Source organism: Salmo trutta, chromosome 16 (genome assembly GCF_901001165.1).
Source record: "Salmo trutta chromosome 16, fSalTru1.1, whole genome shotgun sequence".
NCBI classification, from domain to species: domain Eukaryota; kingdom Metazoa; phylum Chordata; class Actinopteri; order Salmoniformes; family Salmonidae; genus Salmo; species Salmo trutta.
Genome location: NC_042972.1, coordinates 9,825,355 through 9,886,298, shown reverse-complemented (window position 1 = coordinate 9,886,298; position 60,944 = coordinate 9,825,355). Strand labels below are relative to the sequence as shown.

Here is a 60,944-nt window from a genome sequence, read left to right as displayed (position 1 = left end):
GTTTTTACATTGGATAAAAGGAGAGACTCAGAGTTAGAAAATGGTATATCATACACTACAGTTGAGGAACAATGGGAAAGTTATTCTGCTTTGAAAGTTGATAAACTTGTAATCCCACTTTTGAGAAAATGGCCCTTGAATGTTTTGGTACACCTACTGGAGAGCTCTTCTTTGTCTACATCATTTTACATTTTGTACATTTTAGTCATTTAGCAGACGCTCTTATCCAGAGCGACTTACAGTAGTGAATACATACATTTCATTTCATACATTTTTTTTTCTTTCTGTTTTATTTTATTTGACAATTTAAAATGCATTATGAAGCTACAGCAGTCAAAAATACAAGTACCACAATTACATAGACAAAGTCAAGCCCTGTCAAGCCCTGTTAGACGATCTTCTGTAGCAACATTTGAAATTGTGTTTTTACATTGGATAAAAGTAGAGACTCAGAGCTAGAAAATGTTATATCATACACTACAGTTGGGGAAAAATGGGAAAGGAATTCCACTTTTGAGAAAATAGCCCTTGAATGTTTTGGGAAACCTACTAGAGCTCTTCTTTGTTCATTCAGCATCGTTCACACCCTCTTAAGCCTTAGCCCCACCCATCTCTTTAAGGATTCACATGTGAGGGCATGTGCTAAACAACCAAAGATTTCAAGACTAAAGGCTGGTTTATACCACGTCTATCGACAGTTGTCACGGTGACATCATGAACATTATATTGTCATTCTAGTGTCTTCCGACATAAGTTAGCCCTAAATATTTACCAAACTTAAAACATTGTATTTGAGACAAATCATTCACTAAACCTCAACTACATCTCGTAATGAATAATGTGGAGGTGACTAAACTGCTTGGAGTAATCCTGGATTGTAAACTGTCATGGTCAAAACACATTGATACAACAGTAGCTAAGATGGGGAGAAGTCTGTCCATAATAAAGCACTGATCTGCCTTAACAAGGAAAATTGCAGTTGGCTCGGAACAGGGCAGCACGGCTGGCCCTTAAAAGTACACAGAGAGCTAACATTAATGACATGCATGTCAATCTCTCATGGCTCAAAGTGGAAGAGAGATTGACTTCAGCACTGCTTGTTTTTGTAAGATGTGTTGACAAGCTGAATGTATCGAGCTGTCTGTTTTTAAAATACTTGCACACAGCTCGGACACCCATACCCCACAAGACATGCCACCAGAGGTCTCTTCACAAGGGAAGGGAGGCGCACAGTACTACATAGAGCAATGACTACATGGAACTCAAATTCCACATCAGGTAACTGATGCAAGCAGTACAATCATATACAAAAAAACTGGTCAAAATACACCTTATGGAACAGCAGGGACTGAAAAGACACACAAAGTTACAGACACATGCATACGTACACATTGTGATATTGTTGTATGGTGGTATTAAACATGTTGTATTGTAGATATGTAGTGGTGTAATAATGTTATATGATATACTGTTATTTTATATGTAATGTAAGTGCTTTAATATGTTTGGACCCCAGGATGAGTAGCTGCTGCCTTGGCAGGAACTAATGGGGATCCATAATAAATACAAATACATTCAAATTGTCATTATGATAAAGTATAAACACAAAAATGACAGGTGGTCCAAAATAGCATAACTGGTGTATTTTAACACCAATAAACCCATCCGTTAAGTTAGCTGACTAACTAACAAGCTAAAAACGAACCAAAACATTCTACCTGAGAATTTTAGAACTTGGACACTGTCTCATTGGCCTAACGTTATATCCTAATTTGACTTTGGTGCAGGTCATGTTGTTCTTCACATTACCATCCCAGTTTATTTGTCACATGCACAGGATACAGAAGGTGTAACGTTAGTGAAATGGTTACTTGTATAGTGGAGTCTTTTGTTTAGATATGCAGCTAGCCATCTAGCTAGCTAAACAATGTAGCATAATCCCAACTCATAACGTTATTACCCTGCCTGAATCTGCTGGTAGCTAAAACTAGCCAACTAAGTTCAATGTTAGCTAGCTAGCTAACATTAGGCTATAACTAGCAATGCAAATGGCTCTGAGATACGAATAATATTACTACACAGATCATACATGTAATTTTAGCTAGCGAGCCTTCCAGCCAGTACGATTTAACTTGCAATGAAAACGACTTTCTGACTAAATTAGAACAGTATATCTGAAAATGTAGCTAGCTAGACTCTCTTACCCGCATACATGAATGAACACTTCTCCCTCTCTGTCACGGATGCCAAGGTTGCCCTTAGTTTGAAGATGTAATCCGGAGACAGGTGTTTTATACAACAGCCTTTCTGTTCTCTTTTTGACTCCCTCATATTTGCAATCAAACAGCAGAATTTTCTCCATCTCCTTAGTTATGATATGCTGCTTCCACCAGACATTCCACTGATTTCAAAACTCGGTACTCCAGAAAGTGAAGAGCATCCGCAAGCAACACATATCACGAAGAACTGCGTATCTTTAAAAAAGTGTGTTAGAAAGGATTTCCTTTACATGCTGAGCAATTCATGTTATAGACAGAAGCATGCTACATGGCAGACCAATCCGAACTCATCTCTCGGCATGTCTAGCCAATCCATTATCTCAGCCAATCATGGCTAGCGGGAAGGTTCCTGTCTTTTTCCGTGGCTAAACCAAATAGGATCGTATTTATTCATATTTATAGATGGCATACAAGTTTGTTATTAAGGGACATGAAAGTTCACATGTCCCAGAATGCATTTCTGGCAAAAAAAAAGATGTTTACATTGAAATGCCTCTCCTGTGAAGTAGTGATGTGCAACATACACCTAGTTTCCTGAAACAAGTCACATTTTATGAGAATGCAGAAGTCTACCTATCCCTTGATGTATATATATTCTCTGTCTGATTCCTAGTTTGTTCACTACATTTTAGTCATTTAGCAGACACTCTTATCCAGAGCAACTTACAGTAGGGGACACATACATTTCATACATTTTTTCTCCGTACTGGTCCCCCGTGGGAATCGAACCCACAACCCTGGCGTTGCAAACACCATGCTCTACCAACTGAGCTACACGGGACCCAGTAGGAGATCACATGACATCTCTTGGTCACTTGAAACCAGTTGCTTCTGGTTTGGAGAGTGAGGCACTGTGCCAAAATGGCTGAATGGATCCTTCAATCAAGATCCTTCAATCTTAAAAGTACCTTCTCAATAAGAGCTTTCAAATGATGGATTTAAAAAAAATAAGATATAGACAGGTGAAGAAACTTCAAACTTCACTTTGCCTATTGTAAACATCCTCAGAACAGCCTCAGTTCATCGTGGATTGGACTCTACAAGGTGTCGAAAGTGGTCCACAGGGATGCTGGCCCATGTTGATTCCAATGCTTCCCACAGTTGTGTCAAGTTGGCTGGATGTCCTTTGGGTGGTGGACCATTCTTGATACACACAGGAAACTGTTGAGCATGAAAAACCCAGCAGCGTTGCAGTTCTTGACACTCAAACTGGTGCGCCTGGCACCTACTACCCATACCCTGTTCAAAGGCACTTCAATCTTTCGTCTTGCCCATTCACCGTCTGAATAGCACACATGCACAATCCATGTCTCAGTTGTCTCAAGGCTTAAAAATCCTTCTTTAACACGTCTCCTCCCCTTCATTTACACTGATTGTAGTGTATTTAACAAGTTATATCAATAAGGGATTATAGCTTTCACCTGGTCTGTCTATGTCAATGAAAGAGTAGGTGTTCCTAATGTTTTGTAAACTCAGTGTATATAATGGCATTTCCTATGTAGGGAAAAATATGCTTGTTGACAATACATTGTGTTTTCAATAGATCATTGCTCTCAGACATTATTTTCATTCAGTATGGGACATATAGCGGATGAAGAGGTGGAGATGTTAATGTCTGAGGAGACGTGACCAGGCCAGTGGCCAGCTCTGTTCTAGAGACTAGATACTGGTCACCACTGTTTTGGTCTCATTGGCACACTTTCAAGTCTTGTGTTATCGATTGGAACAAACAAGGTCCCTGGTGTCTATGATGGTTCGGACTGTTGTCTGTGTCTTGTTGTGTATTATGTTTTACGTTTACGAATCATACTGTATTACGTTCTCCCCTCGGGTGTAGCTCGTCTGAGGAGGAGACGTAAATGCCTGGTCCTAAACACACCAGGTTACACGGATGAAATGGGAAGAAATGTGGGGTGCAATGGGCGATAAATCAGACCACAACCAGAACTCAATTTTAACCCTCAGAGGATGTTTAGTGAATTATTTAAATAAACAATATAACACACCCATAAATAATCAGTAAGAAATAAAAACAACAACAACAAGGGAAGGTAAGAGAAGGGAATGTTTGGGATCGGGGTCCATGTAATGAAAATAAACAAAAGGTCCCTCTTCTACACACCTAATCCTTCCTAACACATTCTATACCCTAACCCACTGTCCTACCTGGTTCCAAGAAAAATATAAGGGTGACACCCGCCCAGCTAACCTAGTGTATAAAACAATGGGTTATCTACGTGAGAATGTACACCCATGAGCAGATCTACCTTTTCCCTTCTCCAGGACCTAGGTAGGGTGGAGCGCCTCAGGAGGACAGGCTGAAACACAAACAAAGAATTTAACACCAATAATCAAACAAAAAAACAAGTCCTCTCTCTCTCCCCCCCTCTTCTTCTCTTCTCACACGGCAAACAGATATCCTCTCTGTAATCAGCTACAGCCACGCCCACCATCGTTAGCCGCAACTCGGTACACCTGTAATGCTCAGGACACAAACACACTAACCAGGGAAAATGGGGAACAAGAAAAACGTAACATACTGTATATTTCTGAGTTCTACAGTATTCTACTTGTTTAAGTAATATTATCTGCCTCCGTAATATGCTGCCAAGGAAAACAGTGCTCATGGGAGCCGTGGATCCTGTGCTGCTCTACAGTACATATCAGTAATATATTATAAACATATGGGTACTTATGGTACGTACCCCGTTTATCCAGTTGATGTAGGCAGACATTTGGGTGAAGACGGTAGGTTTCCTCTGGGTGTTACATCCCTGGGTCGACACGAAGCTGGTGACACGGTGGACAAAGTACTTTCCACTCAGCTGGCAGTTCAGAGGGCCTCCAGAGTTTCTCTACAGGAGGGAGAAAAAGAGAGAGCGAGAAGGACACGTGAGAGTACTACATTTAAGTCAAGTCCATAGCCGCGGGAAGATGTTTTGGGGTGCTGGAATTTTTGGCCTGCGCTACAAACTGCTATATCGATAATGACTTATCAATGATTCAAGCCTCATCATAATGCTTTAGCAAATGTATAGGAAGACACAAGAAAATATATTTATTCTGATTCTGATTTTTCAGGGGTGCTGATTTAGCACCCTCAGTACCCCTACCTCCCATACCCCTACTTCCCGCCCTACTCCCCGTACCCCTACCTCCCATACCCCTTCTTCCCGCACCTATGGTCAAGTCACATTTTATTAATAGTGCATTTAACATGTCTCAAAACACTTCACAAAAAATAGAAAAGAAGGAACAGAGATGTGCCGATTCTGTGTTCATTCTATCGAAAGAGTTGAAATACCATTCAACTCTACCAGGGTGATACTACTGGGTCGACACTGCAACGTAGAGGGGACACTGGGGTCTCTACCAGGGTGATACTACTGGGTCGATACTGCAACGTAAAGTGGACACTGGGGTCTCTACCAGGGTGATACTACTGGGTCGATACTGCAACGTAGAGGGGACACTGGGGTCTCTACCAGGGTGATACTACTGGGTCGATGCTGCAACGTAGAGGGGACACTGGGGTCTCTACCAGGGTGATACTACTGGGTCGATACTGCAACGTAGAAGGGACACTGGGGTCTCTACTAGGGTGATACTACTGGGTCGATACTGCAACGTAAAGGGGACACTGGGGTCTCTACCAGGGTCATACTACTGGGTCGATACTGCTATGTAAAGGGGACACCCCGATGAGAACTGTTAATGCACTCACTGTGCTGTTTTCTTTTCAGACTTTGTGTACTATCCATTAGCCTCCACCAGGGGGCTTGGGCTGCTATTGTCTGCAGTGAACGTACATGATATACAGTAGGCCTACATTCATTTGAAATGCATCTAAAAGTTGACTTTAATATTATGGCTACAACATTCTAATCGAATCAAATCCAATTTTATTGGTCACATACACATGGTTAGCAGTTGATATTGCGAGTGTAGTGAAATGCTTGTTCTTCTAGTTCCAACAGTGCAGTAATATCTAACAAGTAATCTAACAATTCTACAACAACTACCTTATACACACACATCTAAGTAAAGGAATGGAATTAGAATATATACACTACCGGTCAAAAGTTTTAGAACACCTACTCATTCAAGGGTTTTTCTTTATTTCTACTATTTTCTACATTGTAGAATAATAGTGAAGACATCAAAACTATGAAATAACACATATGGAATCATGTAGTAACCAAAAAAGTGTTAAACAAATGAAAATATATTTTATATTTAATTCAAAAGGCGCTCGCACATCTGAGCAATCTTGTTGCAGGTGCATGGCAACAGTTTAACAAGATGAAGGAAAAAGGAAACCGCACACTGCTCTTGATAGTATCACTGATATTTAATAAGCATACGTATTGGCCTCACGGCCTTCGGCAGAGCTTTTGTGAATTTTTTTAAATCAGCACCCCCATGTAGACCTAGCCCCACCCACATCTGTTCCATGCATGGAAAGGGGTTGGAGGCAAAGGAAAAATAAATAAGTGCTACCAAACATAACAATATGCATTTCACAAACACTACAAAGTGTATAAATAAGACGCATTAAACACGTCCATAAAACCACAATGAGGACATAGCAAGTTTTCATTAATCATTGGGTACATTGTAATGAAAACATCAGAGTAATCTTAAATAGGCACATAATTCATGTTCAAATTCACAACATAACATACATAGGCAATTCATCATTAAGACCTTTAGGAAATAATGTCTGGAGGGTGAAAATCCAAAAACATTCTCTTTTACTCAGAGTATTATTAATATCACCTCCCCTGTCTGATATCTTGACTTTCTCTATGCCACAAAATGTAAAGGTAGAAATGTCATGTTTTAGGTCATTAAAATGTACTGTGACTGGATAATCCCTGTCGTTTCGCCTGATTGAACTTTTATGTTCACTAATTCTCTGTTTGAGAGAGCGGGAGGTTTTACCGACATAGCAGAGCCCACATGGACATTTAATAATGTAAATAACATGGGTGGTGGAATACGTAATGATATCATTTATTTGAAACCGTTTTCCTGTGTGGGGGTGGCAGAAATATTCACACTTCATCATATTGTTGCACTGTGCGCATCCTCTGCATTTATAGCTACCATTTGGTAGAGGGCGTAAAAGAGCCTGGCTGATTTTCTTTTGTGGCTGGCAGTTGGCATGAACCAATTTATCACGTAAATTGCGACCTCTCCTATACACAATAAGTGGTGGATTTTTAAATTCGGCCGGCAAAGCTGGGTCCGATGATAAAATATGCCAGTGTTTCTTGACCACACCTCCCACTTTTCGCGAGTTCAAAGTATATGTGGTTGTGAACATTACGGAGTGTTCTTTGGCTTTAGCGGGTCTTTTTTGTAACAATTCATCTCGTGTTTTTCCCAATCCCAAATTAAGAGCTTCATCCACACATTGTGGAGAATAGCCTCTTCTTAGAAACCTATTGCGCATCTCCGCAGCTTTTGCTAGATAATCATCTGTGGAGTGGCATATATGGCGCAGTCTGAAAAATTGGCTTCTTGGAAGTCCTCTTTTTAATGGCTCAGGATGGAAGCTGTCCCCCTGTAATAGAGTATTTCTGTCCGTTTCTTTTCTATACATTACCACATATCGAGGTAATGAACATTTGAGATTCTTCCAATAACCACCATTTGCCTTGATGACAGCTTTGCACACTCTTGACATATTCTCAACCAGCTTCATCTGGAATGCTTTTCCAACAGTCTTGAAGGTGTTCCCACATATGCTGAGCACTTGTTGGCTGCTTTTCCTTCAATCTGCGGTCCGACTCATCCCAAACCACCTCAATTTGGTTGAGGTCGGGTGATTGTGGAGGCCAGGTCATCTGATGCAGCACTCCATCACTCTCCTTCTTGGAAAAATAGCCCTTACACACCCCTCCAGGCTGTGTTAGGCCATTGTCCTGTTGAAAAACAAATGACAGTCCCACTAAGCACAAACCAGATGGGATGGCGTATTGATGCAGAATGCTGTGGTAGCCATGCTGGTTAAGTGTGCCTTGAATTCTAAATAAATCACAGTGTCACCAGCAAAGCACCCCCACACCATAACACCATCTCCTCCATGCTTTACGGTGGGAAATACACATAGCGAGATCATCCGTTCACCCACACCACGTCTCACAAAGACACAGCGGTTGGAACCAAAATTCTCACATTTGGGCTCCAGACCATAGGACAGATTTCCACCAGGCTAATGTCCATTTCTCGTGTTTCTTGGCCCAAGCAAGTTTCTTCTTATTATTGGTGTCCATTTAGTAGTGGTTTCTTTGCAGCAGGTCAAACATGCAGACCTGAGTCACGCAGTCTCCTCTGAACAGTTGATGTTGAGATGTGTCTGTTACTTGAACTCTGTGAAGCATTTATTTGGGCTGCCATTTGGTAACTCTAATGAACTTATCCTCTGCAGCAGTGGTAACTCTTGGTCTTCCTTTCCTGTGGTGGTCCTCATGAGAACCAGTTTCATCATAGCGCTTGATGGTTTTTGCGACTGCACTTGAAGAAACGTTCAAAGTTCTTGAAATGTTCCGTATTGACTGACCTTCATCTCTTAAAGAAATTATGGACTGTCGTTTCTCTTCGCTTATTTAAGCTGTTCTTGCCATAATATGGAATTGGTCTTTTACAAAATAGGGCAAATTGGGGTTATTTGAAGAATCTCAAGTATAAAATATATTTGGATTTGTTTAACCTCTACGGGGGCAGTATTGAGAATTTTGGAAAAAATATGTGCCCATTTTTAACTGCCTCCTACACCAACTCAGAAGCTAGAATATGCATATTATTGTTCAGGTTTGGATAGAAAACACCCTAAAGTTTCTAAAACTGTTTGAATGGTGTCTGTGAGTATAACAGAACTCCTATGGCAGGCAAAAACCTGAGAAGGTTTCATGCAGGAAGTACCCTGTCTGACAAGGTGTTGTTGTTCTTGCTTCTGTTTATTGAAGAGTCAGGATCTTAGCTGTAACGTGACAATTCCTAGGGCTCCAATAGGCTCTCAGAACCCGGGAAAAACCTGAACGATGACGAGGCAGCCTCAGGCTGAAACACAGAATCCCCTTTTCCAAGTGTCCCATCAGAGGACAATAGAATTAGGCGCGTGCGCGATTCGACCCCGTGCAGTATTTTCCTTCGGCTGTTTAGCTAATTGCAGATTCCCGGTCGGAATATTATCGCTTTTCTACGAGATAAATTGCATAAAAATTGATTTTAAACAGCGGTTGACATGCTTCGAAGTACGGTAATGGAATATTTAGAATTTTTTTGTCACGTTCTGCGCCATGCGCACGACTGTGATTTACCATTCTGATAGTGTCTAGAACGCACAAACAAAACGCCGCTGTTTGGATATAACGATGGATTATTTGGGACCAAACCTACATTTGTTATTGAAGTAGAAGTCCTGGGAGTGCATTCTGACGATGAACAGGAAAGGTAAGACCATTTTTCTTATAGGAAATGTGATTTTGGTGAAGGCTAAACTGGGTGGGTGTCTAAATAGCTAGCCCGTGATGGCTGGGCTATGTACTTAGAATATTGCAAAATGTGCTTCATCCGAAAAGCTATTTTAAAATCGGACATATCGAGTGCATAGAGGAGTAATGTATCTATAATTCTTAAAATAATTGTTATGCTTTTTGTGAACGTTTATCGTGAGTAATTTAGCAAATTGTTAGTCAATTCCCCGGAAGTTTGCGGGGGGTATGCTTTTTCTGAACGTCACATGCTAATGTAAAAAGCTGGTTTTTGATATAAATATGAACTTGATTGAACAGACATGCATGTATTGTATAACCTAATGTCCTAGGTGTGTCATCTGATGAAGATCATAAAAGGTTAGTGCTGCATTTAGCTGTGTTTTGGGTTTTTGTGACATTATATGCTTGCTTGAAAAATGGGTGTTTGATTATTTCTGGCTGGGCACTCTCCTGACATAATCTAATGTTTTGCTTTCGTTGTAAAGCCTTTTGAAATCGGACAGTGTGGTTAGATTAACGAGAGTCTTGTCTTTAGATAGCTGTAAAATAGTCATATGTTTGAGAAATTGAAGTAATAGTATTTCAAACGTTTTAAAAATCGCGCCACAGGATTCAACTGGCTGTTACGTAAGTGGGACAAATTCGTCCCGCCGGTCCCATAGAGGTTAACACTTTTTTGGTTACTACATGATTCCATATTTGTTATTTCATAGTTTTGATGTCTTCACTATTATTCCACAATGTAGAAAGTAGTAAAAATAAAGACAAACCCTTGAATGAGTAGGTGTTCTAAAACTTTTAACTGGTAGTGTACATATGCATATATGGATGAGCAATGACAGAGCGGCATAGGCAAGATGCAATAGATTATTTAAAATACAGTATATACACATGAGATGAGTAATGCAAGATTACATTTCATACATTGATATCTTATCGCTCTCCCTCTTTAAACTCTAGGGGCCATATTCTCAGACACAAATTAAGCCTGGTCCTGGACTTGCTCAACGGAGAATTTCCATTGAAATGGCTTTTAAATCCAGGACTAGGCTATGTCTGTGTCCGGGAAACTGGCCCCAATAACTACCTTTCCACAACAGAGGTGTTACAGCAATGCTGTGTTGGGGAGACTGTTCACCTGGCACCCAGAGAGAGACCCACCACTGCAGACCAGGGTGGTCTTGACCTTACCTCCCCACCAGCTATCACAGGAGCAGGTCTTGTGCTCCAGCACAGCCAGGTACAGTAGGTCATCTACCCTTTCATAAGAACAGACTACCATCAGCTAGGAAGGACATGATTAACATTGATTGTAAGAGCCACACACCCTAAAACATTGAAGAGCTAGAGGATTTCATGCATCTGATTACTCAGAGCAGTTACTGATGTCAAAATAAAAGCAGTCAGTAGGATACAGTAGGTATTCAGAAGATTAACTACCGTTCGGTTACCACTGGGGGGCATATGCTCCCTCCGTTTCAATGGACACCTCTGCCAAAAAGTCCATTACTTACCAGTTCAGTTACTGTTCCATTTGTTATGATCACTAGCTGTGCGTCCCCATCCAGTGATGTTGCAGGGGTTGTCCTGGGGCAGGACCTGACCCGGAGTGAGAAAGAGAACCCCGCTGGATGTTAGCATTAATCAAAGGGAAAGAATAGGACTAAATCCAATTAAAATTCATTTAAAGTGCATTTAAAATGTTGCTTCTACATCTGCGATGCTTGCTGTTTGTGGTTTTAGGCTGGGTTTCTTTATAAGCACTTTTTGTGACATCTGCTGATTTAAAAAGGGCTTTATAAATAGATTTGATTGAGTTGATTTAGTCCTATTCTTTAACTTTGATTTTTTGGTTGAGATGGAGACGTGAATCCAACATATCAATGATTAATTTGTAGACAAACTGGAATTAAAGACAGGCTAAGTCAGTGGCTCAGATGGAGCTATCCAATCAGAAGATACATCTCCTTCAATTGTTGATATCTGGTTGCGTTGACAACCAAACACAATTCAATATATAAAAAAATTATACAATAAATAGCCTATTAACTATTAGATCTGTTGATATTTTCACAAATGCTGTAAAAATCTGCAGAATCTCAAACTACATTGATCAATTGCACCATGTACTTTTTAAGTAATCTCAATGTCAAACCAGGTCATTTGGTTCTGCTATTAGATGAAGCACAGTGACTCATTTGTTGTAGAAATAAACAAAATATTTGACATTGTATTCCCTTTTGAACCTTGCTGTGCTTTTAAATGGTTGAAAGCCCAGTGATAGACATTTGGGTGATAACTAAACCAAAAATATGACATTGTTTTTCCATTGGAATTTGGTTGTGCTTTTAGATGGTTGAAAGCATAGGGATAACACATTGTAAATACAACTAACTTGTGGCTGTCTTTTTGAGTGGGTGAATATAGGTTCAAATCTCATTGATCAACATCTCAACCAAATATTATCCATGTTGAAATGTCATGGTGTGGTAGCGTCCTGTCCAAGGGCTGTACTTGCACATCAAGCTGCCTCACTCTACAGAAACATGAGATAGGTTCCTGCACCTATGAGCCGTTATTGGCTCGCACTTGCCAAGGCTATTTAATTACAAAACAAGAGAGAGCTAACTGTACCTTAGCATGATCTTCTTTACTTAGCTGCCATCTATGACATCATTCCCTCACACACAATTACCTCACTGTTTTACTGTAAATGGTTGACGTATTATTTGCAGTAGTTCTATGAGTAACTAAACTACAAGGCTGATATTCCCAGCAGCTCCACAAGGAATAACAGCATTAGATTCCAAATATCTCCTCCAGATACACACATCTATGCTGACTCACATTTTTATTTTATTTATTATTTTATTTATCTATTTTATTCCTTTTGGGAAATGGGTCTTGTAGGTATTTACCACTATCTCCATGTAAAATAGAATATGAATAGCCTTCCAATCCCCATGTTATTACCTGCCAGGAGTTGGGTCTGGCAACTTCACCAACCACGACTCTCGCCTCAGCTCCATCTTCCAGGTATCTGGGCTGGGGCTCCTCCTCTGCAAGCACTAGACAGACACAACAGACAAAAAAGGTAAGGCCTTTAGGACATCACTAATGTGGTGAGTGAGTGAGTGATACACTATACAGTACCCTTTTTAAATGTCCTACCCTCTTGAGAATTTGATCACATGACATTATTTACAATTTGACTGTTTCTGACCTGGAGAAAGTTTAAAACTGGCCTTCTTTAGACTAGTTGAGTATCTGGAGCATCAGCATTTGTGGATTTGATTACAGGCTCAAAATGGCTGGAAACAAAGACCTTTCTTCTGAAACTCATCAGTCTATTCTTGTTCTGAGAAATGAAGGCTATTTCATGCGAGAAATTGCTAAGAAACTGAAGATCTCGTACAACGCTGTGTACCAACCCCTTCACAGAACAGCGCAAACTGGCTCTAACCAGAATAGAAAGAGGAGTGGGAGGCCCCGGTGCACAACTGACCAAGAGGACAAGTACATTAGAGTGTGTAGTTTGAGAAAGTGACGCCTCACAAGTCCTCAACTGGCAACTTCATTAAATAGTATCTGCAAAATACCAGTATCAACGTCAACCGTGAAGAGGCGACTCTGGGATGCTGGCCTTCTGGTGTGGTTTAAAGATATATTTGTAAATCAAATGAATTTATTTATAAAGCCCTTCTTACATCAGCTGATATCTCAAAGTGCTGTACAGAAACCCAGCCTAAAACCCCAAACAGCAAGCCATGCAGGTGTAGAAGCACAGTGGCTAGGAAAAACTCCAGAGAAAGGCCAGAACCTAGGAAGAAACCAAGAGAGGAACCAGGCTATGAGGGGTGGCCAGTCCTCTTCTGGCTGTGCCAGGTGGAGATTATAACAGAACGCTCTGGATAAGAGCGTCTGCTAAATGACTTAAGTGTAAAATGTAAAATGTAACATGGCCAAGATGTTCAAATGTTCATAGATGACCAGCAGGGTCAAATAATACAGTTTTTCTCAATTGCTAAAACACTAAAACCCATTGGCTGAACAAAGTTCTCAGTTGCCTGGACTCATTTACTTAATTATGCAGTCTGTTGTCAGTACCTTAAAACATTTCACATGGTAAAACACAATTTGCAGATCTCACTTAGACTTTTCAGCAAAACTCTAAACACATTCTCATTCTCAAAACACATTCTGCACTCTAATGCACATGTCATCCATACTGGTAAACACAAGTGGCAACAATCAAATACAAATAGAGAACACATGTCATTGATTGAACACAACCACTCAAAATTGATTTAACCTGTTTCAAATGATGCGACACAACCAATATAAGCCAGTTCAGAGAGCAAACAGGTTGTTGAAGGTGGGAAGGAGAAAGACTGATAGACCATGTTCTTGTCCATGGACTGACAATGAGGGAAGCAGGACTTAGTGTGTCGTGACGTTGTATTGGTTAATGTGACGACTGTTGCTCATCGAATGATTAACGGTTTATAATTGCGTGATTAAATGAATCAAGCAATTATTAACTCATTAACCTGGGGCACCATGGGAAAATTAGTTTTATTGAGTTTCTATTTCCCAAATTAACTCAAAGAATATCAGAATATCGATTTTACAACAGTCGCTAATTAATCAATTTCCTCTAATGTCTCATTCTGAACGTCGCATAATCCGGGAATCTGCACGGACCCGGGTCCCACCAATGAGTTTACCACACCAATCTTAGTTGATTATTTATTTACTAGCAAGCTAAAATGATGATAAAAGATACACATACACAAAACACAGTCTAGGCTACTGATTAGGACTTAGTATAACGGGCCAACACACTATGGTGCGTGTTACCCAAAATTGAGATTTACAGTTTTTCTCAATTGTTTACACACAAATACTGGTACTTGAGACACAATGACCACAACATGTAACTCATGCACCAACCCCCTGAACCAATTCTGCTAAACTACAAGCACAATTCCTGCGTTACACTCAAACTGCAGTTCTAAAACACACTTTTTTCAAAACACTACACACTTTTTCACAATTCTTTGCATTTGGCACAATTTTCATGCAGAAAATCTCTTGTTTTCACAATGAACACACTGCCATTCAAATATGCACACTGACTCATCACATGGGCAAACACCCGTCACACAGTTTTACAATTAGCAATCAGAGCTTTAGAATAAAAGGTCAACAGGTGAGCTCTTCTGTTTTGGAGCAATGGATGCCAACATTGGAAACAGAGGCAGAGCCAGAGGAGTGAGAGTAAGAGGAGGAGGACGGGGAGGACAAGGACGAGGACGAGGAAGGCCAAGGACCGTAATCTCTGATGAGATCCGAGCCACTTTGGTTGATCATGTGGTCAACCATGGTCTAACAATGAGGGAGGCTGGGCAAAGAGTATAGCCAAATTTGAGCAGGTACACTGTAGCATCAATCATCCGGACATTCCGAAATGAGAATAGGTAAGAAATCTACTCTCACTAGAAAATTGCAGTACTGCATATCAATACAGTACTCAATGAGTACAGTAGTACAGTATTGCCTGTGGACTGTTCTGTAGGACTGTAAAAATAAAGTATGTTTCAAGTATTTGGGAAATGTATTCCTACTTTGTATTTACAGTATTTACTATTTGTTTGGCAGAACTGAAAGATTACCAACACAAGGTGGTCGGGAACGTGTTCTGTCTCCTGAACATGGTCCTAGAAAATAACGCCATAACATTACTGCAAATACAAAGAAAAATTATAGAAAACAATGAGATATTTCAAAATATTGATAGGGTAAGCTTATCAACACTGGACCTTGTCTTGCGCAGAAATAATCTCAGGATGAAGCAGGTCTACAGGGTGCCATTTGAACGCAATTCAGAAAGAGTCAAAGAATTGCGATATAACTATGTGCAAGTGAGTCCTATACAATCCCACAATTGATGCATACTCTCAACACTGTATAAATTATACATATTTCAGTATTGTAATCATAATGATTGTGCTTCACAATAGTGACCACTCCATGTCTATTTCTGATATTGTCATGTGTGTTTCAGAGAGTCCTTGAGCTAGAGGTGGCTGCAGTGGAGCACCAGTTCATCTTCATTGATGAGGTTGGATTCAACCTCACAAAAAGACGCAAGAGGGGAAGGAATATCATCGGCCAGCGTGCCATTGTTCAAGTCCCTGGCCAGCGAGGAGGGAACATCACAATGTGTGCAGCGATTACCCACCACGGCATCATCCATCACCATGCTACCCTTGGCCCCTACAACACCGCCCATCTGATCACATTCCTGGACACCCTACACAACCCACTCCTTCCACCAGATCAGGTAGATGGCCCAGAGCAGCTCAGGGACGTTGTCATTTGGGACAACGTAAGTTTCCACAGGGCTGCTCTGGTTCGTAACTGGTTCACTGCCCACCCACGCTTTTTAGTTGTTTATCTCCCTCCATATTCTCCATTCCTCAATCCTATTGAGGAATTTTTTTCTGCCTGGAGATGGAAAGCGTATGACCGAAATCCACAAACGCGTATACCTCTTCTCCAAGCTATGGAAGACGCATGTGGAGATATAGCTGCTCATGCTTTTCATGGCTGGAATCGCTATGCTAGGCGATATTTCCCCCGCTGCTTGGCCAGGGAAAACATTGCTTGTGATGTGGATGAGGTGCTGTGGCCAGACTGCAACAGAAGAGAGGATGCAGCATAGTTTTTTATATATTTTTTTATTTTTTACTGTAACTGTATACATTAAATTCTTCTGTTTTGTATGTAGACCACTGTATGTGCAACTTTGTGTTGGTTGGGAATGGGATGTACACTGTGTACATTGTGTTTGTGGGAAAAATAAAATATATTTGTTACCGTGTATTTGTGTGTTCTGAGTATAAAAACAATATTCTCAAATATTTTACAACACACTTATGTATGTACTGTCTGTAGTAATGGCAACACTGAACCAAAAAAAGGCCTAAGTCATTATGATGAATGGAGAAGACGTGTTTTCCATTCATCATAGTGTTTTACATTGAGCACATCAGTGTTCAACTGGTTCTTATAAATGTCTATTCATATGATGGTTTGTGTGTGTCATTTGAAAACAAAATACCATTTTGATAAGAAATAACATTGTTTTGAATGTAAAGTTTCATTTTGCTGAAGAATTGAGGGGTTTTGCCCATTGTGTTTTTTGATTTGTGTGTAGAGTTCTGAGAATATGAGGCATGCTTTCAGAAAATGTGTGTAAACAATCGAGAAAAACTGTAACAGAGAAAGGAAAAATAAGTACAGGAGAGAAATATACATTTGGGTTCATTAGTCATCTATGCTTATTTTAACCCTGGCCTTGCCCCGAACTGCCGCTCTTATGGGTCAGAATATAATGATGTAACTACGTGTTGGAGGTCTCAGATGGGAAGCTCCGCGTGGCTCGTTTAGGCTTCTCAGGGACGCACTTCTCCGACGCAACTCTCTGGTTGCCCTCACGATGTCAGTGTCTTCGGCTTAGTGGTCTGATTTCTCCCCCTTTCTCTGATAGTGTCGTCTGAGGACAGACAGCTCTGTAGCTCAGAGCTCACAGCGTAGGAATAAAACAGCGTAGAAGTGGGCATAACCGCCTTTAGGGCAATTCTCTGGGCGTATCAAGTTAAGAGGCAAGGCCTAGATTTTACTCAAATCCAATTTTAGACAACTAACTTCACATTTCATCTTTACCAAAACATTCTCTTTGATTTGGATATTTTCCACACAACGTACAATGTATAAACATCAGGCATATACTGGGAAAACTCTTAAAGGTACAATGTTTTCATAACGTCATCTATTAACCTTTAACAACAAGACAAAAATTACATACATTTTCATATTCCATCTATCGTCATGACCACCATTGTGGCTGACAGAAACCATTGTTCCAAAGTCCCTTTATTGCATGTTTAATGTTCTGAGGCCAGTTCTCCATAGTGAGAGGACAAAGGAATTTGTCTGTGGCCTAAGGTTTATCATGGGTGTGAGGGGTCATAAAACCCCCACATCTTCAGACCCCTAGATCTCTCCTCCTCTGTTGGGGGTTGAGAGATAATCTGTAGGGTTGTGGTCTCCTGTAACCTGACCTGATCAGGACAGTCATGACAAGTGCAACCCAATTTGAGACGATTTTCTGTGTCCACCATAGTAAGGACATTCAGAGAAGAGAACAGGTACAGTATACTACTGTATTTTTGCAATTGCAAATTTACTGTACTACACTAGATGCAGCTGTTTCAATAGACATTTGTAAAGTTAATCACTGTATGTATTGTACTGCATGAATATGTTTTGTAACTGCACAACTACTTTTTGTAGAATTGCAAGGCTGCCACATGCAGGTGGAACGACAGCTATATTCACTCGGGAGCAAGAGGCCGTTATAGTTGGCATGGTCCTTCAAGATAATGCAATACGACTCAGAGAAATCCAGGAACGAGTGATACAAGACAACACACACTTCCAGGGAATCGACAGTGTGAGCATTTCCACAATTGACCGTGTCCTCCATCGTAACAGGATGCGAATGAAACAAGTGTACAGAGTACCTTTTGAGCGCAACTCACCAAGAGTGAAAGAACTGCAAGCTAAGTATGTGCAAGTAAGTGTACATTCAGAAACATTTACTGTAATCCAGATTGTCTACAGTACTAACACATACTATGTGAATGACATTACTCTTCAGTACATACAATGTATGTGAATCAGAAGTGCATACAGTAGGCCTAATTGTACTCTACAGTATAGCACTGTCTCTGTACGACTTACAAAATCCTACATACAGTATATTGTATTTCTACACAGACAATATTTGACTTGGAATCCTTGGACAGACCCCATGAGTTCATCTTTGTCGATGAAGCAGGCTTCAATCTAACAAAGAGGAGAAGGAGAGGCCGAAACATGATTGGACAGCGGGCCATTGTTGAAGTCCCTGGTCAACGACGTGGCAATGTCACGATTTGTGCTGCTATCAGCAACCATGGTGTTCTACATCACCATCTTACACTCGGGCCATATAACACCCAGCACCTTCTAACATTTATTGCCAATCTAAGAGATATTTTATTTGAGCAGCAGGTTCAAGAGCAGCAGGGTCAAGAGCTAAATGAGAATCCCATTCCCACCTATGTGATAGTGTGGGACAATGTCAGTTTCCACCAAGCTGCTCAGGTAAGGGAATGGTTTAACATCAATGGGCAGTTTATGAACTTGTACCTCCCTCCAGACTCGCCTTTCCTGAATCCGATTGAGGAGTTTTTCTCCTCTTGGAGATGGAAAGTGCATGATAGACAACCCTACACCAGAGTAAATCTGCTGCAAGCCATGGATTTAGCCTGTGGTGATATAGGTGAGGAATCATGTCAGGGCTGGATACGGCACACAAGAGGCTTCTTCCCCCGTTGCCTCAGGAGGGACAATATTGCTTGTGATGTCGACGAAGTGCTCTGGCCTGACCCAGCCCAAAGACAAGAAGAAGCACATTGATCACATGTTTACTCCTTTGATTTTTGTCCCTTTTAGTATTGTATACTGTAGTACAGTGCATTGTAGGCTGTATACTGTACAATGGACAAATTGTATGGCCCTGAACATTGTGCTTTCCATTTATTAACAGTACTGACTGCTCAATAGATTTTGACTGGTTGCAGGTTCATATCAACAAAGAACAAGAATTAGAGTATCACAGAGACAAAGGACAAGTTTGTGAGATGCAGGGTACATTACTGTATAAATAGGGGTACAAGGAGGAGGAAGAACAAAAAACAAAATTGCAAAGAGCAAAGCAGAGTAGTAATTTCTGATCAATTTTGAGCTACTATGATAGAACATGTTTTCGTTCATCAAAAGACAATGACGGAAAAATATGAATATTTTTTTAGATAAAGAATGTACTCCTCCCTGAGAATTGTATGTTTTGAACAATGTGTTTTCTATTTTTTGGTGTATTGTTTCCTGACTGCTTAAGAGTGTATATCATTTTGATCACTTTGTTTATGATTTGAGAGCAGTGTTTGATTTTGAACACAGGTGAAACTGTTTTGAGGCGAATGTTTCATTTTGCGAGAGGAGTCAGAGGTTATGTAAATAGTGCTTGAAGATGAGGTTTTGTGTTTAATGTTTTCAGGAAATGGAGCAAGGTTTCAGAAATTGTGTTTTAGCAATTGAGAAAAATGGTAATAATCACAGTGGTTGTCGAGCGTGCAACAGGTCAGCACCTCAGGAGTAAATGTCAGTTGGCTTTTCATAGCAGATCATTCAGAGTATCTCTACCGCTCCTGCTGTCTCTAGAGAGTTGAAAACAGAAGGTCTGGGACAGGTAGCACGTCCGGTGAACAGGTCAGGGTTCCATAGCCGCAGGCAGAACAGCTGAAATTGGAGCAGCAGCACGGCTAGGTGGACTGGGGACAGCAAGGAGTCATCAGTCCAGGTAGTCCTGAGGCATGGTCCTTGGGCTCAGGTCCTCTGAGAGAGAGAGAGAGAGAGAAAGAGAGAGGGAAAGAAAGATAATTAGAGAGAGCATACTTAAATTCCCACAGGACACCGGATAAGACAGGAGAAATACTCAAGATATAACAGACTGACCTTAGTCCCCCGACACATAAACTATTGCAGCATAAATACTGGAGGCTGAGACAGGAGGGGTCGGGAGACACTGTGGCCCCATCCGACGATACCCCCGGACAGGGCCAAACAGGCAGGATATAACCCCACCCACTTTACCAAAGCACAGCCCCCACACCACTAGAGGGATACCTTCAACCACCAACTTACCATCCTGAGACAAGGCCGAGTATAGCCCACGAAGATCTCCGCCACGGCACAACCCAAGGGGGGGCGCCAACCCACACAGGAAGATCACATCAGTGACTCAACCCACTCAAGTGACACACCTCTCCTAGGGACGGCATGGAAGAGCACCAGTAAGCCAGTGACTCAGCCCCTGTAATAGGGTTAGAGGCAGAGAATCCCAGTGGAGAGAGGGGAATCGGCCAGGCAGAGACAGCAAAGGGCGGTTCGTTGCTCCAGAGCCTTTCCGTTCAACTTCACACTCCTGGGCCAGACTACACTTAATCATAGGACCTACTGAAGAGATGAGTCTTCAATAAAGACTTAAAGGTTGAGACCGAGTCTGCGTCTCTCACATGGATAGGCAGACCATTCCATAAAAATGGAGCTCTATAAGAGAAAGCCCTGCCTCCAGCTGTTTGCTTAGAAATTCTAGGGACAGTTAGGAGGCCTGCGTCTTGTGGCCGTAGCGTACGTGTAGGTATGTACGGCAGGACCAAATCGGAAAGATTGGTAGGAGCAAGCCCATGTAATGCTTTGTAGGTTAGCAGTAAAATCTTGAAATCAGCCCTTGCCTTAACAGGAAGCCACTGTAGAGAGGCAAGCACTGGAGTAATATGATCAAATTTTTGGGTTCTAGTCAAGATTCTAGCAGCCGTGTTTAGCACTAAGTGAAGTTTATTTAGTGCTTTACCGGGGTAGCCGGAAAGTAGAGCATTGCAGTAGTCTAACCTAGAAGTGACAAAAGCATGGATACATTTTTCTGCATCATTTTTGGACAGTAAGTTTCAGATTTTTTGCAATGTTACGTAGATGGAAAAAAGCTGTCCTTGAAACAGTCCTGATATGTTCATCAAAAGAGAGATCTGGGTCCAGAGTAACGCTGAGATCCTTCACAGTTTTATTTGAGACGACTGTACAACCATTAAGATTAATTGTCAGATTTAACAGAAGATCTCTTTGTTTCTTGGGACCTAGAACAAGCATCTCTGTTTTGTCCGAGTTTAAAAGTAGAATATTTGCCGCCATCCACTTATGTCTAAAACACAGGCTTCCAGCAAGGGCAATTTTGGGGCTTCACTATGTTTCATCGAAATGTACAGCTGTGTGTCATCCACATAGCAGTGAAAGTTAACATTATGTTTCCGAATGACATCACCAAGAAGTAAAATATATAGTGAAAACAATAGTGAACAATGTAAACTCTCAGTGCTTCCCGGACCCAGATTAAGCCTACTGTAGTACTGGATCTTTCTAAAAGGAAAATCTCTATTGAAAGTGGATTTTAGTCCAGGAAGTTATCTGTGTCTGGAAAAGTGACCCTCAATGTTAGGACCTATAAGCAAAAAGGTGGATAAGGAGCCCCTTTTTGTCAAGATGCATTATTAACAGTTATACAATGGAGAGTATGATTCCCTACTGTGAATACAGATGGTGTCTTCAGGTTGTGAGTAGTACAATTAACTGTAATGACCAATTAGTGCCTAACAATGGCTCTGAGAGAATAAATATCTCTCCGAGAAGAAGAAGGGCGGGGGTGTATGTTTCATGATTAACTACTCATGGTGTGATTGTGATAACATACAGGAACTCAAGTCCTTTTTTTCACCCAACCTAGAATACCTCACAATCAAATGCCAACCGTATTACCTCCCAAGAGAATTCCCTTCGGTTATAGTCACAGCCGTTTAAATTCCCCCTCAAGCCGATACCACGACGACTCACAAAGAACTTCCCTGGACTTTATGCAAACTGGAAAACACAAATCCTGAGGCCACATTTATTGTAGCTCGGGATTTTAACAAAACAAATTTGAGAAAAAGACTGCCGAAGTTCTATCAACACATCGACTGTAGTACTCGCGCTGCTAAAACACTCGACCACTGCTACTCCAACTTCCGGGATGCCTACAAGGCCCTCCCCACCCTCCATTCCGCAAATCTGACCACGACTCCATTTTGCTCCTCCTTTCTATAGGCAGAAACTAAAACACGAAGTACCCCTTGCTAAGGACTATTCAATGCTGGTCTGACCCCAGTCGGAGTCCACCCTTCAAGATTGTTTTGATCACGCGGACTGGGATATGTTCCAGGTAGCCTCTGAGAACAACTTTGACAAATATACTGATAGGGTCACTGAGTATCAGGAAGTGTATAGGAGATGTTGTTCCTTCTGTGACTATTAACACCTACCCTAACCAGAAACCGTGGATAGATGGCAGCATTTGTGGAAAACTGAAAGTGCGAACCGCTGCATTTAACCATGGCAAGGTGACTGACTGGGAATATGGCAGAATACAAACAGTGTAGTTATTCCCTTCGTAAGGTAATCAAACAGTATAGAGACAAAGTGGAGTCGTAATTCAATGGCTGTGACAGGGTCTACAGACAATCATGGACTACAAAAGGAAAACCAGCCACGTCACGGACATGTCTTGCTTCCGGACAAACTAAACACCTTCTTCGCCCGCTTTGAGGATAACACAATACCACCGATGAGGCCCGCTACCAAGGACTATGGGCTCTCCTTCTCCATGGCCGACATGAGTAAGACATTTAAGCGTGTTAACCCTCGCAAGGCTGCTGGCCCAGACGGCATCCCTAGCCGCGTCCTCAGAGCAAGCGCAGACCAGCTGGTTGGTGTGTTTATGGACATATTCAATCTCTCCCTATACCAGTCTGCTGTCCCCACATGCTTCAAGATGGCCACCATTGTTCCTGTTCCCAAGAAAGTAAAGGTAACTGAACTAAATGACTATTGCCCCATAGCACTCACTTTTGTCATCATGAAGTGCTTTGACAGACTAGTCAAGGATCATATCACCTCTACCTTACCTGACACCCTAGACCCACTTCAATTTGCTTACCGCCCCAATAGATCCACAGACGATGCAATCGCCATCGCACTGCCCTAACCCATCTGGATAAGAGGAATAGTACCTATGTAAGAATGCTGTTCATTGACTATAGCTCAGCATTCAACACCATAGTACCCTCCAATCTCATCATTAAGCTTGAGGCCCTGGGTCTGAAACCCGCCCTGTGCAACTGGGTCCTGGAGTTCCTGACAGGCCGCCCCGAGGTGGTGAAGGTAGGAAACAACACCTCCACTTCGCTTATCCTCAACACAGGGGCCCCACAAGGGTGCGTGGTCAGCCCCCTCCTGTACTCCCTGTTCACCCATGACTGCGTGGCCATGTACGCCTCCAACTCAATCATCAAGTTTGCAGACGATACAACAGTAGCAGGCTTGATTACCAACAATGACGAGGCAGCCTACAGGGAGGAGGTGAGGGCTCTGGGAGTGTAGTGCCAGGAAAATAACCTCTCACTCAATGTCAATAAAACAAAGGAGATGATTGTAGACTTCAAGAGACAGCAGAGGGAACACCCCCCTATCCACATCGATGGGACCACAGTGGAGAAGGTGGAAAGCTTCAAGTTCCTTGGCATACACATCAATGATGATCTGAAATGGTCCACCCACACAGACAGTGTGGTGAAGAAGGTGCAACAGCACCTTTTCAAACTCAGGAGGCTGAAGAAATTTAGCTTGGCACCTAAAAGCCTCACACATTTTTACAGATGCACAATTGAGAGCATCCTGTCGGGCTGTATCACCGCCTGTTACGTCAACTGCACCGCCCACAACCGCAGGGCTCTCCAGAGGGTGGTGCACTCTGCCCAACGCATGGAGGGCTGCAGAGATGGTTGTCCTTCTGGAAGGTTCTCCCATCTTCACAGAGGAACTCTGGAGCTCTGTCAGAGTGACCATCTGGTTCTTGGTCACCTCCCTAACCAAGGCCCTTCTCCCCCGATTGCTCAGTTTGGCTGGGCGGCCAGCTCTAGGAAGAGTATTGGTGGTTCCTAACTTCTTCCATTTAAGAATGATGGAGGCAACTGTGTTCTTAGGGACCTTCAATGCTGCATAAATGTTTTGTTACCCTTCCCCAGATCTGTGCCTCGACATAATCCTGTCTCGGAGCTCTACGCACAATTCCTTCGACCTCATGGCATGACCTCATGGTTTTTGCTTTGACATGCACTGTCATCTGTGGGACCTTATATAGACAGGTGTGTGCCTTTCCAAATCATGTCCAATCAGTTGAATTTACCACAGGTGGACTCCAATCAAGTTGTAGAAACATCTCAAGGATGATCAATGGAAACAGGATGCACCTTAGCTCAATTTCAAGTCTCATAGCAAAGGGTCTGAATACTTATGCAAATAAGGTGATTCTGTTTTTTCTTTTGAATACATTTTAAAAAAATCTAAAAACCTGTTTTCGCTTTGTCATGAGGATTTGTGTTTCTTAAATTCATTTTATAATAAGGCTGTAACGTAAAGAAATGTGGAAAAATGAAGGGGTCTGAATACTTTCCGAATGCACTTGTATGTTTTGTTGATGCAAGTTGATTTAATGTTTTCCTAGGCTGAACAGTCAGCCTATTCATGGAATTGTTATCTATATGGGAGCACATTAATGTTCATTCTCTGGGCATTGCTTAGCAACTGTGCATGAGTGCAAGTTAGCCGCTAACTAATTTGTGCAAGTTAGCCGCTAACTGTGCATGAGTGCAAATTAGTCACTAACTAATTTCAGACCTGAGTTGTATAGTGAGATCTGTTCAGACAATTGGGGAACATAGAAGTACAACTCTGATTGTGCCCTTGAACATCTCAAAGGATCTTACAGGATCTACAGGACACTTCTGTATGGTCAGCACCAGTTTGTAGAACCCCATTGGGTGGGGTCTTTAGGACACTTCTGTATGGTCAGCACCAGTTTATAGAACCCCATTGGGTGGGGTCTTTAGAACGCTTCTGTATGGTCAGCACCAGTTTGTAGAACCCCATTGGGTGGGGTCTTTAGGACACTTCTGTATGGTCAGCACCAGTTTATAGAACCCCATTGGGTGGGGTCTTTAGAACGCTTCTGTATGGTCAGCACCAGTTTGTAGAACCCCATTGGGTGGGGTCTTTAGGACACTTCTGTATGGTCAGCACCAGTTTCTAGAACCCCATTGGTTGGGGTCTTTAGGACACTTCTGTATGGTCAGCACCAGTTTGTAGAACCCCATTGGGTGGGGTCTTTAGGACACTTCTGTATGGTCAGCACCAGTTTGTAGAACCCCATTGGGTGGGGTCTTTAGGACACTTCTGTATGGTCAGCACCAGTTTATAGAACCCCATTGGGTCGGGTCTTTAGGACGCTTCTGTATGGTCAGCACCAGTTTGTAGAACCCCATTGGGTGGGGTCTTTAGGACACTTCTGTATGGTCAGCACCAGTTTGTAGAACCCCATTGGGTGGGGTCTTTAGGACACTTCTGTATGGTCAGCACCAGTTTATAGAACCCCATTGGGTCGGGTCTTTAGGACGCTTCTGTATGGTCAGCACCAGTTTGTAGAACCCCATTGGGTGCTGTTAAAGTCTAATTTGTAGGGAGGGAGGTGAATACTGGAACAAGCAGTTACTTTAGTACACAGTGTTCTTTAATATGCTGTCAGTCTGGATCATATTGCTGTGTATTTGGCTCTACTTTCCAGAGATCTCAAATACTAAGTGATGATGTTACACCACCCCCACCTCCCTTACCTATTATTTGTGATGTAGATTTTTAACAAGTAGACAGAAGAATAAGTTTACACCAAAGCTTCAGTTTATTGACATTTCTGAGCAGAATGTAGATGCTGTTGAGCAGAGTTGGTGATGAATCCGTAACAGCGCCTTAGAAAACAGTGCCCGCTCGAAGATTGTCCTCCTTTTCAACCCATGATCTGTTGAGGGACACATGGGAGTCATTAGAAGCGAGAAGACACTTGAGATACCAATTTTACAAAAGAAAATGAACAAAACAATGATGCTTAATCATGTACAGTACCAGTCAAAGTTTGGACACACCTAATCATTCCAGGGTTTTTCTTTATTTTTACTATTTTATACATTGTAGAATAATAGTGAAAACATCACAACTATGAGATAACACATTTGGAATCATGTAGTAACCAAAAAAAAGTGTTTAATTAAGCAAATCAAAAATATATTTTAGATTTGAGATTCTTCCAATAACCACCCTTTGCCTTGATGACAGCTTTGCACACTCTTGGAATTCTCTCAACCAGCTTCATGAGGTAGTCACCTGGAATGCATTTCAAATAACAGGTGTGCCTTGTTACAAGTTAATTTGTGGAATTTCTTCCCTTCTTAATGCATCTGAGCCAATCAGTTCTGACGTGACAAGGTAGGGGTGGTATACAGAAGATAAAACTTGGTAAGACTTGATAAGACTTGGTAAAACACTAAGTCCATATTATGGCAAGAACAGCTCAAATAATCAAAGAGAAATGACAGTCCATCATTACTTCAAGTGTGATCGCAAAAACCATCAAGCGCTTTGACGAAACTGGCTCTCATGAGGACCGCTACAGGAAAGGAAGACCCAGAGTTACCTCTGCTTCAGAGGATAAGTTAATTAGAGTTACCAGCCTCAGAAATTACAGTCCAAATAAATGCTACAGAGGTCAAGTAACAGACACATTTCAACTTCAACTGTTCAGAGGAGACTATGTGAATCAGACCTTAATGGTCAGATTGCTGCAAAGAAACCACTACTAAAGGACACCAATAAGAAGAAGAGACTTGTTTGGGCCAAGAAACACGAGAAATTGGCATTAGACCGGTGGAAATTGGTCCTTTGGTCTGATGAGTTCAAATTTGAGACTTTTGGTTATAACCTCTGTGTCTTTGTGAGCCACAGAGTAGGTGAACGGAGGATCTCTGCATGTGTGGTTCCCACCGTGAAGCATGGAGGCGGTGTGATGGTGTGGAGGTGCTTTGCTGGTGACACTTTCAGTGATTTATTTAGAATTCAAGGCACTCTTAATCAACATGGCTACCACAGATTTCTGCAGCAATACGCCATCACATCTGGTTTGCGTTTAGTGGGACTATCATTTGTTTTTCAGCAGGACAATTACCCAACACACCTCCAGGCTGTGTAAGGGCTATTTGACCAAGAAAGAGAGTGATTGAGTGCTGCATCAGATGACCTGGCCTCCACAATCCCCCGACCTCAACCCAATTGAGATGGTTTGGCATCCACAAAATTTGAGAATTAAACAATTTCTATTTTTGAGAATGTGGGAATTATCCGTGGTTATTTAACGAACAGTCATGTCGAGATTGTTTCATGTGGTGATCTCATGAAGGACAGGAAACACACATTACCGTGTCTTTGGTTGTGTACACTTGTCAATTATGGGGTTTGCATCTGAATGTGGTATAAAATATCTGATTGAATATTAAACTATTTGTGAGAAGATGTAATGTGATGTTGGCCTTCTAAACGAGATACTAAACAAGATACTTCTAAACGAGATAGTTGTTTAGATATAAAGTTTTAACTAGTCAGTGGCCACGCTCCTTTGAGGCCAGACATTACATCAGGCGTCATAGAACTCCCCCTTTTCTACTCTAGTATAAAAGCCACTTCCAACAAAACTTACATTAGACCAGAAAATATGGAGCTGTCGCTACATTTTGAAATGGTTGGCAATTTAAACTAGAGTCAAGATAACGCAGGGACGAGGTCCCCACATTGGAATGGCTATCACTCTAGAAACCAAAATATGCCGGGTGCCGCTGGTATGGGAAGTGGTTTAAACTACAACTCTTCCAAAGAACAAGACCAGAGAATGTGGAGATCATTCCCACGTTGAAATGGCTAGGAAATCTACAAACTAAAGAACAATTACTCAGGCTGCAGCTGTTTAAATACTTTAGTCTGGTAAAAGCATCCGTTAGAAGAACATTTCCGAATGGTACTCTGAAGTATCCATTATAACAACCTACAACTCCAACAGACTTTGATCTCTGGTGGACAAACCAGAGGCGCTCTGTCGACTGACTGTACAGCAGACAGACTGGCGATCAGAGAGGGACAACAAAGGCATACACTCGTAAATATGTCAATTGCAATTTATTTTCGAATGAGCAGTTGTTCATGTTAAAAGTATTAGCATTTCCATAAGTGTAGTTACAAACTTTGAGTTTCCCGCTCTTGAGATGCCCCCACCCCTTTCCTTTGTCTATCAAGTTGTCATATTGGCTTAGCCCACTAGGGACTTTTCTATCATGTCAGTAATGTATAACCAATGTATAACCTATTTGTGTGTGTGTAATTCTGTGATTGATTAATTAGTAAATAAATCGTTAAGCCAATTTTTGTATGTCGCTGATTCATGAGCTATGTTAGGGTTTGTGCAGATATCCAAAGGTTTGCGATCTTCCGTAATGAGACTGATGAGGTAATAATACATAATAATGGTGCTACGATGCTCTTTACCACAAGGACAAGTTATAAGATAAATAACTGCCTTAGTGGAGCACGTAATAACACCTTTGATTGGGATCTGTTTCCCTGTTTGGGGGTGTTTGAAGGATCTACATTTATAAGTGCCATTGCATTGAGCACAGCCATTACACTTGTAATTTCCATCCAGTAGGGGCGCAAATAGACGTTCAGGAATATCTTGGGGTGGTAAATCAGAGTGTACCAATTGGTCTCTGAGATTTCTGCCCCGCGACTACCAGATCCAAATCAGCTAAGCTGTCACAAGAGACACTAGGCTACGAGGCATTAGGAGAAGGCTAATGTTTTACCTGCCAGGACCAGGAGTTGGGCTGGGCAACCTTGCCACCCACCACAATCTGCTCAAGTACATCTTCCAGGTATCTGAGCTGGGGCAGCAGATTCTCAACCAGCACTGGAAGAGGAAAGACACAGTTAAAGAGAGAAAGAAAAACAGTTAAAACCCAGGGAGACAGCTCAGCCAATGAACCAACATGACATGTTCTATGCGGAAATAGTCAGCATGTTTTAAACAATGTGTTTGAGATACAAGTTTGAGGTGGGGTTTTTTAACTGATTTTTTCTCTAAATAATGCGTTGGCCACTGATACAAGTTTAGTACTAGTCAACAACATTATTTGGGTATGAGTTAACAGAATATTAACTTTTAAAAGTGTAATTTTCACTGGACAGTTACTTTAAAGACTGGGGACATGGTGTCTCACCGAGAATCTCACAGTCTATGTCTCAAACAGGAGGAATAAATACTTTTTGTATCTGAGTGACGAAGCGAGAGAGAGAGTTTTTATAGAAATGATCACTTCTCACCCAGGGCTGCGAGAGCACTCAACAGGAGGAACCTCAGCATGTTATCTGTTCCTATCAGTCTGTACTGATGGAATATTCCTGTCCCTGTTTTATACCCTCAGGAGGTAGGATGCGCCTCCTGTCTGGTCTGGGGCCGACCAGGATGTTTGTTCAGCGTATGTATTGTATCCACCTGTATTCTGTCTCACAGTTATCAGACTGACCAAGATCTAGGAGGACCTAGCCTCACCTCACATACCTGTACAGTGTAGTTTGGAAGGTTTGTCTAAAAATATATGTACTACTGACTATAAGTCACTCTGGATAAGAACAACTGCTAAGTGATTAAAATGTAAAATGTTATGTAAATATGTACAATGTAAAGTGCATTTTAGTCCAGGAATAGGCTTGATGTTTATAATATAATTAAACAATAAGGTGAAAGGGCATTTTCTGTTAAACCTTACTAATGCTTTTGTACTAAAATATCCGTATTTAAGCCAAGGCATTGGGCTTGAGTTTGTCAAAGAAACTAACTCATAAGTTAGAAAAGTATCCGTGCACATTAATAGAGGCCTGTTCTAACTGTTCTGTGTGTGTAGAATGACCCCATGATGTCTGGAAGCTCAGCCAAGACCTGACAGAAACTGACTGGTTCCTCTTAAGTTAACTGGAGACAGAGTAAAGGTTATATCCTGCACACCAATAATAAAGCGATTGTTCTGTTTGGAGCCTGTTTCTGGGCCAAAGATTCATGTTTTGTGTGTGTGTGTGAGGCCAGTACATCATCTGGGCCGACAGTCAAAGGCACTTCCTTGCCCAACTTGGGGGAACCGTTGAGCTACTGTTAAAGGAAGTATGTCTGGAGTGACTTCCTGTCATTCTGGCCCCTATTGTCCTCACTCAGTTGCGACAGACTGTTACACGGAGTGAAACAGGGGAACCCAAGAGCAGACTCAGACGAGGAGACTGGGATGAAGTAACCAAGGTATTTATTGAAACACAGGGGGGAGATGGAGTGCAGGTCAGGGGAAGCTTGAGTGGGTTGCTGGAAACCAGGTGTCGCGGCTGAGGCTGGAGCGAGAGGGGTTGAGACAGGGTAAACTGGTCCGGGTGAATCCAAGGGAGTAGTAGAGTGGGGAATCCAGGACAGAGTAGCAGGATGACGAGACGTGGGACTGGAGAGAGGGACCAGAGTCAAAGTGGACAGAACTGTAGTGGAGAGGAAAACAGCGTCAAGCAAGCAAAACACGATCTGAATAGTAACAAACGGCTAGAAACGGCTAGACTGACTGAGCGAAGATTATAATCTGGCAGCGTGGAAGTGGCAGGGCTGAGTATTTGTAGAGATCTTGATTATGGAACAGGTTGCAGCTGGTGGAGATCTGCTCTGACACCAGCACACCTGTCTCTGTCCACACAATCACACACACAGAGAGAGAGGGAGAGGGAGAGAGTACTGGGGGAGTGGCGGCAGGTCAAGGAGACACAGGATGAGCAGTAGAGGGCGTTGCAGGAGCAGATGTGACACAGACTGAGGCAACCTTTTCACCCAGTTGTCTCCCCTCACACACACATACATAGGGTCACGTGTTTTGCAGATGCTTGCATGGGGTAGCTTGACTATATAAGGCTTTGGGTACACTTTGTACAGGAGGCTCTCACTCCATTTCACCTGAGTGGGTGGTGCGACCAGCCTCCTTATTATAATACGTTTTTAATAAAAGTAATGCCTTGATTGATTATTGATTTTACCTCTCCTCATTATTAGTTTAAGGTAGAATTTCCACCAGAAAGGCCTGAGGGATATATTTAAGCAATAATGCCCGAGGGGGTGTGGTATTTGGCAAATATACCACGGCTAAGGGCTGTTCTTTGCCTGGATACAGCCCTTAGCTGTGGTATATAGGCCATATATCACAAACCCCAGACGTGCCTTATTGCTACTATAAACTGGTTACCAACGTAAGTTCCTCGGCGTACACATCACGGACAAACTGAAAAGGTCCACCCACACAGACAGCGTGGTGAAGAAGGCGCAACAGCGCCTCTTCAACCTCAGGAGGCTGAAGAAATTTGGCTTGTCGCCTTAAACACTCACAAACTTCTACAGATGCACAATCGAGAGCATCCTGTCGGGCTGTATCACCGCCTGGTACGGCAACTGCTCCGCCCACAACCGTAAGGCTCTCCAGAGGGTAGTGAGGTCTGCTCAACGCATCACCGGGGGCAAACTGCCTGCCCTCCAGGACACCTACACCACCCGAGGTCACAGGAAGGCCAAAAAGATCATCAAGGACAACAACCACCCGAGCCACTGCCTGTTCACCCTGCTATCATCCAGAAGGCGAGGTCAGTACAGGTGCATCAAAGCGGGGACCGAGAGACTGAAAAACTGTTTCTTTCTCAAGGCCATCAGACTGTTAAACAGCCATCACTAACATTGAGTGGCTGCTGCCAACATACTGACCCAAATCTCTAGCCACATAATAATAAAAAATTGGATGTAATAAATGTATCAGTAGTCACTTTAAACAATGCCACTATATGTTTACATACCCTACATTACTCATCTCATATGTATATACTGTATTCTATACCATCTACTGCATCTTGCCTATGCCGTTCGGCCATCGCTCATCGATATATTTATATGTACGTATTCTTATTAATTCCTTTACATTTGTGTGTATAAGGTAGTTGTTGTGAAATTGTTAGATTACTTGTTAGATTTTACTGCATGGTCGGAACTAGAAGCACAAGCATTTCTCTACACTCGCATTAACATCTGCTGACCGTGTGTATGTGACCAATAAAATCTGATTTGATTTGAATTGGAGCAGTAAAAATAAGTGTTTTGTCATACGCGTGGTAAAGGTTTGATGATCAGTTGGAGCGAGCAGTCGCACTACGCTTCACTCCACAGGTAATATTACACTTCACTACATTACAACGGTTTGATTTGTTTGATCCGAGCAATTATTTTCTTTTCTTAGCTAGCTACATAGCCGTCTTTGTATCAAAGATAATCGTGTAGCTTAGAGTAATTATCGAAGTTAGCTATCTTCGTCCTCCTAACGTAGTCATCACTGCTAGCTAGCTAGTCAACACTGCTAGCTAGCCAACCAGCCAACTTCCACCGACTAGCTGCACTATCTATTACATTACAACGGAACGACTTGACTAGTGTAGTGTTAGTGAGCCAGCTACTTAGTTGTCTTTGCATCTAAGATAATTGTGTAGTTTAGAGTAATTATTAGTAAGTAGCCAGCCGCGACGCCAGACGTAGTCAACACACCTAGTCATCATTAATCCACTGCTAGCTAGCTAGCCAACAGCTAGCCAACCGTTACCGACTAGCAGCGCTGTAGATACCAATACTTTACAACGGAACGATTTGACTAGTGCAGTGTTGGCTAGCTAGCTACATAGTTGTCTTTGTCATAGCTTGATAATTGTGTAGTTTAGTAATTACCGAGGTTAGCTAGCCAGCTATTGCCGTCCCCCGCGACGCCATTTTTCCTAACCCAGCCAACTAGTAACACTGTAGAAACTAAAATACATTACAAAGGAACGTCTTGATTAGTGTTATGTTAGCTAGCTACAAAGTTGCTTTTGTATCATGACAAGGTGTAGTACTGAAACTATCGAGGTCACCTAGCCAGCTACACCTAGCCAGCTACACGGTCAAACAAAGTCAACAACGCAGCCACTGCTAGCTAGCCTACTCCACCAGCCAGCAGTACTGTATCATTTTCGTCATTTTAGTCAATAGATTTTCTGCAACGTAAGCTTAACTTTCTGAACATTCGAGACGTGTAGTCCACTTGTCATTCCAATCTCCTTTGCATTAGCGTAGCCTCTTCTGTAGCTTGTCAACTATGTGTCTGTCGATCCCGGTTCTCTCCACTCTGCACAGGCCATACAAACGCTTCACACCGCGTGGCCGCTGCCACTCTAACCTGGTGGTCCCAGCGCGCACGACCCACGTGGAGTTCCAGGTCTCCGGCAGCCTCTGGAACTGCCGGTCTGCGGCCAACAAGGCTGAGTTCATCTCAGCCTATGCTACCCTCCAGTCCCTAGACTTCCTGGCGCTGACGGAAACATGGATCACCACAGATAACACTGCTACTCCTACTGCTCTCTCCTCGTCTGGCCACGTGTTCTCGCATACCCCTAGAGCATCGAGCCAGCGGGGTGGTGGCACTGGAATCCTCATCTCTCCCAAGTGGACATTCTCTCTTTCTCCCCTGACCCATCTGTCTATCTCCTCATTTGAATTCCATGCTGTCACAGTTACCAGCCCTTTCAAGCTTAACATCCTCATCATTTATCGCCCTCCAGGTTCCCTTGGAGAGTTCATCAATGAGCTTGACGCCTTGATAAGTTCCTTCCCTGAGGATGGCTCACCTCTCACAGTTCTGGGTGACTTTAACCTCCCCACGTCTACCTTCGACTCATTCCTCTCTGCCTCCTTCTTTCCACTCCTCTCCTCTTTTGACCTCACCCTCTCACCTTCCCCCCCTACTCACAAGGCAGGCAATACGCTTGACCTCATCTTTACTAGATGCTGTTCTTCCACTAATCTCATTGCAACTCCTCTCCAAGTCTCCGACCACTACCTTGTATCCTTTTCCCTCTCGCTCTCATCAAAAACTTCTCACTCTGCCCCTACTCGGATGGTATTGCGCCGTCCCAACCTTCGCTCTCTCTCTCCTGCTACTCTCTCCTCTTCCATCCTATCATCTCTTCCCTCTGCTCAAACCTTCTCCAACCTATCTCCTGATTTTGCCTCCTCAACCCTCCTCTCCTCCCTCTCTGCATCCTTTGATTTTCTCTGTCCCCTATCCTCCAGGCCGGCTCGGTCCTCCCCTCCTGCTCCGTGGCTCGACGACTCACTGCGAGCTCACAGAACAGGGCTCCGGGCAGCCGAGCGGAAATGGAGGAAAACTCGCCTCCCTGCGGACCTCGCATCCTTTCACTCCCTCCTCTCTACATTTTCCTCTTCTGTCTCTGCTGCTAAAGCCACTTTCTACCACTCTAAATTCCAAGCATCTGCCTCTAACCCTAGGAAGCTTTTTGCTACCTTCTCCTCCCTCCTGAATCCTCCTCCCCCTCCCCCCCCCTCCTCCCTCACTGCGGATGACTTCTTCAACCATTTTGAAAAGAAGGTTGACGACATCCGATCCTCGTTTGCTAAGTCAAGCGACACCGCTGGTCCTGCTCACACTGCCCTACCCTGTGCTTTGACCTCTTTCTCCCCTCTCTCTCCAGATGAAATCTCGCGTCTTGTGACGGCCGGCCGCCCAACAACCTGCCCACTTGACCCTATCCCCTCCTCTCTTCTCCAGACCATTTCCGGAGACCTTCTCCCCTACCTCACCTCGCTCATCAACTCATCCTTGACCGCTGGCTACGTCCCTTCCGTCTTCAAGAGAGCGAGAGTTGCACCCCTTCTGAAAAAACCTACACTCGATCCCTCCGATGTCAACAACTACAGACCAGTATCCCTTCTTTCTTTTCTCTCCAAAACTCTTGAACGTGCCGTCCTTGGCCAGCTCTCCTGCTATCTCTCTCAGAACGACCTTCTTGATCCTAATCAGTCAGGTTTCAAGACTGGGCATTCAACTGAGACTGCTCTTCTCTGTGTCACGGAGGCTCTCCGCACTGCTAAAGCTAACTCTCTCTCCTCTGCTCTCATCCTTCTAGACCTATCTGCTGCCTTTGATACTGTGAACCATCAGATCCTCCTCTCCACCCTCTCCGAGCTGGGCATCTCCGGCGCGGCCCACGCTTGGATTGCGTCCTACCTGACAGGTCGCTCCTACCAGGTGGCGTGGCGAGAAGCTGTCTCCGCACCACGTGCTCTCACCACTGGTGTCCCCCAGGGCTCTGTTCTAGGCCCTCTCCTATTCTCGCTATACACCAAGTCACTTGGCTCTGTCATATCCTCACACGGTCTCTCCTATCATTGCTATGCAGACGACACACAATTAATCTTCTCCTTTCCCCCTTCTGACAACCAGGTGGCGAATCGCATCTCTGCATGTCTGGCAGACATATCAGTGTGGATGACGGATCACCACCTCAAGCTGAACCTCGGCAAGACGGAGCTGCTCTTCCTCCCGGGGAAGGACTGCCCGTTCCATGATCTCGCCATCACGGTTGACAACTCCCTTGTGTCCTCCTCCCAGAGTGCTAAGAACCTTGGCGTGATCCTGGACAACACCCTGTCGTTCTCCACTAACATCAAGGCGGTGACCCGATCCTGTAGGTTCATGCTCTACGACCCTGCCTCACACAGGAAGCGGCGCAGGTCCTAATCCAGGCACTTGTCATCTCCCGTCTGGATTACTGCAACTCGCTGTTGGCTGGGCTCCCTGCCTGTGCCATCAAACCCCTACAACTCATCCAGAACGCCGCAGCCCGTCTGGTGTTCAACCTTCCCAAGTTCTCTCACGTCACCCCGCTCCTCCGCTCTCTCCACTGGCTTCCAGTTGAAGCTCGCATCCGCTACAAGACCATGGTGCTTGCCTACGGAGCTGTGAGGGGAACGGCACCTCCGTACCTTCAGGCTCTGATCAGGCCTTACACCCAAACAAGGGCACTGCGTTCATCCACCTCTGGCCTGCTCGCCTCCCTACCTCTGAGGAAGCACAGTTCCCGCTCAGCCCAGTCAAAACTGTTCGCCGCTCTGGCACCCCAATGGTGGAACAATCTCCCTCACGATGCCAGGACAGCGGAGTCAATCACCACCTTCCGGAGACACCTGAAACCCCACCTCTTTAAGGAATACCTGGGATAGGATAAAGTAATCCTTCTAACCCCCCCCCCCTTTAAAGGATTTAGATGCACTATTGTAAAGTGTTTGTTCTACTGGATATTATAGGTGAATGCACCAATTTGTAAGTCGCTCTGGATAAGAGCGTCTGCTAAATTACTTAAATGTAAATGTTAAATGTATACGGTCTGAGATACCACAGCTGTCAGCCAATCAGCATTCAGGACGCGGACCACCCAGTTTATGGTCATTATAAACCGGGTAGTTTGGGTCCTGCATGCTGATTGGTTGAGACAACATTTCATTCGTGTGTGTATTTGACAATATACCACGGGTACGATGATGCAGCAGGTGTGGATGCATTGGGAACTGTAGCCTGGACACACAGACAGGCGGCTCAGGTCATCGGGTCGCTTTTCACGGTGTTTACAGACATATTCAATCTCTCCCTATATCAGTCTGCTGTCCCCACTTGCTTCAAGATGTCCACCATTGTTCCTGTATCCAAGAAAGCAAAGGTAACTGAACTAAATGACTATAGCCCAGTAGCACTCACTTCTGTCATCATGAAGTGCTTTGAGAGACTAGTCAAGGATCATATCACCTCTACCTTACCTGACACCCTAGACCCACCTCAATTTGTATACCGCCCCAATAGGTCCACAGACGATGCAATCGCCATCGCACTGCACACTGCCCTGTCCCATCTGGACAAGAGGCATACCTATGTAAGAATGCTGTTCATTGACTATAACTCAGCTTTCAACATCATCATCCTACAAACAAGAAAAATGTAACCAGTTTATAATAGCAATAAGGTACCTTGAGGGGGTGGTTATAAGCGGAGTAACGGATTACCTTACATGGAAGTGATTACAACAAAACAGCAATTGTAATCTGCATAACCAGCTAAAATATTGTAATTAGATTATAGAATTACTTTAAGATTCAGATAGGATGTTTGTGAAAAAATATTTTCAAACCTTCCTATTTTCTCAACGACGTTCAAAATCAGTTTGTTACACCTGAGTGAGTTTGACCACAAACCAGAGACCGCTATGATGACACCAAATGCATTTGATGGATCACGGGAAAATAGCAGGAATAGGTTTTTGTAGGCTACAGTGCATGTTGTCTTCCAGTGGTGTGACTGCTGTAGGCATCAAAGATTAGGCGACATCAAACTTGAATAAACTCTTAGAGGTAAGGACGACAACAGTGGTGTATAGCAATGATGTGAATCACACTGCTGCTCTCTCAGTGATGTGAATCACACTGCTGCTCTCTCAGTGATGTGAATCACACTGCAGCTCTCTCAATGATGTGAATCACACTGCTGCTCTCTCAATGATGTGAATCACACTGCTGCTCTCTCAGTGATGTGAATCACACTGCTGCTCTCTCAGTGATGTGAATCACACTGCTGCTCTCTCAATGATGTGAATCACACTGCTGCTCTCTCAATGATGTGAATCACACTGCTGCTCTCTCAGTGATGTGAATCACACTGCTGCTCTCTCAGTGATGTGAATCACACTGCTGCTCTCTCAATGATGTGAATCACACTGCTGCTCTCTCAGTGATGTGAATCACACTGCTGCTCTCTCAATGATGTGAATCACACTGCTGCTCTCTCAATTAGGGAAAGGGAACTGAGTCCAAAACAGCACCATGCTCCATCCAATTTAGAAATCTGGACCTCTGAATGAGGACTTGAGCAAATACATATGATTGACATACCATAAAGACATAGCCTAACTGGTGCCGTTTGCCCACTATATTAAGAGCTATAATAAGGATGGAGAGAAGCCATGGTATATTGTGAATAAACAGCAGTAACAACTGGCTGTTGTTAGGCATTACATTAAGTGATCATTATAGCTAATTATACTGTACTACAGTACTTACAGTATATACACTACATGAACAAAAGTATGTGGACACCTCTTCAAGTTAGTGGATTTGGCTATTTGCTGTTGCTATTTGCCGTTGCTGACAGGTGTATAAAATTGAGCACACAGCCATGCAATCTCCATAGACGAACATTGGCAGTAGAATGGCCTCTACTGAAGAGTTCAATGTGGCACCGTCAAAGGATTACAGCATTCCAACAAGTCAGAAAGTAAAATGTCTGCCCTGCTAGAGCTGCCCCTGTCAACAGTAAGTGCTGTTATTGTGAAGTGGAAACGTCTAGGAGCAACAGCGGCTTAGCCGCCAAGTGGTAGGCCACACAAGCTCACAGAACGTGGTCCCGTGTGGCTCAGTTGGTAGAGCATGGTGTTTGCAACGCCAGGGTTGTGGGTTCGATTCCCACGGGGGACCAGTACGGAGAAAAAATGTATGAAATGTATGCATTCACTACTGTAAGTCGCTCTGGATAAGAGTGTCTGCTAAATGACTAAAATGTAGAACGGGATCACCGAGTGCTGTAGTGCGTAAAAAACATCTGTCCTTGGTTGCAACACTCACTACCCAGTTTCCAACTGCTTCTGGAAGCAATGTCAGCACAATAACTATTCATTGGGAGCTTAATGAAATGGGTTTCCATGGCCAAGTAGCCTCACACAAGCCTAAGATCACCATGTGCAATGCTGACTGGAGTGGTGTAAAGCTCACTGACTCTGGAACAGTGGAAACGCATTCTCTGGAGTGATGAATCATGCTTCACCATCTGGCAGTCTGACGGACAAATCTGGGATTAGCAGATGCCAGGAGAATGCTACCTGCCCCAATGCATAGTACCAACAGCAAAGTTTGGTGGAGGAGGAATAATGGTCTGGGGCTGTTTTTCATGGTTCAGTCTAGGCCCCTTAGTTCCAGTGAAGGGAAATCTTAATGCTACAGCATACAATGACATTCTAGATGATTCCGTGCTCCCAACTTTGTGGCAACAGTTTGGGGAAGGCCCTTTCCTGTTTCAGCATGACAATGCCCCTGTGCACAAAGTGAGGTACATACAGAAATGGTTTGTCGAGATCGGTGTGGAAGAACTTTACTGGCCTGTAGAGAGCCCTGACCTCGAACTCATCGAACAACTTTGGGATGAATTGGAACGCCAACTGCGAGCCAGGCCTTAACGTCCAACATCAGTGTCCGACCTCACTAATGCTCTTTTGGCTGAATGGAAACAAGTTCCCGCAGCAATGTTCCAACATCGAGTGGAAAGTCTTCCCAGAAGAGTGGAGGCTGTTATAGCAGCAAAGGGGGAACCAACTCCATATTAATGCCCATGATTTTGGAATGAGATGTTCGACGAGAAGGTGTCCACATACTTTTGGCCATGTAGTGTATGTTATCAGTCTGGACTATATTTTATTTACTCAATGATATGGGTGTACAGTACAGTAAAACAAAATAGACATGAGAAAGGTTTTACTCTAAAGTTTAAGTTCATTGAACTTTTACAGCAGCATGTGGATGAGGTTGAGCAGGGTTGGTGGTGATTCCAGAACAATCCCTTGGGTACCCTCTGTCTGCTCAAAGGTCATGCTCGTTTTCCCCCCATGATCTGCAGAGGAAAGTTAATCAATTAGAACTGGCACTCAGATATTTAGCCCCTAACAATTTATAAAAATGTGACATTCAGTTGAACAGGAAGAACCCAATGCTCAGTGATTACATACTGTCTCTGTCTGTGCCTATCACTAAAGGGAGTGCTTCAAGGTTCCAATCTAGGCCCCACACTATTACAAATCTACATCAACATCATTCAATAGCTCAAGCGGTAGGAATTGCCCATATTCATCTCTATGCCAAAAAAGACCTTCCTGTCCCTAGACAAACTTACTCCATTCATCCAGCTGATGTAGGCAGACACACGGGTGAAGATGGTGGGCTTGCAGTTGGTGTTGCACCCGAAACCAGACACAAAGCTGATCACTCCATGGACTTGGCACTGACCTTTGCCTAGGCAGTTCAGGGGGCCTCCAGAGTCTGCCTAGAGTGATAAGAGAGACCTTCATTAGGACTGTGACTATTAGGACATTGACCAGGGCAAGCTACTTACAACACATGACTTGTTTTTCTATTCTATATTTCTAAGCAATTACATTTATTTCTTTTATTTAACTAGGTAAGTCAGTTAAGACCAAATTCTTATTTACAGTGGCAGCCTACCCCGGCCAATCCCAGACGATGCTGGGCCAATTGTGCGCCACCCTATGAGTCTCCCAATCACGGCCAGATGTGATGCAGTCTGGATTCGAACCAGGGACTGTAGTGACGCCTCTTGCCATATCTCAGACTGGCTAATAAAAAGAAAAGTTTAAGATGGGCAAAAGAACACAGACACTGGACAGAGGAACCCTGCCTAGAAGGCCAGCATCCCGGAGTCGCCTCTTCACTGTTGACGTTGAGACTTGTGTTTTGCGGGTACTATTTAATGAAGCTGCCAGTTGAGGACTTGTGAGGCATCTGTTTCTCAAACTGGACACTCTAATGTACTTGTCCTCTTGCTCAGTTGTGCACCGGGGCCTTCCACTCCTCTTTTTATTCTGGTTAGAGCCAGTTTGCGCTGTTCTGTGAAGGGAGCAATACACAGCGTTGTACGAGATCTTCAGTTTCTTGGCAATTTCTTGCATGGAATAGCCTTCCTTTCTCAGATCAAGAATAGACTGACGAGTTTCAGAAGAAAGTTCTTTGTTTCTGGCCTTTTTGAGCCTGTAATTGAACCCACAAATGCTGATGCTCCAGATACTCAACTAGTCTAAAGAAGGCCAGTTTTATTGCTTCTATAATCAGCACAACAGTTTTCAGCAGCATAATTGCATAAGGGTTTTCTAATGATCAATTAGCCTTTTAAAATGATAAACTTGGATTAGCTAACACAACGTGCCATTGGAACACAGGAGTGATGGTTGCTGATAATGGGCCTCTGTACGCCTATGTAGATATTCCATTAAAAAAACAGCCGTTTCCAGCTACGATAGTAATTTACAACATTTACAATGTCTACACTATATTTCTGATCAATTTGATGTTATTTTAATGGACAAAAAAACTTGTTTCTTTCAAAAACAAGGGCATTTTTAAGTGACCCCAAACTTTTGAATGGTAGTGTATCTATTATTATTTTATTATCAGTAATGCTACTAGACACCTATCAATTTTATGAAGTTGGCTTTAGCTAGCCCAGATAGGTTCCCGATCTCCAAAACTCGTAACTAGCTACCAAGAAGCCATTTTAGTCTATCAATGAAGTTAGAGTAGCTAGCTTGTCTAACTATCGTAGCTGGCATACCTGCTGGCAAGGTTGGTACTTAAAAAAATCAAGCAATTACTAAATGTACTGAATAAGACTCACATTCCTTTCAATCTTTTACCCAGATTTTAGCAGAGATAGAGAGAGGTGTTACCTTTATTTCTTACTTTTTTAGATATTTTCTTAAAACTGCATTGTTGGTTAAGGGCGTGTCAGTAAGCATTTCACTGTAAGGTGTGGATACACCTGTTGTATTCGGCGCATGTGACAAACACAATTTGATTTGATTTGAGAAGTTGAGAAGCGTATTTAGTTTCTTTAAAATAATAACCGCCATTCAGGAGGATACAGACAGCTCAAAAAGTAACCTATGCTTAGATATGCAGAAAAATAAACATCTATATTTTTTTTTACATAGAATTAAGCATAATGATTGTGGCTCTAGATTGCAGGAAAACTACTCCAGGTGTTTGAAAAATGCTAAATTCTCCAACTTCAGCCCCCCTCTGGACCATCCCCCAGCCATCCTCACATACTTTGTGCCCCCTCAGATTTATTGGGGTGCATGACACCCTCTTCAAGTGACAGCCTGGTGGAACCAAACTGATCGCTAGGCTGTCACAGGAGACTTAGTGTCACACTCTGATCTGTTTCACCTGTCCTTGTGATTGTCTCCACCTCCCTCCAGGTGTCGCCCATCTTCCCCATTATCCCCTGTGTATTTATACCTGTGTTCTCTGTTTGTCCGTTGCCAGTTCGTCTTGTTTGTCAAGTTAAACAGCGTTTTTGTTCTCAGCTCCTGCTCCAGTCTCTCCTTTTTCTCGCCCTCCTGGTTTTGACACTTGCCTGTCCTGACTCTGAGCCCGCCTGCCTGACCACTCTGCCTGCCCCTGAGCCTGCCTGTCGACCTGTATCTTTGTCCCACCTCTGGATTGTTGACCTCTGCCTGCCTTAACCTGTCTATTGCCTGCCCCTGTTGGAATATTAAACCATTGTCAATTTGACGTGTCTGCATCTGTGTCTTATCTTGATTACTGATACTTAGCCTTGTGGAACTAGCCTGATCGCTAGACTGTTACAGAAGACTTAGCCTGGTGGAACCAGCCTGATCGCTAGGCTGTCACAGGAGACTTAGCCCGGTGGAACCAGCCTGATCGCTAGGCTGTCACAGGAGACTTAGCCAGGTGGAACCAGCCTGATCGCTAGGCTGTCACAGGAGACTTAGCCCGGTGGAACCAGCCTGATCGCTAGGCTGTCACAGGAGACTTAGCCCGGTGGAACCAGCCTGATCGCTAGGCTGTCACAGGAGACTTAGCCCGGTGGAACCAGCCTGATCGCTAGGCTGTCACAGGAGACTTAGCCCGGTGGAACCAGCCTGATCGCTAGGCTGTCACAGGAGACTTAGCCCGGTGGAACCAGCCTGATTGCTAGGCTGTCACAAGAGACTTAGCCTGGTGGAATCAGTCTGATCGCTACGTTCACCATTCTGTTTTACTACACAGAATGGTGAATGCAGCAATTAGGCTGGTTCCACTAAGCTACGAGACACTAGGAGAAGGCTAATGTTTACCGCTCATTAAAGCTATTCATGCAAGTAGACCGCTGATTGGCCAGCTGAGCCAATAAGCCAACCTGACATTATGGTCTACGAGGAAATAGCTAACATTTTTGAAACAGTCTGTTTGAGATACAAGTTTGAGATGAGGTTTCTGAAGTTATTTTTCTCCAATTCATGCTTTGGCCACCGATACAAGTATAGGACTAGTCAACAACATTATTTGGGTATGAGTTATCAGAATATTAACTTTTAAAAGTATGATTTCCACTGGACAGTTACTTTAAAGACTGGGGACATGGTGTCTCATCGAAAATCACAGCCTATTAGTCTCAATGAGAGCGAGAGAGAGAGGAGAGGCAGAGAGAGAGAGAGAGAGAGCGATTATCAGTTCTCGCCCAGGGCTGCGAGAGCGCTAAACAGGACGAACCTCAGCGTGTTTTCAGTCTGTTAGTGTCAGTCCGTACTGAGGAAATATTCCTGTATCTGTGTTATACCCTCAGGAAGGACTCGGGACACCCCACCTGACCTATCTAGGGTTGCAAAATTCCACTAACTTTTCCAAAGTGCCATAGTTTCCCAGAAATCCCGGTTGGAAGATTCCTGGAATCAGGAAAGAATTAGCAAAGATGGAATCATCCAACTGGGAGTCCTCCACCAGGGATTTCTGGAAAACCTACCCGTCTGGTCTGGACCGACTGTGATGTAGGTGTTTGTACAACTCCAGGCAACAGGTAGCCATCTGTGTTCTGTCTCAGCGTTATCACACTGTCCAAGGTCTAGGCCTTAAACTCACCTCACATACCGTACCTGTACGTGAAGTTAGCTGACCCACCTGTACTACTTCCAGGAGCATTTCCTTATCTTATGTCATTATTGGAAAATATTACTGTTTTAAAGCAGGTGTTGGAGATCATAGAATATGTTCAAAAAAAGGGTTTAAATAAAAAACACTGCTATTCGAGGTTTCTCTATAGTTTGACAATGTTTCGAACCTTAGGGCTTGATTAGGTCTCCTATGGGTTGAAACAGTGTCGATAAACTACATAAGAGCATAGGTCGCAGTGTGCAGTCTCTTAATAAAAAACATATATTTTGCTTATGTTATGTCATTAATATCTGCAGCAGTTCCATTACACCCTATTTTGCCAATCAGAAAGTAGGAGTCATCCACTAAGTTTCATGTTAAGTGCACAGTTTGGAGTCGATTCCCATTGGCAGCAGGGTTGGGGTCAATTCTAGTTAAATTCCAATCAATTTAGAAAGTAAACCAATTCCACATTTTCCTAATTGAAAAACATTGACAATTGTAATTGTAATTATAATTTCATTGTACTTCTTGAATTGATTGGAATTGAAATGGAATTGACCCCAACCCTGCGTGGTAGTACATACATGTATTTGTGTGCTCTCCCAGTAAAAAGACAGATTTCTGACCGATATTGTAACCCCGCACTGGGTGGGGCTAAAAGACAACAAATAAGGGATATATGCTCTGACTATGTTTGTATTGCAACCATGTCTCTTGGGAGGTCAGACCTAGCGGGACATAACGATTTTCTTGAAGAGATACTTCAGGATTTTGGCATTGAGACTAGTCATTGTGCTAACACTAGTTAGCATTGGCTTGTGATTTATTCTCTCTAACTTTCCTTCATACTATACATAGAGACATAAACATGGTATTCACAAGTTCATTTGACTCTGGTGAAGTAGATGAAGGACATCATTGTCAAAATCCCAAAGTATCCCTTTAAGAGTAAATTAATGCATTTAATTCCCAGCTCATGCTGAGATTTTCTTTGCTTGCTGCTGGTCTCTTCAGTCAATGTGTGTTGTCTCTTAAACAGTTACTGTATTTCATAGAACAGTAGAATAAGGGTTTCATGAAATAAGTAAGTAAATCAATATAATATGTATATGTATATGTGAACTATAGACCAACGGTCAACACTGAGGTTTGATGTAAATAATTAACAATTGAACTTCCACAGTGTATCTTTAAGTAGCTGTTAAGTCCACATGAGTCATGAGTGACAAAGTCAAACTCACTGTGAGAACGTTAAGTCCACATGAGTCATGAGTGACAAAGTCAAACTCACTGTGAGAACGTTGAGTCCACATGAGTCATGAGTGACAAAGTCAAACTCACTGTGAGAACGTTAAGTCCACATGAGTCATGAGTGACAAAGTCAAACTCACTGTGAGAACGTTAAGTCCACATGAGTCATGAGTGACAAAGTCAAACTCACTGTGAGAACGTTAAGTCCACATGAGTCATGAGTGACAAAGTCAAACTCACTGTGAGAACGTTAAGTCCACATGAGTCATGAGTGACAAAGTCAAACTCACTGTGAGAACGTTAAGTCCACATGAGTCATGAGTGACAAAGTCAAACTCACTGTGAGAACGTTAAGTCCACATGAGTCATGAGTGACAAAGTCAAACTCACTGTGAGAACGTTAAGTCCACATGAGTCATGAGTGACAAAGTCAAACTCACTGTGAGAACGTTAAGTCCACATGAGTCATGAGTGACAAAGTCAAACTCACTGTGAGAACGTTAAGTCCACATGAGTCATGAGTGACAAAGTCAAACTCACTGTGAGAACGTTAAGTCCACATGAGTCATGAGTGACAAAGTCAAACTCACTGTGAGAACGTTAAGTCCACATGAGTCATGAGTGACAAAGTCAAACTCACTGTGAGAACGTTAAGTCCACATGAGTCATGAGTGACAAAGTCAAACTCACTGTGAGAACGTTAAGTCCACATGAGTCATGAGTGACAAAGTCAAACTCACTGTGAGAACGTTAAGTCCACATGAGTCATGAGTGACAAAGTCAAACTCACTGTGAGAACGTTAAGTCCACATGAGTCATGAGTGACAAAGTCAAACTCACTGTGAGAACGTTAAGTCCACATGAGTCATGAGTGACAAAGTCAAACTCACTGTGAGAACGTTGAGTTCAAGTTGATCTCTTCAAGCATTCCATGTTCTTTGTTCTGTGTTCCGAGTTCCACAGTGAACTCTTTGACATTGGCTCTCATTGAGGGGATTAGCTTATTCTCAACCCAAAGTTTATTTATTGAAAGAACATTCAAACTCTTTTCAACATCCATTTACCAGGTCTTCCCAGGCTAAGCTTCAGTCCTGATAGCTACAATAATACACTGTTGGAACACAGGGATAATAGGCACGTCCTCAACACAGCAGTCCATTTAAACATATCGTTAATTAGGACTGAAAGTCATTAAAAATGACTGCATGTATTTTGGATTATGAACTTATCTGCAGTTTTCAAAAAAGATACCGATTCCAAACAGTAATTGAGCCAACTCTGTCACAACAGGAAAAGGGTTTAAAGGATGCATCCCAAATGTTACCCTAGTCCTTACAAAAGTGCCTTACTTTTGAACAGAGCCCAATGGGCCCCGGTCATAAGTAGTGCACTAAACAGGGTGCCATCTGGGACGTAACCTTAATGTAAAGTAACGTTTAAGGAGGACAATAATGGGACTCTGATTTTCTCATGGACGCAATCAGTGCCCCCCCCCCCCCCCCCCCCGCCGCCGTCTTTCTCTCGCTCTTCTCCTCAATTCCTTTCTACCCTCCGTCCTCCCATCCAGGGGAATAAATTGAATACGGAGAGAGAGAGAGAGATCAAAGAGAGGAGCTGTTATAATTAAAGATGTTTGTTCTTGATACAGTGAGCTGTGTCTAAAATGGCACCCTATTACCATAGAGCTCTAATCAAAAGTAGTGTACTGCGTAGGAGGTAGGGTGCTATTTCAGACACAGCCAGCGTCTCTGTCCTGATTAGCGAAGTGTTCATTATGACGGTTCCCATAAAGATGTCAGACACAGAGGCAGGAAATGAAAGATCCTAAAACTAATGGGATTCGTAAATAGAAGTTGTGATAAGGAGTCTGGGTAGGTTTTTGGGTTATCATTAGTGTATTGCTTATTATGTCCAGGTAGTAGTAAGTATGTATGTATGGGCAAAGCATAGTATCATCTTGTGAAAACATTTTTTTTTAAACTTTAATATACTCGTTAAAATGCATCTGTCCTGTGTAATCTCCCCTACTCTAGCTAGCTGTGCGATTTGACAATCATGTTATCTGTCTTTCACGACAGAGAGGAGACTATGCAGTAGGTACGTATGTGGAAATTGAATTTTATGTATTAAATGTGTTCTTGGGTGAGGTTTTTCATCACCTCTGGATAATAGGTGTATTTTTAACTTCCGTAGCTATAGATTTGATGATATTTCCCCATCGCGTCCCAGTTATACGTATTGAATAAAGTATGTTTAACGTATTGCTGTTTTTTCATCACGTCTGGATTATTGTAATTCTGCTCAATTTCCCAGTTGTATGTTTCTCTGTCTGACTACGTCTTCCTCTCCCACTCTGTCATCCTCACAGGCCCAGCAGGAGTCTGTCTGTCTATCTGTCATCCTCACAGTCCCGGCAGGAGTCTGTCTGTCTATCTGTCATCCTCACAGGCCCGGCAGGAGTCTGTCTGTCCATCTGTCATCCTCACAGGCCCAGCAGGAGTCTGTCTGCCACTCTGTCATCATCCCAGACCCAGCAGTAGCAGCAGCCTGTGAGTCCTAGCCTTTTACACTAAACTATCCTACCACAACAATGTGTTGTACAGTATACAGCTCCAAACTGTCTGGACTGTTGAACTAGCAGAACATTAGGTTCCCATAGGCCTTTTACACTAAATAAATACCTACGTACAAACCTAACACCTGACTAAACACAGCAGATTAACCAATTCCATGTAGCATTTACTGTCGGTAAGTCTTCATCATGAAATGCACATTGCATTTAAGCAGTAGCCTACAACATTAGCATATGCTTGAACACTAACAAGGATCTAATGATGCTGTCTTGTCTTCTTCACGATGCCACCTGGTTTTAAAGGGCTCCCTTGATAAATACTGTGTGAATTTGCGAGGCATTAGCTGCTAAGCTGCTGAGTAGAACCATGCAGGGTTCTTCGGTTTGTCCCCACAGGGGAGCCGTTTTTTTGGTGCTATGTAGAACACTTTGCAGAGGGTTCTCCCTAGAACCCTTTATGTAGGGTTCTTCATAGAACCCCCTGTACAGTGTTCTACCTAGAACTCTCTATGTTCTAGGAAGAACCTCAACTCAATCATCAAGTTTGCCGATGACACAACAGTAATAGGCCTGATTACCAACAATGACAAGACAGCCTACAGGGAGGAGGTGAGGGCCCTGGGAGAGTGGTCAGCCTACAGGCAGGAGGTGAGGGCCCTGGGAGACTGGCGTCAGGAAAATAACCTCTCACTCAACATCAACAAACCAAAGCAGCTGATCGTGGACTTCAGGAAACAGCAGAAGGAGCACACCCCTATCCACATTGACGGAACCACAGTGGAGAAGGTAGAAGTTCCTCGCCGTACACATCACTGACAATCTGAAATGGTCCACCCACACAAAGAGTGTGGTGAATCAATCAATCAAATGTATTTATAAAGCCCTTCTTACATCAGCTGATGTCACAAAGTGCTGTACAGCAACCCAGCCTAAAATCCCAAACAGCAAGGAATGCAGGTGTAGAAGCACGGTGGCTAGGAACAAATCTCAAGAAAGGCCAGAACCTAGAAAGAAACCTAGAGAGGAACCAGGCTATGGGGGTGGCCAGTCCTCTTCTGGTTGTGCCGTGTGGAGATTATAACAGAACATGGCCAAGATGTTCAAATGTTCATAGATGACCAGCAAGGTCAAATAATAATAATCACAGTGGGTGTAGAGCGTGCAACAGGTCAGCACCTCAGGAGTAAATGTCAGTTGGCTTTTCATAGCCGATCATTCAGAGTATCTCTACCGCTCCTGCTGTCTGTCTGTCCTGTTGAAAACAGCAGGTCTGGGACAAGGAAACAGGTCCGGTAAACAGGTCAGGGTTCCATAGCCGCAGGCAGAACAGTTGAAACTGAAGCAGCAGCACGACCAGGTGGACTGGGGACAGCAAGGAGTCATCAGGCCAGGTAGTCCTAAGGCATGGTCCTAGGGCTCAGGTCCTCCGAGAGAAAGAAAGAAAGAAAGAGAGAGAGAGAGAGAGGGAGAGAGAGAGAATTAGAGAGAGAGAGAGAGAGAGAGAGAGAGAAAGAGAAAAAAAAGAGAGAGAGAGAATTAGAAAGAGAGAAAATTAGAGAGACCAAACTTACATTCACACAGGACACCGGATAAGACAGGACAAATGCTCCAGATATAACAGACTGAACCTAGCCCCCCTACACCTAAACTATTGCAGCATAAATACTGGAGGCTGAGACAGGAGGGGTTGGGAGACACTGTGGCCCCATCCGACAATACCCCCAGACAGGGCCAAACAAGCAGGATATAACCCGACCCCCTTTGCCAAAGCACAGCCCCCACACCACTAGAGGGACACTTCAACCACCAACTTACTATCCTGAGACAAGAGCCCACGAAGATCTCCCCCACGGCACGAAGGTAGGTTAGCAGTAAAACCTTAATATCATCCCTAGCCTTAACAGGAAGCCACTGTAGAGAGGCTAGCACTGGAGTAATATGATCCAATTTTTTGGTTCTAGTCAAGATTCTAGCAGCCGTGTTTAGCACTAACTGAAGATTATTTTGTGCTTTATCCGGGTAGCCGGAAAGTAGAGCATTGCGGTAGTCTGACCTAGAAGAGACAAAAGCATGGATACATTTTTCTGCATCCTTTTTGGACAGGAAGTTTCTTATTTTTGCAGTGTTACGTAGATGGAAAAATAAACTGTCCTTGAAATGGTCTTGATATGTTTGTCAAAAGAGAGATCAGGGTCCAGAGTAACGCCAAGGTCCTTCACAGTTTTATTTGAGACAACTGTACAACCATCAAGATTAATTGTCAGATTCAACAGAAGGTCTCTTTGTTTTTTGGGACCTAGAACTAGCCTCTCTGTTTTGGCCGAGTTTAAAAGTAGAACATTTGCCGCCATTCACTTATGTCTGAAACATAGGCTTCCAGGGAGGGCAATTTTGGGGCTTCACCATGTTTCATCGAAATGCACAGCTGTGTCGTCCGCATAGCAGTGAAAGTTAACATTATGTTTCCGAATAACATCACCAAGAGGTAAAATATTGAACTTGTCCGTGTAGACCAATTTGGGTTTCCAATCTCTCCAAAAGAATGTGGTGATCGATGGTATCAAAAGCAGCACTAAGGTCTAGGAGCACAAGGACAGACGCCATTAAAAGATAATTTACTACCTTCACAAGTGCAGTCTCAGTTCTATGATGGGGTCTAAAACCAGAGTGAAGCAGTTCGTATACATTTTTTGTCTTCAGAAAGGCAGTGAGTTGATGCACAACAGCTTTTTCAAAAAACATTGAGAGGAATGGGAGATTCAATATAGGCTGAACGTTTTTTATATTTTCTGGGTCAAGGTTTGGCTTTTTCAAGAGAGGCTTTATTACTGCCACTTTTAGTGAGTTTGGTACACATCCGGTGGATAGGTAGACGTTTATTATGTTCAACATAGGAGGGCCAAGTACAGAATGCAGCTATTTCAGTAGTTTAGTTGGAATAGGGTCCAGTATGCAGTTTAAAACCTGTTGAGGACAGACGTTCTGCTAGCGGAACGCCTCGCCAATATCCAATGGTAGAGCGTGGCGCGAAATACAAATACCTCAAAAATGCAATAATTGTAATTTTTCAAACATACGACTATTTTACACCATTTTAAAGACAAGACTCTCATTAATCTAACCACATTGTCCGATTTCAAAAAGGCTTTATAGCGAAAGCAAAACATTAGATTATGTTAGGAGAGTACATAGCCAAAAACAATCACACAGCCATTTTCCAAGCAAGCATATATGTCACAAAAACCCAAAACACAGCTAAATGAAGGACTAACCTTTGATGATCTTCATCAGATGACACTCCTAGGACATTATGTTATACAATACATGCATGTTTTGTTCAATCAAGTTCATATTTCTATCCAAAAACAGCTTTTTACATTGGCATGTGATGTTCAGAACATGCATTCCCACCCAAAACTTCCGGTGAATTTGCTAAATTACTCATCATAAACGTTGACAAAATACATAACAATTATTTTAAGAATTATAGATACAGAACTCCTTTATGCAATCGCTATGTCAGATTTTAAAATAGCTTTTCGGCGAAAGCACATTTTGCAATATTCTGAGTACATAGCTCAGCCATCACGGCTAGCTATTTTGACACCCGCCAAGTTCAGGGCTCACTAAACTCAGAATTACTATTAGAAAAATTGCATATCCAATCTCTTTGTCACCAGGCAGACCACTGACAAACTGAGCTACTGTACTCTGCCCAGAGACAGGAGATGCCTCACTCTGCTTTCTGAAGGCTTTAGAGAGCCAATGGAAGCCTTAGAAAGTGCTACGTAACCCCACAGATACTGTAGTTTCGATAGAGATCCAAAAGAAGAACTACAAATTCTCAGACAGGTCACTTCCTGCTTGGAATCTTCTCAGGTTTTTGCCTGCCATATGAGTTCTGTTATACTCACAGACACCATTCAAACAGTTTTAGAAACTTCAGAGTGTTTTCTATGCATATTCTAGCTTCTGGGCAAGAGTAGTAACCAGATTAAATCGGGTACGTTTTTTCATCCGGCCGTGAAAATACTGCCCCCTATCCACAACAGGTTTTAAAGGTTTAGAGGCCATGATTATAGTATTAAAAAACTTGAGTGTCTCCCTTGATCCTAGGTCCTGGCAGTGTTGTGCAGACTCAGGACAACTGAGCTTTGGAGGAATACGCAGATTTAAAGAGGAGTCCATAATTTGCTTTCTAATGATCATGATCTTTTTGTCAAATAAGTTAATGAATTTATCACTGCTGAAGTGAAAGCCATCCTCTCTTGGGGAATGTTGCTTTTTAGTTAGCTTTGTGACAGTATCAAAAATTCATTTAGGATTGTTCTTATTCTCCTCAATTAAGTTGGAAAAATAGGATAATCGAGCAGCAGTGAGGGCTCTTCGATACTGCACGGTACTGTCTTTCCAAGCTAGTCGGAAGACTTCCAGTTTGGTGTAGCGCCATTTCCGTTCAAATTTTCTGGAAGCTTGCTTCAGAGCTCGGGTATTTTCTGTACACCAGGGAGCTAGTTTCTTATGACAAGTGTTTTTTGTTTTTAGGGCTGCGACTGCATCTAGGGTATTACGCAAGGTTAAATTGAGTTCCTCAGTTAGGTGGTTAACTGATTTTTGTACTCTGACGTCCTTGGGTAGGTGGAGGAAGTCTGGAAGGGCATCTAGGAATGTTTGGGTTGTCCGAGAATTTATAGCACGGCTTTTGATGATCCTTGGTTGGGGTCTGAGCAGATTATTTTTTGCGATTGCAAATGTAATCAAATGGTGGTCGATAGTCCAGGATTTTGAAGGAAAAAGATCCACAACATTTATTCCGCTGGACAAAACTAGGTCCAGAGTATGACTGTGGCAGTGCATAGGTCTGGAGACATGTTGGACAAAACCCACCGAGTCGATGATGGCTCCAAAAGCCTTTTGGAGTGGGTCTGTGGACTTTTCCATGTGAATATTAAAGTCACCAAAAATGTGAATATTATCTGCCATGACTACAAGGTCCAATAGGAATTCAGGGAACTCAGTGATGAACGTTGTATATAGCCCAGGAGGCATGTAAACAGTAGCTATAAAAAGTGATTGAGTAGGCTGCATAGATTTCATGACTAGATGCTCAAAAGACGAAAACCCAGTTTTTGAAACGTTTTTTCATTGAAATTTGCTATCGTAAATGTTAGCAACACCTTCGCCTTTGCGGGATGCTCGGGAGATATGGTCACTAGTGTAACAAGGAGGTGAGGCCTCATTTAACACAGTAAATTCATCAGGCTTAAGCCATGTTTCAGTCAGGCCAATCACATCAAGATTATGATCAGTGATTAGTTCATTGACTATAACTCCCTTGGAAGTGAGGGATCTAACATTAAGTAGCTCTATTTTGAGATGTGAGATATCACAATCTCCTTCAATAATGGCAGGAATGGAGGACGTCTTTATTCCAGTGAGATTGCTAAAGCAAACACCGCAATGTTTAGTTTTGGCCAACCTAGATTGAGGCACAGACACGGTCTCAATAGGGATAGCTGAGCTGACTACACTGACTGTGCAAGTGCAGACTCCACTAAGTTGGCAGGCTGGCTAACAGCCTGCTGCCTGGCCTGCACCCTATCTCATTGTGGAGCTAGTGGAGTTAGAGCCCTGTCTATGTTCGTAGATAAGATGAGAGCACCCCTCCAGCTAGGATGGAGTCCGTCACTCCTCAGCAGGCCAGGCTTGGTCCTGTTTCTGGGTGAGTCCCAGAAAGAGGGACAATTATCTACAAATTCTATTTTTTGGGAGGGGCAGAAAACTGTTTTTAACCAGCGATTGAGTTCTGAGACTGCTGTAGAGCTCATCACTCCCCCTAACTGGGAGGGGGCCAGAGACAATTACTCGATGCCAACACATCTTTCTAGCTGATTTACACACTGAAGCTATGTTGCGCTTGGTGACCTCTGACTGTTTCATGCTAACATCATTGATGTCGACGTGGATAAGAATATCCCTATGCTCTCTACACTTGCCAGTTTTAGCCTTAGCCCGCACCATCTCCAGATTAGCCTTAATGATTCAGGTTGGATATTCAACAGTTTTCCTTACGTCCACCAACAGCAGTTAGGGACCGTCAACATAGTGACAAATCACATTTTTCAAATTTCAATAGCTCTTTATCCATTACTCCTAAAACGTTCAAAACTGGTTCTAGCCAACCCGATGGCATAGACACACATTGCACACACTTTTTTTTGTCAATTTACATCTCGCACTATTTTAAATTATTTATTTACATTTTGCAATTTCAGTAGCTTTCAATTTATATGAATTTTCAATGTTTTTCAATGTTTCAAATTTCAATCGCTCCATGGTCATGTGACCTACTGACCTCAAACAAGGTTCAGAATGTCCACTGACTACCATTCTATATAGCAAACCCTTTAGTTTGTCTATTTTCATCTCACACATTTTTACATGAATATTTCAAACTTTCTAATTTCAATAGCTCCTTGGTCATGTGACTTCAAACAAGGTTCAGAATGTACACTCAGCGGGCCTACACATTAGTCACCATTTAGTTTGTCAATTTTCATCTCACGCAATTTATATGAATTTTCAATGTTTTTCAATGTTTCAAATTTCAATAGCTCCTTGGTCATGTGACCTATTGACCTCAAACAAGGTTCAGAATGTCCACTGACACCCTTATAAATTTCACACCCTTTAGTTTGTCCATTTTCATCTCACATGATTTTACATGAATTTACAATGTTTTTCAATGTTTCAAATTTCAATAGCTCCTTGGTCATGTGACCTATTGACCTCAAACAAGGTTCAGAATGTCCACTGACACCCTTCTATATTTGACACCCTTTAGTTTGTCCATTTTCATCTCACACGTTTTTACATAAATTAATCAAACTTTCTAATTCAATAGCTCCTTGGTCATGTGACCTGCTGACTTCACCCCGCTATCATCCAGAAGGCGAGGTCAGTACAGGTGCATCAAAGCTGGGACCGAGAGACTGAAAAACATCTATCTCAAGGCCATCATACTGTTAAATAGCCATCACTCAACCCTGCACCTTAGAGGCTGCTGCCCTGTATACATAGACATGGAATCACTGGTCACTTTAATAATGGAACACTAGTGACTTTAATAATGTTTACATACTGCTTTACTCATCTCATATGTATTTACTGTATTCTATTCTACTGTATTTTAGTCAATGCCACTCTGACATTGCTCTATCTAATATTTATATATTCCACTACACCTGCAATATCATCTGCTAAATATGTGTATGTGAAGGGTTCATAGAGGGTAGTACCCTTCATAGAGGGTAGTACCCTTCATAGAGGGTAGTACTCTTCATAGAGGGTAGTACCCTTCATAGAGGGTAGTACCCTTCATAGAGGGTAGTACTCTTCATAGAGGGTAGTACTCTTCATAGAGGGTAGTACCCTTCATAGAGGGTAGTACCCTTCATAGAGGGTAGTACTCTTCATAGAGGGTAGTACCCTTCATAGAGGGTAGTACTCTTCATAGAGGGTAGTACTCTTCATAGAGGGTAGTACCCTTCATAGAGGGTAGTACCCTTCATAGAGGGTAGTACCCTTCATAGAGGGTAGTACTCTTCATAGAGGGTAGTACTCTTCATAGAGGGTAGTACCCTTCATAGAGGGTAGTACCCTTCATAGAGGGTAGTACCCTTCATAGAGGGTAGTACCCTTCATAGAGGGTAGTACCCTTCATAGAGGGTAGTACTCTTCATAGAGGGTAGTACCCTTCATAGAGGGTAGTACTCTTCATAGAGGGTAGTACCCTTCATAGAGGGTAGTACCCTTCATAGAGGGTAGTACCCTTCATAGAGGGTAGTACCCTTCATAGAGGGTAGTACTCTTCATAGAGGGTAGTACCCTTCATAGAGGGTAGTACTCTTCATAGAGGGTAGTACCCTTCATAGAGGGTAGTACCCTTCATAGAGGGTAGTACTCTTCATAGAGGGTAGTACCCTTCATAGAGGGTAGTACCCTTCATAGAGGGTAGTACTCTTCATAGAGGGTAGTACCCTTCATAGAGGGTAGTACCCTTCATAGAGGGTTCTAAGAACTTTTAGATGATAAACTTTTAGATGATAAACTTGTTCTAGAACCCTTCACATACACATATTTACCAAATCTAATGTCTATCTAATATTTATATATTTCTTAATTCCATTCTTTAACTTTAGATTTGTGTGTATTGTTGTAAATTGTTAGATACTACTGCACTGTTGGAGCTAGGAACACAAGCATTTCACTACACCCGCAATAACATCTGCTAAATATGTGTATGTGAATTTAAAAAAAAATGTTTTACCTTTATTTAACCAGGTAGGCCAGTTGAGAGCACGTTCTCATTTACAACTGCGACCTGGCCAAGATAAAGCAAAGCAGTGTGTCAAAAACAACAACAACACAGAGTTACACATAAACAAACGTACAGTCAATAACACAATAAAACAATCTATGTACAGTGTGTGCAAATGTAGAAGAGTAGGGAGGGTAAGGCAATAAATAGGCCATAGAGGCGAAATAATTACACTTTAGCATTAACACTGGAGTGATAGATATGCAGATGATGATGTGCAAGTAGAGATACTGGGGTGCAAAAGAGCAAAAGGATTAGTAACAATTGCTGGGATTATTATTTTATTTTTTTCACCTTTATTTAACCAGGTAGGCAAGTTGAGAACAAGTTCTCATTTACAATTGCGACCTGGCCAAGATAAAGCAAGCAGTTTGACACATACAACAACACAGAGTTACACATGGAGTAAAACAAACATACAGTCAATAATATAGTAGAAAAATAAGTCTATATACAAAGTGAGCAAATGAGCTGAGATAAGGGAGGTAAAGGCAAAAAAGGCCATGGTGGCGAAGTAAATACAATATAGCAAAGAAAACACTGGAATGGTAGATTTGCAGTGGAAGATAGTGCAAAGTAGAAATAATGGGGTGCAAAGGAGCAAAATAAATAAATACAGTAGGGGAAGAGGTAGTTGTTTGGGCTAAATTACAGATGGGCTATGTACAGGTGCAGTAATCTGTTGTCACCTTCTCACCAAGCTGCTTGGCGATGGTCGTGTAGCCCATTCCAGCCTTGTGTAGGTCTACAATCTTGTCCCTGACATCCTTGGAGAGCTCTTTGGTCTTGGCCATGGTGGAGAGTTTGGAATCTGATTGATTGATTGCTTCTGTCGACAGGTGTCTTTTATACAGGTAACAAGCTGAGATTAGGAGCATTCCCTTTCAGAGTGTGCTCCTAATCTCAGCTCGTTACCTGTATAAAAGACACCTGGGAGCCAGAAATCTTTCTGATTGAGAGGGGGTCAAATACTTATTTCCCTCATTAAAATGCAAATCATTTTATAAAATTTTTGACATGCATTTTTTTCTGGATTTTTTTGTTGTTATTCTGTCTCTCACTGTTCAAATAAACCTACCATTAAAATTATAGACTGATCATTTCTTTGTCAGTGGGCAAACGTACAAAATCAGCAGGGGATCAAATACTTTTTCCCTCACTGTAGGTCTGTAGCAGTTTGGGTCAAGAGTGTCCCCACCTTTGAAGAGGGGGATGACCGCAGCTGCTTTCCAATCTTTGGGAATCTCAGACGACACGAAAGAGAGGTTGAACAGGCTAGTAATAGGGGTTGCAACAATTTTGGCAGATCATTTTAGAAAGAAAGGGTCCAGATTGTCTAGCCCGGCTGATTTGTAGGGGTCCAGATTTTGCCGCTCTTTCAGAACATCAGCTGAATGGATTTGGGAGAAGGAGAAATGGGGAAGGCTTGGGCGAGTTGCTGTGGGGGGTGCATTGCTGTTGACCAGGGTAGGGGTAGCCAGGTGGAAAGCATGGCCAGCCGTAGAAAAATGCTTATTGAAATTCTCAATTATAGTGGATTTATCGGTGGTGACAGAGTTTCCTATCCTCAGTGCAGTGGGCAGCTGGGAGAAGGTGCTCTTATTTTCCAATGACTTTACAGTGTCCCAGAACTTTTTTGAGTTTGTGTTGCAGGAAGCAAATTTCTGCTTGAAAAAGCTAGCCTTGGCATTTCTAACTGCCTGTGCATATTGGTTTCTAAGTTCCCTGAAAAGTTGCATATCACGGGGGCTGTTCGATGCTAATGCAGAACGCCACAGGATGTTTTTGTGTTGGTTAAGGGCAGTCAGGTCTGGAGAGAACCAAGGGCTATATCTGTTCCTGGTTCAAAATTTCTTGAATGGGGCATGCTTATTTAAGATGGTGAGGAAGCCATTTTTTTTAAATAACCAGGCATCCTCTACTGAAGGGATGAGGTCAATATCCTTCCAGGATACCCGGGCCAGGTCAATTAGAAAGGCCTGCTCACTGAAGTGTTTCAGGGAGCATTTGATGAGGTAGTTGGGTGTGCTATTTACAGATTGGCTGTGTACAGGTACAGGAATCGGTAAGCTTCTACTAAGTTCTACTACGAACATTTTTATAATCTAAAGGTTCTTTCTAGATCCCTCTATGAACGGTTGCACCTGCCTTATTATCATTTAAAATGTAATTCTTAATGACAATACATTACATATATCATAAGGCCTTTCTTTGAGGCCCTAGTTATATCCTAACACAGTGGTGTTAGAAAACTCCTGGTTTACAGGCCACATCAGGCCTGCAAGTCACATTATTGTGGCTTGCAATGTGATGTTTAATTCCTATTGGAATCCAGCCAGAGTTAGGATATCCAACAAGTGGAAAAAAATGTATCACCCGCAACCTGCATTTAGAATTCCTGCCAGGATAGGAGAGATTGAATACTGAGACTAGCTCAATCATCTAAATTGAAACAACCATCTCAGTAACGGGTCCAACAACAGATTGGATTAGTAAAGAAATATGTATTCTATTTATCTTTGTGTAGCATAAAATTAATCAACCAATCAATGTACATGCAAAAACACAGATATTCAAACAAGCAAATCTGAAAATCACAGAGCATGCTGGGAAATATATATGGTATTATGTAGAACCATTCTTGCCTTCCAAAGAACCTTAAAAAAAACCCTTCTTCAAAAAACGGTTCTTAGGATGGTACATTTTCGAGGTAGAACGCTTTGCCTTACAAAGAACCCTTGTCTTCCAAAAAGGGTTCTGCAGATCAAAACGGTTCTTTGTAGAACCCTATCCCTCTGCAACGAACCCTTTTAGAACCATTTCTTCTAAGAGTGTATTCTACTGATATTATACTGATATGTCCTGTCTATGGGGAATCTCACTGTATTTGTGTATTACAAAGCGCTAAATGCTTACATATTGCAAGCTATGATAGTGATGTCTATGGGGATTCTCCATGGTATCATTAGCAGTTATGGTCTGAAGGTGTTGGGAGGGAGGCATCAACGCTGCGATGCTTCCTGGAGTGTGACAGCTTTGTAACTGATCCACAGCAGGCCGATTTGCAACCTTTAATTGCAATTATACCACAATGGAAACAATCAATATCCACCCTCCCTCGAAGACTGCCTCTTCTCTCTCTCTCTCTCTCTCTCTCTCTCTCTCTCTCTCTCTCTCTCTCTCTCTCTCTCTCTCTCTCTCTGCCTCTTCTCTCTCAATTCAATTCAATTCGCTTTATTGGCATGACGTAACAATGTACATATTGCCAAAGCTTATTTTGTATATTTACAATATAAAAAATAAATAAAAAATGAGAATCAAAATTGTCAACGGGACAACAGTAACAACAATAACCAAGGGTCAAAATAACCATACATTCAACAATAACAATAATCATACAGTAGAGTACATGTGCAGGTTTATTGGTCTGTCAGACACTGTCCCTCATCTTATGGCAGGCAGCAATGTAGTGCGCTGCCAACCCACAGCTCTCTGCGTCCTCCCCCAACAGGACGGGTAGCCTATCCTCATCAGAGAGGTCTTTAAAACCTTGAATAAGGGTTTCAAATTTGGGGAAATGACACTCTCTAATTGTTTTATATTTTTGGCTCCGTCTCAGGTTCTGCTGTTGTGCAGTGGTTGCACAGCCTTTCCTCTACAGGGAGCCAGGTTTTCCTGTGTCTACCCTTCTCAATGGCAAGGCTGTGCTCACTGAGCCTGTACTTTGTCAAGATTTTTCTAAGGTTTTGATCAGTAACCATGGTCAAATATTTAGCCATAGTGTACTGTCGATTTAGGGCCAGATAGCACTGCATTTTGCTTTGTGTTTGTGCTTGTGTTTCCCAATAAGCAATGTAGTTTTGTTTTGACTGTGTTGTAATTTGGTTTATTCTGATTGATTGGATGTTCTGGTCCTGAGGCTTCAGTGTGTTAGTAGAACAGGTTTGTGAACTCAGCCCCAGGACCAGCTGCATGAGGGGACTCTTTTCTTTGCTCAGCTCTTGGCATTGCAGGGCTTGGTAATGATATGAGAGGGGGTCACTGTATTTTAAATGTTTCCAAAACTTAATTGCTCTTTTTTGAGTTTTTATTATTAGTGGATATTGGCCTAATTCTGCCCTGCATGCATTGTTTGTAGTTTTCCTCTGGACATGTAGGAGAATCTTACAGAACTCTGCATGTAGGGTTTCAATGGGGTGTTTGTCCCATTTGATGAAATCTTGTTTTGCAAGTGGACCCCACACCTCGCTGCCATAAAGTGCAATTGGTTCAATGACATATTCAATTAGTTTTAGCCAAATTTTAATAGGTATTTCAATTTGAATTTGCTTTTTAATGGCGTAGAATGCCCTGCGTGCTTTCTCTCTCAGTTCATTCACTGCCTCATTAAGGTGTCCAGTTGAGCTTATTTTTAAACCTAAGTAATTGTAGTGTGTGCAGTACTCTATATATTTTGTACCAATTGAGAACTTTGGTCTAATTCCCTGAGATCTGGATCTTCTCTGGAAAATCATTATTTTAGTCTTTTTGGGGTTTACTGCCAGGGCCCAGGTCTGGCAGTGCTGCTCTAGCAGGTCCAGGCTCTGCTGTAGGCCATGTGCTGTGGGTGACAGCAGGC

General features: G+C 42.7%; 1 protein-coding gene across 1 annotated transcript; it reads right to left on the bottom strand.

Moving 5' to 3' along the window:
• Nucleotides 1–4,923: 4,923 nt before the first annotated feature.
• LOC115151166 (elastase-1-like) lies at nt 4,924–29,837 on the bottom strand. The gene is made up of 6 exons (XM_029695178.1): nt 29,798–29,837; nt 29,281–29,384; nt 12,758–12,852; nt 11,311–11,411; nt 10,923–11,038; nt 4,924–5,134 (listed from the first exon to the last, which is right to left on the bottom strand). The coding sequence occupies exons 1-6, from the start codon at nt 29,835–29,837 to the stop codon at nt 4,943–4,945; spliced, it is 648 nt and encodes a 215-aa protein (XP_029551038.1). The 3' UTR covers nt 4,924–4,942.
• Between the last annotated feature and the right edge of the window lie 31,107 nt (nt 29,838–60,944).

Bases quoted from the DNA above. Each gene is read 5' to 3' on its own strand.
- LOC115151166 (XM_029695178.1), bottom strand. From the start codon at position 29,837: ATGCTGAGGTTCCTCCTGTTGAGTGCTCTCGCAGCCCTGG. The intron at 11,412-12,757 runs GTAATAACATGG...GCTAACATCCAG, and splicing joins CCAGACCCAACTCCTGGCAG to CGGGGTTCTCTTTCTCACTC. The intron at 5,135-10,922 runs GTGAACAGTCTC...TCCCTCCTGTAG, and splicing joins GGTCTCTCTCTGGGTGCCAG to AGAAACTCTGGAGGCCCTCT.